Source organism: Dreissena polymorpha, chromosome 8 (assembly GCF_020536995.1).
Source record: "Dreissena polymorpha isolate Duluth1 chromosome 8, UMN_Dpol_1.0, whole genome shotgun sequence".
NCBI classification, from domain to species: Eukaryota; Metazoa; Mollusca; class Bivalvia; order Myida; family Dreissenidae; genus Dreissena; species Dreissena polymorpha.
In genome coordinates this window covers 106,950,864-107,004,299 of record NC_068362.1, presented here as the reverse complement: position 1 = coordinate 107,004,299, position 53,436 = coordinate 106,950,864, and the positions used below count along the sequence as shown (strand labels likewise).

The 53,436-nt window shown below is 33.7% G+C and overlaps 1 long non-coding RNA gene across 1 annotated transcript; it reads right to left on the bottom strand.

Moving 5' to 3' along the window:
- Positions 1–17,499: 17,499 nt before the first annotated feature.
- LOC127843229 (uncharacterized) lies at positions 17,500–43,685 on the bottom strand. Its single transcript, XR_008032146.1, has 2 exons — positions 43,225–43,685; positions 17,500–18,335 (listed from the first exon to the last, which is right to left on the bottom strand). It is a non-coding gene; the product is annotated as an uncharacterized LOC127843229 (long non-coding RNA).
- Positions 43,686–53,436: the final 9,751 nt, after the last annotated feature.

Here is a 53,436-nt window from a genome sequence, read left to right as displayed (position 1 = left end):
GGTCCTTCGTATTGTGTTGATGGCCATTGTACGCCGTGTTGGATTTCTGTGTAACATAATTAGCTGACATTTTGTCTGATGATATAAATGTGATATTAATATGTTGCTTGCTCTCTGAACCTGGGTATATACACCAAATTCATCAAATTTGAGTGGATAGTTTCATAGTTATATTTTATAATCATAAATAAGTTTTTGCGGCCATCTTGGCGGCCATTTTGGACTCTGTGTTGGATTTGTGTGTAATATAATAAACTTAAACAATGTCTGATGATCTTAATGTGTTCTTTGCCCCCTGAAACCTATGTATAGACACCAAATTTTAAAATTTGAGTGGCTAGTAACATAGTTATGATCATTTTATAGGTTTTGCCGACCATCTTAGCGGCCATCTTGGCGGCTATTTAGGACGCCATGTTAAATTTCGGTGTTACATAATGAACTTACACTTTTTCTGATGATATTAATGTGTTCTTTGCCACCTGAAACCTGGGTATAGACATCAAATTCATCAAATTTAAGTTGATAGTCACATAGTTATGGTCATAAATAGGTTTTGGCGGCCATCTTGGCGGCCATTTTCGACGCCATGTTGAATTGGTGTGTACTAAATTAAACTTAAACAATTTCTGATGATAATTATGTGTTCTTTGCCCCTTGAAACCTAGGTATAGACACCAAATGCATCTAATTTGATTGGATAGTTATGATCATTAATAGGTCATGGCGGCCATCTCAGCGGCCATCTTGAAAACAACAACTTTCCGTAGGTCCGAGTGTGGTAAACTTTTGATATGTTTTTAAGGACCTTCTACCCGACCAGGATTAGTTAAAAAAAGTTTTGTAGCAATTGTTTCGTGGTCAAATTGTATATTGACCCTACTTCGGTTCAATTTCTCCCAGACAATTTATGAAAATTAAGCTGATTGAGGCCCGATATTCAAAGGAAAAAAAATACCAAAAGCTGCCAGTACCAGACTGTTATCAACCATTTTCACATGCTACTGCCATGCATCTTCCAAGATATATAGGTGTATTTTGCCCCCCTTACTGGTACACCCCACCTCAATTTTGGGTACTTGGCTGAAGGACTAAAGGGAGAAAATTCAAACAGTGAATTTATAATTTTTAATGACTTTTGTTTATATTATATTTAATTGTTTACTAAGTACATTTTGTGAGCAATTCACATATATGTATACAGCTAATTGTGTGGAATTTTAATGTAAAAAACCTATAATTGAAATCATGTGTGCGTGTAAAACATATCTGGGTTTGGTATAATAAAAGATTGTAATACAAATAATTGAGTCTTGCTCTATTACAGTAGACGAACGAAAATGTCAAGCACACAGTTCGGGTTTCAGTTAGGGATTTCTTTTGAGCATGCGCGGGCTATTAATATCCCCGCCAGGAGGTCGCATTACATTCCTACGAGATTGGAAAACATCACACTTGTTTAACTTTAAGACAAGCATTTAACGAATTTTCGCTTTCAAATTCAAAAAAACAAACATCTGTAAGTATCTGACGAAGCAAATTCAGTTGCAGCGTTACAATACACGAAAAAAATAGAACGTCCGGTAAATACTGCTGTCCGACAAATACTCGCTTACCAGTATAATGGAGGACAAGGATTGTTTGCGGGAACTAAGTTCCCTTGATTGTATCAACCTAAAGGCAGTTTGTATTACACTCAATACATGTATGTCGTTTTTTAGAAATAACAAAGTAAACCGAAATCTATATTCAGATATGAGAAAAAATATTCACACACTAATGAGTGGACCATTATGTACTGATAAGAGGTTTCACCTAAAGTGTTTCATCCCTGACAAGAGGCACGGCAAAAAAAAAACAAAAAAAACACAAGAAAAGAACCAGAAAAGAAAGAAAGGAGAGATACGGAAGAGAGAGGGAGAGAGAGAGAGAGAGAGAGAGAGGAGCGGAGAGAGAGAGAGAGTAGAAGATAGGAGCGCGAGAGCGGAGAGAGAGCGATAGAGAGGGAGAAGAACGAGAGAGGATCGAGAAGAGAGGATAGAGCGAGAAGAGAGGCGAGAGATATCGCGCGAGAGAAAGTCTCTAGGGAAGAGCGAGGAGTCGGAGAGAGAGCGGATCGCTAATCTAGAGATAAGGGAGAGCGCTCGCTCTATCTCTATCTCTCTCTCTCTCCTCTACGCTCTATATCTCTCTCTAGCTTCTTCTCTCATCTCGATCTCTCTCTTTCTCTCTCACACCGTCTCATCCCACTTTGTAATATCTTTTTACATTGATGATTGTTTGATGAAAAAATATTAGAACTAAGGTCTGGTGAATTGTGAATACCTACTCTAATACTTACTTAAAATTGAAAATAACTTTAAACAAGACTTATCTCGGACTTTATAGGACATGGTACAATATATTAATTTTCGGGGTTTTATTACAAAACGGGTTGTTACTGTCGACCCGAAATGTAATAATGCATCGCAACCAACTTTGTAATAAATTATTACATTCATGATTTGTTGATGGAGTCTATTAGAACAAAGGTCGGGGGAACATTCAATACCTACTCTAAAACAAATTAAAACATGAAAACAACTTCTAAAAAAGTCTGTATCTCTGATTTAATTGACATGATAAAATTTATTACATTTCGGGGTTTTATTACAAAACGGGTTGTTACTGTCGACCCGAAATGTAATAATGCATCGCAACGCACTTTGCAATAAATTATTACATTCATGATTTGCTGATGGAGTCTATTAGAACAAAGGTCGGGGGAACAGTCAATACCTACTCTTAAACTTATTTAAAAAAAAACTACTCTAAAACTAATTTAAACATGAAAATAACTTCTAAAAAAGTCTGTATCTCTGATTTAATGGACATGATAAAATTTATTACATTTCGGGGTTTTTATTACACAACGGGTTGTTACTGTCTCAACCCGAAATGTTATAATGCATCGCAACCCACTTTGTAATAAATTATGACATTCATGATTTGTTGATGGAGTCTTTAAGAACAATGGTCGGGGGAACAGTCAATACCTACTCTAAAACTAATTTAAACATGAAAATAACTTCTAAAAATGTCTGTATCTCTGATTTAATGGACATGATAAAATTTATTACATTTCGGGTTTTTATTACAAAACGGGTTGTTACTGTCGACCCGAAATGTACTAATGCATCGCAACCCAATTTGTAATAATTATTACAATTCGGGGTTTTATTACAAACGGGTTGTAACACTGGTATAAATAAAGTATAATTCTGTTCTACTTTGGTTTTTTAATAAACTGTTAAAAACAGTAGACAAGTATAAGCTTTATAGCCCCGTGTATTGAATATATGGCCATGCATGTTCTCATATGGGTGGTTTTAAAATGAAAAAAATACCTACGTAGCGACAACAAGTAAATACCTGAAGGTCAGTGTATAGTGGTAACTATTTACGTTCTACTCGCTAATAGTTCCTCATTATCCAATTAACGTTATCAGAAAGCATACACATATTGATAATTTATCGACAATAAACATATTTGATAACTCGCACAAACAACAATGTATCATTTCATCATTTCTAAAATCATTATTGGTTGATTTTAAACATAACAGTTACAAACACGAAGCATCCATTCATAACACAAGCTGCAAAAGCTTCTTTTTCATAACAATTATTACGTTCAAAACATATGGGCTTATGTAAAAAAACATCAACAGTAAACGTTTATTTTTCATTGATTTACTTATTGTGAACAGAGGTAAAAGTATAAGTATTTTGCTAATTTTGTGGGTGTGTTGTGGTGGACCACATCGTTAACAAAGTCCATGGGCGAAGCTATCAATTTTAATGCCGACATTGACCCATAAAGTCCAATATAGATCAATATAGGCATAACGGAAAGACAGTACAAACGCAATAACACGCATTAAAAAAAGAGAACAAAAACACAAACATTATGAAGAACGAAATGAAATTAATATAACGTTAATTTCACACATATATCTGAATTCTTTCACACATATATCAGAATACAATAATTGTTATATTAACATAAAAATACTGAAACTCACCGGGTAAATAAAAGAAAGAGATATACTTGTAGAACTGGCGTCAAATTAATGTTATGGCTAATTTGCAAGCGTGGTCAGTAAATTCATAACAAATACAACAGTGATATTGAATTACCAGTGAAAATCTTACCTCGGATAATTTTTTTGATATGATTTGACCTAAAAACTATTGCATCAGCCCTCATGTGTGAAAGCGCACTAGAGAGAGGACAGAAGTCCCACAAAAAAGTAAATGTATATAAATACATGGACTGCAATAAAGTAGCAGTGTGTTCGTCGTGCTTAATAAAACTTGTCACAACCTTATTTCACGTCAGCATTCAATTTCCATGCCCATGATCACATATTGGAGGCGTTACCTATAAGGGACAAAGATTGGAATCATGGGCTTGCTTAATAGGTACGATAAAGCATAGTAGGAAAAAATATTGTTGAAATCTTCAAATCTTTAATTTCAGGCAAGTTCATGGCAAATTGCCTATATAATACACGTCAATAAACACAACACAATATAACAATATAAAACATTAAAAAAGGATTTAAGCTGATAAAAAAACGTATGTGTGTTATTTCATTCTTATGCAAAATAAGAATTGATGGGTTGGTATCTAGGGAATTTTCATCACTGCAGTATTTATTAAAATTAAATGTCATGTATTTAATCGTAACAAACTATAAACATTTACTCGGGGGGGGGGGGGGGGGGGTGGGGGTTTCTTGTGCAGACTACGTTCAAGTGAGTTCAGCATATTTGTTTGGACGAATATTTTCACCCTTAAAGCCGCTGTATATATTTTATAAAGGACAGACGTTTTAATGTGTTAATGGTGTTTGTGCTTCTTTCGATGTTTTTTTATTTGGATTAAACATATTTATTTCATCCAATACACATTTGTTTTACTTGACTTACATGGACAATTGATACAATGGACATGATACTACGTATAATACAATTTCCTCACATGAAAACGCAGGATTTGTGCCTTTGTACACTGAAATGTGACATAATCGCTGTGTGTATTTTTTAAGGCTCTTTTATCTACCCTAATCAATTTATGAAGAAATTAAATATTGGTAAAATTCCTCCTTGTAATAATTTTTAGAAGCACATTATGGGAGCTAACTAACAAACGACAACCACAGAGACCATACCAATGTACAATGGCTTAACAGATCATATGTTTTATTTGAAAACATATTCATTTTTTTAAACACAATAATGTAGTATTTGTATTATTAAAGTAGCAAACGTGCAATTTTATGTATGTTTATTTATATACAATATTTAAACCGGAGTGACAAGGACGGGGGCGGATTGACAGACGAAGACAGAGAGAGAAAGTAATACAGAGAAACAGAAAGATAGCAAACTTGACATATGTTCGATAGATATCGGTATGAGAACACTTGAAAATAACTTTATCGTTACAAAAGCGTGGCGTTGAACGTCTTAATCGAAACTATGTGTGAAATAATAACCTAGTGCAGTGCTATGGTCACGATACGTGTTATCTATTTTTCAGTTAAAGATTATAGTTTCATTTAGTTTTATTCAAATAGAAATCAAGTTTAACCTCGCTTGTATTCCCGTATTTTATTTATACACACTACATTAATTGTATTTTATATATCAAGATCAGAATGATGTTTATGCAGATCAGTTTATAGTGTTAACCCTTTAGGTTGTTATATATATTTGTTATACGTGTTTAGCAAATCTATGAAAATTATAGTTGCACATTGATATTACTGCTATTCAATGGTTGTCACACAATTTACAAGTTGCGTAACTCCCATGAAAGTAAATAAAGCTGTTTACGTCCTCTAATGCGTGCGGTTAATTATTAACAAGTGTAATTAATATTTGTGTTGTTGCTGTGTATTAAGAAAGATACCGTCAGTAAAATTTGGATAAAATTCATCGATTTGTGGCAGCGAGAACATGCCTAGATATATCAAGAATACAGGCTTACTGGAAAACAGGCTTACTCGGACGCCGCAATTCACTGTTTTATTTTAAACCTATTCATTTTAGCTCGATTGCATCGAAAGCCTAAGGCTTATATAAACGCTCTCGAGTCCGTTTCCTGGGCCTGGAATCAGTACTTGGTGTCTTTGGGGGAGATCTAAAGAACGTTCACGCGGTGGGAATCGATACCGTGACCTCCCTGTCGCTAGGCGGACACCATATCCATTACACCACGGCGACCTGTATTACGCCACGGCAACATGTTTTAACATCAAGTAAATAACATTTTTCACAAATTTAATTGAAATAATATATTGTGGTTATAATCGTTAGATATTTATTAATTATTGATAAGGCATTCATATACAGGCCGAACATAGCGGCCTAAATCGTTGATGAAAAAGCTGTCTGTTTAATTAAAAAAGAAAGCCTACTTGTCACCAATAAATAAAAATGTGAAAGGAATAGAACGTCAACCTTTTGTTAATGGCATTTGTAGGTTAACAATCCACTTAAGAATCTGCTATCTACTGAAAATCCGATTACAGTCGCAACTTTATTTGTTGTAAATATTTGGTTAGTACATGTAGATGTGAATTTAGTTTAGTGTGTGCCACAAGGTTATTCGTCGCTTATCAAACACGGATTAACTCATAAACATTGCCACTTCATTTTTTATGAAAATGTATCCGGTAACCGATTTATTAGACCGATATTCCACAAAGAAACTGGATTTTTAAATACATCAGACAGTTTTGTATCAGGTCAATATCAGCCGTTCAGTATGATACCGAGACTATGATTATAGACGTCCGTGAACCTTACAACTGTTGATAAGAATATCTGACAAAGTGTTTTTTCTTATCTGTCATTGACCGAGTTTCGGTGATCACGCGTCCTCTATGTTATCAGTTAAAACGCATGTAAAATTCGTGTTTGGTTTGTTTCATATGTCTTTTAGTGTCGTTTAACAAATCACGTTTACATTCCAGTATAGCCTGGGGAAACCGTCTTAGTGAGTGCTTTCAGTTGATAAACGCATCCACAAGTAGGTAGAACAATTTAATAACTTATTTAAACTGGCAAATGATAATTATAAAACCGTCTCAATAGGAAAGCATTTTAAACAATACAGTTATGTGATATTTAATAGCGATACGGCGTTTTCAATATTCCCGAAGCCACTATTGCCCAGAAGTTGAAAGTTAGAAATTACCTCTTGATGTTCTGAGTTCGAAGGTAATAAGTTTGTAATCAATTTGTAGTATTGCTATTGTATGTATTTAATACCATTCCAAATGTTAGTATAAAGTAACAAAACATTCGTTAATATATTGTATTTACATGAACATTTTGTACTCGAAAATCGACATGCATGTCTTCTACTTATTTAGGCAATATATCATTTTGCATATAATGTGAGAAACAAGAAACACCAATTTCACGTTCGAAGGAAAATATACAAACATGCTTAAACAGCTGTGTTATTACAGTTAAGAAACAACCATTTGTAAAATCTGTTTTTTGCTCATTAATCGTTAATATATTGACGGCGGTGCTTTGTTCTAGCGCATGAAGATGCATGTGAATAAAGGTTTGGCTTATTTTGGTAGGACATTACTTAAGCTATTGACCTTTAAATGAGTCAAATAGAGCAGTTTTTAACGCATGGGGTTAGTTTCATAGCAATAGCAGTTAGATGGTTCGTTAAATGTTATTGATTGGAGATTATATAAAAAGTAAACTGAATGTTGAAAACCATTAAGTACATTGTATAATGCATCTCGTTTATGAATTGCGTAATAGTTCATGCAAAAGTAGAATATAACAATATATTCGTAAAAAATGTGCCGGGTCTCACTACTTTTAGTTCTTTTATAAGTTTTCAAAAATATAACACATCCCGAGTTATTGTAGTTAAATTAAAATCAGATCTTAAATGGACTTAAATCTTATTGTGTATTTGTTAACTGTGTATTGATAGTATCCCTAAGGTGGTGGAAGGGTATTGTAATCAAGTTTTGCTTGCCTATTAGATATTTGATAGCAACAAGATATGTACATGGGATATTTTTTAGTTAGTATTGAATACCCGGATGGCTATGTAGTTGATTTTGAACGTGAATGCAACTTGATGTATATTTAACTAGTAATTGGTCTGTATGAATTGCAATCTTTATTGTGTGTATGCTAGGATAAGTAATTGTTTTATTTATGTATGGTTATACTATTGCTCAACATAACGCTTTCATTTGACTATATATAAATAATGATTAAGGTTATATAATGTGCGTACCGATCTATTTTGTAATATACTTTGCTTAACCAAAACTAATTAAAATTGTTTCTCCCGAGAGGGTTAGCTGTAGTCATAGCAGTGAGATGTAGAATTAATTTATAATTGCAGGAGAGTCAAACAGGTCACTTTTAAATTATTCATTTTTACTCTAACGTTCTTTTACTGTAAAATGGTCGATTTGAATCAATTTGCGCATGCCCAAAATGTCTTAAGATGCATAAAGAACTTCCAAAATCACCTAACGTACATATATATGCTCAATATCTTACGATAATAACAATAAAAGCAGAATTTTAATACCTAATCAATCATGTTAAACAGATATTACTGAGATTGCTTTTTATCGCTTAAATTATGTAGCAAGAGCATTTGATGTGATCGACATACCCGTAATTACAAACGATAAGAACACTTCAATCAGGTTTGCTTAACATTCTGTGTAATAATTTTATTAAACTGACTGCATTTGCATCAACAAAGTCTATCAGTCAATTAGCCAAGTATGCTTAACTGCCTTCATTACATATTTATATTTCTATATCGTTTTACAAATTACAGAAGGTTAAGAAATGCTTGTTTAATTTGTAACGAAACGATACTCAGTCCAAGTATTATTCAACATTCCTTTCATTTTTATTCTAAATTTACAGAGCATGTTTTGCAAATCAGTATGAGTTAGCTACGCTAAGGACGGTAACTCACTACGCTAAGAACGATTACCGCTGCCTGTTTATACTTCACTGGTGCACAGCAGACAGCTTATAATTATGTCAACAATTCACAATTTAATAAATGTTAAAATCCTTGTTTATACATTTATTGATTCTTCGGTTTAATACCATCTTTTCTTGTGATTTACATAATTTAATGAATGTTATTGTTATTAACATAATAATGTAATAAACATAATTTAATAAATGTTAAAAGTAAATATCATAAGAATATAATTTAATAAAAGTTAAAAGCCATGTTTAAGCATTAACTGATTGTTAGTTGTAACACTATCTTTTCTTGTAATTTACATAATCTTGTACTTTACACAATTTAATAAATGCTTTTGTAATTTCCATAATCTTGTAATTTACATAATTTAATAAATGTTACAAGCCCAGTTTAAGCCTTTATTGATTTTCAGGTTTAATACTATCATTTCTTGTATTTTTATAGCTTATATATGTTCAGAACCTTAACGGTAGTATGCTACATATGTATTGCTTGCGCATAAATTTTTTCTTTAGATAAAGAAATAATTAATAACATTGAAACGGTGTTATCAAATACTGAAGCTTTGCAATTAGGAACACAACAATAAAATACCATAATAACAGAGGAATGTATAAAAGTGATAAACTGATATGTATAGCTCGCTGAGAAATTCTATGTTAACCTGTTTCCATTCACTGGCGCTATCTTGTCGATACAGTGTATTGGCCAGCCTAGTGTTTATAACAGCTTGTGCGACGACATCTGTACGTTTATCATTGAAATCTGTACCTATTGGCTGCTTTCAGGGAAAACGGGTCTTAATGATGCATTAAAAGTCTGTCATGTGGGCAAAATTGTTTCTCGGTAATTTAAAGAAAATAGATTAAGTATTAGATACACATATAACAACATGTACATGATTATAGGTTTGTTATTCATTAGCAACGCAACCTGATGGTTAAAACGTACCCACAAAAGGGATATGCGTGTTAATCAAACCGAAATCTATACACAAATGTGTATTCAAATGAGCAATCATACATGTATGTGATTTACATGAACTATTTCAACCAAGGGCTGTCCTCGCCGTCAATTGAAACATTAACAACTGGCTTTATTAAACGAATGTAGTTTCCTGGCTTGATCATTCAAGGATTAAAGAAAGGTGGAGGGTTTTCTCCAACGTGAAATTTTACTTTTCTTTCATTATCACAAACGTAACAAACATAAATATGGTTACTTTAATGTTGCAATATTTGACAAATTTTATGTTGTAGTTGCTTTTAATTGTGGATGGCTACTTAAAGTAAACAATGGTTATTATTCGTATTATTCTATATCCAATAAATTCAACAAATCGGCATGCTTCATATATACCAGGTGACCGTCAAATATATTTCGGTATCGGATCCTAAAAGTCTGTTTTTTACCATATTGGACAGTTGATTACAAGTTCACTAAGCAATTGTTTAATAACGATAAAAGCCGTTACCGAGAAAAAGTATCCGACTGTACAATAATCGATTCACACGGACACTTGTCTTGAAAAAAGCATAGATGCAATTAAAGCATTTAAAAATCAAAATTAAAATTTAAATGAACAAAGAACTGAAGAAATTGATATAGAATAAAAAGCTAATCAGACGTTTAAACCGTACAATACGTTATACATTTGCACTCGCATACAGTTCGAAGAAAATTGGACTCGTCCAATATGACGTCAAAGTGTCTGCTCGTCCAAATATATCTGCGTATTGTACAGTGAAACGTCGAATAATCTATAAATATATAAAGGCGATTGTTGCGTTGTATCAGTTATTTCTATTTATAATCTGCTTCACTTGTGACTTAGTACTCCTCAGAATACTGCTACCACTGCCTTAAGTTAACATACATATTATATATACCCTAATCCAGCAAGACATTTTTACCTTTATATAGACTCCGTTATGATTCATACTCACGTCGGTATCTGTAAACAAATGCCAACAGGACGTATTCTTTTGAAGACTCGATCGTGTGTTTTTTCGTTGTGCTCTCTTCTTCAAGTGATATTTTTACAAAACTCAGTAAAACCATATAAACGCACGCGACAATACCACTTATTGGCCAGCTGTTCAGTTCTCTAGAAAAAGCGAAAGCACACGCACTTAGTTATTCTTACACATCAATGAATATTACATCACTGGTATCAAATTATATACAACAGTATCCAGATTAAGTTTGCAAATCCAGATTATTTGCAAACTTATTTTTTTTATTTATTGAACAATTGTTATGAAATTTTGCATATTTGTAGGGGGCATTGAGTACATACATATAATTGAAAAAAAAGAGTTAAAATGTTTTTGGAAAGTAGAGTTATTTGATGATAAAGTTGCCATCCCCCGTTGGATCCCAACGGGGTTTTGGCTCCCCCGTTAAGAATTGCAATTCTCCAACGGGAGATTTTTCCAGACGGGAGAATTTTACCTATATTTTACAAAAAATGTAATTTAAATATTATGCTTTGTTTTCTGTTTCAATGTTTACAAATACACATGTTTAAGTTATAATTGTAAGAAATATGTACTTTAATAAGAAAATAAAGTGTTTGTAGATTTTCTTCCCCCGTGGGGTTTTGACGGGGGATCCCGTCCATCTCCCATATCCATTAAACTCCAACGGGGTTTTCACGGGGGACCCCGTCAATCCCCCATTTAAATTAAACCCCAATGGGTGTTTGACGGGGGATCCCCGTTTAACTCCAATTTATAAAGAACTCCAATGGGAGTTTGACCAGAGAAGAGAGGGGGGGGATCAGACTTCAATAAACAGTTTATACCCATTGCAATATATTCCATTGTATAAAGAGTAAAAGACACCAAACTTTATTAAATAATTAATGTTTTCTTTTTAAGGTTTCAAAATCAATTTATAATTTTTATATTTTCATAACTCGGTACGTTACGTTGAATAAAATGTCTTTTTGAAAGAGATTAACCCCACATATTGCTATTTCTGGAAAGATGAATTTAAAACGTTCCATAATTTTGAAAGACTGTATAAATAATATAGTGACTTATCTCGAAAATATATTACATTTACCTTTTGATAATCCAAACGTTGCTTTTATCCATTTCTGTGATGATAAATACAATCCAGAAAGACAATAACATTGGAAGCATAATTATTGTCATTCGGAATTGTATTTCTTTTGCTGTTTATTCCCGTGTAACAGTTTTGGAGGTTTTTTTCCTAGAAATTTACCTTGCAAACATTTTCGGTGCAATGTCGTACCTTAGTGTACCGGTTACATTCCACAAGTTGTGTTTTTTTTTACACAAAATGCCTGATTAGGGCAGTGTGTTAGGTTCATTGTTTTGTTATTGCAGTTGTTTGTTTTTATACGCCCGTATAAATACGGGACGTATTATGTGAAACCCCTTGGCGGGCGGCGGGCGGCGGGCGGCGGGCGGAAGGCATCACTTTGTCCGGACTCTAATTCAAATTGTATTCATCCGATCTTCACCAAACTTGGTCAGCAGTTGCATCTAGTTGATATCTAGGCCAAGTTCGAATATGGGTCATGCCGGGTCAAAAACTAGGTCATAGGGTCAATAAGTGCATTTTCAAAGGGGCCACTTTGTCCGGACTCTATTTCAAATTGTATTCATCCGATCTTCACCAAACTTGGTCAGCAGTTGCATCTAGTTGATATATAGGCCAAGTTCGAATATGGGTCATGCCGGGTCAAAAACTAGGTCATAGGGTCAATTAGTGCATTTTCAACGGCGCCACTTTGTCCGGACTCTAATTCAAATTGTATTCATCCGATCTTCACCAAACTTGGTCAGAAGTTGTATCTAGACAATATCTAGGTCAAGTTCGAATATGGGTCATGCTGGGTCAAAAACTAGGTCACAGGGTCACTTAGTGCATTTCAAGCATTTAGCATGGTGTCCACTCTCTAATTGAAGTAGTTTTCATCCAATCTTCACCAAACTTGGTCAGAAGTTGTATCTAGACAGTATTTAGGTCAAGTTGGAATATGGGTCATTCCAGGTCAAAAACTAGGTCACAGGGTCACTTAAACCATTTCAAGCATTTAGCAAGTGCTCTCTAATTGAAGTAGTTTTCATCCGATCTTCACCAACTTTGGTCAGAAGTTGTGTCTAGACAATATCTACATGTAGGTCAAGTTCAAATATGGGTCTTGCCAGGTTAAAAACTAGGTCACGAGGTCCCGTAGTGCATTTCAAGCATTTAGCATGGTGTCTGCTCTCTAATTGAAGTAGTTTTCATCAGATCTTCACCAACTTTGGTCAGAAGTTGTGTCTAGATGATATGTAGGTCAAGTTCAAATATGGGTCATGGTAAAGTTATCAAGTTGTCCAAAGTCTTAAAACGGGCGTATCTTGTGACAGTTTGGCACTCTTGTTTATCTTTAACAACACCGTGCACTGGTAGCGTTATTAGCAGAGACATGCGGGAGTATTCTTGAAACATACTGTACTGGCTAGTTTCAATTATGGGACACACCACTTCTCCAATAGAATCGATGATGTTTAAATACATTTTAGTTATATTTGCAGTTTCAGTTATTAACTGTTTTGTTTTCTGATAAGGATATGATATCCCAGACGTTAGTTCCTGTGCTGTCTTTTTCCCTCTAAACAAACAGACATATAACACCAAGGACTTATATCACTTTTCATTTTTGTGTATAAAATACAATATACCACACACAACTGAAATATTTGATATAACCCATATAAGCAGTATGATTTCCTTTCTAAATGTAATAAAAACTTAATTTTCAATCATGAACTAGTAGTTTCAGGAAAACAGGAAACCAAGAAAAAATGTGAAACCAACAAAGGCATAGAATTGTGAAATATGCAAGCCAGAGTTCTCGACTTATGATTGTTGAACGCTGCACTTCTATACACCACAACCTACCTTTGTTCGAAGTTTGATGTAAATGGGTCTTATTGTAATTACGTTATGACCCGGACACTAAAAAAGTGAGATAAATAAAGTAATGAAGGGGCTATAGCTATAGTTCTTGTGCACTGAACTTCTAATCAGTGAGATCTATCCATATATGCATATATGAAGTTTCATGTGAATAGGTGATATAGTTAAAGACTAATACTCTGGACAAAGTACTGGAAGCTGCCCGACCCCAGGCATGACATAATTAATCCCTTAATATGGACTCCATTGGTCATTGTCGACTCCGGTACTACTTACGTGTACCCCAGGTACTCTTAAGTATACTTACATGTACCCCGGGTACGGTAAATATACTAAATCGTACCCGGTCGATATTAGACTGTACTCGAGTTGTATTCCCGCCTAAAATCCTATGTCGTAAAACGCGCTACCGATTATCTTAAACAAACTTCTATTTTAAAAAAAAACTGCCTCAACATGCTTTGTGAGTATGAGTTTCGATAATATAGAGGTCATTTTACAGAAAATTGACATAAATGTGAATATATTTAATTAAAACAAGATGTGTTTGTGAAACACAATGTCCCCCTATATGACGTTTGACCTTGAAGGATGACCTTGACCTTGTGAAGGATGACCTTGACCTTTCACCACTCAAAATGTGCAGCTCCATGAGATACACATGCATGCCAAATATCAAGTTGCTATCTTCGTGAAACACAATGTCCCCCTATATGACGTTTGACCTTGAAGGTTGACCTTGACCTTGTAAAGGATGACCTTGACCTTTCACCACTCAAAATGTGCAGCTCCATGAGATACACATGCATGCCAAATATCAAGTTGCTATCTTCAATATTGCAAAAGTATTCATAAAATGAGCGATTTGGGCCACATATATTTGACCTCTGACCTTGAAGGATGAACTTGACCTTTCACCACTCAAAATGTGCAGCTCCATGAGATACACATGCATGCCAAATATAAAATTGCTATCTTCAATATTGCAAAAGTATTTATAAAATAAGCGATTTGGGCCTCATATATTTGACCTCTGACCTTGAAGGATGACCTTGACCTTTCACCACTAAAAATGTGCAGCTCCATGAGATACACATGCATGCTAAATATCAAGTTGCTATCTTAAATAATGCAAAAGTATTCATAAAATGAGCGATTTTGGCCACATATATTTGACATCTGACCTTAAAGGATGACCTTGACCTTTCACCACTCAAAATGTGCAGCTTCATGAGATACACAAGCATATGAAGTTGCTATCTTCAATATAGCAAAAGTTATTGCAAAATGTTAAAGTTGGCGCAAACAGACAGACCAACAGACAGGGCAAAAACAATATGTCCCCCACTACTATAGTGTGGGACATAAAAATAGCCGACAACGACCGATTAAGCTTTAAATTCCCGGGTACGTTTTAGTATATTTACCGTACCCTGGGTACATGTAAGTATACTTAAGAGTACCCGGGGTAAATGTAAGTAGTACCCGAGCCGACAATGACCAATCGAGCCTTAATATGCCCTGTATTTGACAGACATATAAGAGACAAATGGAAAGGATAAAAAAAAAAACACAGCAGTAATTAGTTTTATCAGAGACATAGATAACAGAGATAACAGAGATAGGCAGCTCGCCAAATATCGGCAAACTCTCGCGCATCCAGTGGTTTTGGCGAGATAGGTTTAATTTTAGTCTGTGCAATAAAAGAATGCATGAACATAGTTTTTACAATTTAATGATATTTCATCAAAACTTCATCATTCATAAACACATATCAATACAACTGGCATAAAAAATAAGCAATTTATTACACGTATTAAGCAAGTTGTTGATATTACAAAATTAATAACATATCGGGAGAAAACAGCTAATATTCTGCAGTTATGCAGGCAACAAACATGTAAGCATAAGAGCCATTATCGTATGGGGCAGGGTATTAATGTTGCTGAAGAAAATTCATAAGAATTTTTCATCATGGAGATTGGACTATAAATGCGACTGAGAGTGTTAACATGTTTTTACCAAAGTCATGTAAGGAAAAAGCCCCGCCCCTTGGTGGCCATGTTTTTCATGATATCATTGGGACACTCTATAGAGTGTTAAAAAGGTTTTTCGAATCCCGGACAATCGCTCCTACGGACAATCGCTCCTACGCTAAATTTGACAAGGCGGACAGTCGCTCCTACGATGTTTTGACAGGGCGGACAGTCGCTCCTACGATGTTTTGACAGGGCGGAAAGTCGCTCCTACGATGTTTTGACAGGGCGGACAGTCGCTCCTACATTATTTTGCCAACCCGGACAATCACTCCTACATTATTTTGTCAACCCGGACAATCGCTCCTACATTATTTTTGACTCCAAGGCAAAACATATTATTCGCTGATCAAAGGCTTACACCTATAATTAATCAACAATTATAATTGCCAACCTGTTAACAGAAAGCCAATTTAATTAACATGAGCCGATCAATTTGATTTTAATTAATTAATTTACTTACTGACAAACTATGTTACAGTTCGTCGATTCTGTAAATATAAGGTAGTTATAAGGGCACTTTGGACAATGGTTCCTACATTATTCCTATCAGGGACATTCTTTCCTATATTACATTTATTGGAATAAGTGCCATTTTGCGAATGGAATAAACATAAAAACCGCATTAAATCAATAATTGCTATAACAACAATGGTAGTATCAATCGATAATGACCACTTTGACACCTATGATGTGCCAACCGTGCATAAAGATTACAGAATGGCGTCACATTAAAGGGGCCTTTTCACAGATTTTGGCATGTTTTGAAGTTTGTCATTAAATGCTTTATATTGATAAATGTAAACATTAAATTTTAAAAGCTCCAGTAAAAAATCAAAAATAAAATTTAAAAAAGGAAAACAAAAGTAGCCCGCAGCAGGACTCGAAGTAAAAAACGCATTAGCCAACTGAGCTATCCTGCCAAGGATACATAAGATGCGTATTTTATACCTTATATCATCGTAGTTTCACAAATTTAAACGACATCACTAGAACTTTCCAAATTATTCAATCGCTTCAATCAATTATACATTGAATACAAAATTCATGAAATGCAACATAATGGCGAATTCAAATGTACAGACATTTTCGATTTCAAATTTAAATATCTGGCTTATTTTGCATTTTTCGACACAAGTTGGCAATTTTAATTGTCGGTTAATCATAGGTGTTAGCCTTTGATCGGCGTACACTACATTTTGCCGTGGAGTCAAAATAATGTAGGAGCGACTGTCTGGGTTGACAAAATAATGTAGGAGCGATTGTCCGGGTTGGCAAAATAATGTAGGAGCGACTGTCTGCCCTGTCAAAACATCGTAGGAGCGATCGACTGTCCGCCCTTGCAAAACATCGTAGGAGCGACTGTCCGCCCTGTCAAAACATCGTAGGAGCGACCGTCCGCCCTATCAAATTTAGCGTAGGAGCGATTGTCTGTAGGAGAGATTGTCCGGATACCAGGTTTTTCTATAGCTATATATAGACATATAAGGAAAAATGCCCCACCCCCTGGTGCCCATGTTTTTGAACCAACCGGAACCATTTTTGAACTTGCCCAAGATATCATTTTGACAAATCTTCTGAACAAGTTTCATGATGACGGACAATAAACCGGAACAATTTTTTAACTTGTCCAAGATTTCATTTGGAAAAATGTTCTGACCAAATTTCATGAAGTTTGGACAATTAATGTGGCCTCAAGATTGTTTACAAGGCAAATGTTGACGCCACACAACACGCACTCCACGACTGCCAAAAGGCGATCAAAAAAGCTCACCATTAGCACATTGTGCTCAGGTGAGCTAAAGGGCAAAAAGATAATCACTAGAAATTTGTTCCCACAAAAAATGGTTCTGGGCAACTTCCTAACCATGAACATATTCAGTAGTGTGTCCTGCTTCATTAACACATACTTTCATCCTTAAATATGTTTTGCCATGCTTTGATCTGAATGTAAAAAGCGAATGTCCAGGTTTCTAGCGTGCGTATTGACAATAAATTGCTTTGGATCACTTCGTTCAGTATGTAACACTCAACCCTGATAGGCACAGTGATCTCAACTTGACAGTCTCCAACGTCAGCTGAGTCTGGTTCTGTTGTTGACGATGACTAACCACACTGAGTTGCTTTGTCTTCATACAATGCAGTGTTGAGAGAAGTATCATCCTCAATTCTCAGTTATGGATTCATCCTCATCGAGCAAGAAACCATCCTCAAGCGCTGTTGGGGATGATTCATCATGTCGAGATGGCTTGTGCTTCTTCTGCACCCCATAACTCAGTCACTCCCTCCTGGGCATGGCCAAACTGAAAATACAAATGAGCATATCAGATGAACACCAAATAATATGAAATGTATTATATGCTATTCTAAATTTAGATAAAACAAGAGATGTGTTCATCAGAAACACAATGCCCCCTACTGTGCCGCAATTTGACCTTTGACCTTGAAGAATGACCTTGACCTTGAACTTCCACCACTCAAAATGTGCGGATTCATGAGATACACATGCATGACAAATATCAAGTTGCTATCTTCAATATTGCAAAAGTTATGGCCAACGTTAATTTTTTTTCGGACGGACGGACAGACTGACATACTGACAGTTCAACTGCTATATGCCACCCTACCGGGGGCATAAAATATAAAGGCCTCATGGAATTTATAAAGAAGGCACATAAGCATGCAATTTATAATGTTTCATATGTGAATTCTTTTTCTTTCTATCAGCATTTTAACCATTTTAACCCAACAACATTCAGGCTGTTTAGTTGACTTGTTACTGCATAATGTAATAATGGCAATTTCTCCATAAGATACAAAAGACTACTGCAGTTGACGGCCAGTTCCCTTTAAAATAGGATTTATGTGTGTTACATGAATATTGTAACTTAAAAACTCTTCCATTATACAAAATTCCTTTTCTTGTAATAGAATGAGCTTCATTTTTATAAATTCATTGTCATATTTAAGCAAATGAACACAGAAAGACAATAAACAACCAATCCACCATTTACACCACACAATAACTGGTAATAAGACAAAATGCTGTCTTATTTCCAGGTATTGTGTGGTATTTAATATTACCTGAGCTAAGACACCTTATTAAATTATCTTCCTATATTATAAATTGATCAACAAGTACCTGTTTTAAATTAAATTCTTAGATTTAATATTCCTTGATCAATGGATTAAAATTAAATTATTAATTAAATTCTTATCTTAATTATTAAATGACTCTTGTTTCAAAACTAAATTTATAAATTAAATCATATATTAAATGATCAATTTATTAAAACTTTCCTTAACTTATAAAACTGAAGCACTTTTTTAATTAAGCACATTCTTCGATGATTTTAACTACACAAAATAAACAAACCATTATTTATACTAATTTACACAAAGTAAGATTTTGAATGAGAATGAAGTCAAATTATAAATGTTTAAATTATTATAAAAAGTTGATTTAATTGGGGAGGGCTAATCTCTTATCTGGCACCATACTGTGTCTGCCATTATAACTTTGATATACATCAAATGATATACGTCACCATTCGGTGGACGGACGGACTGACCGACATGTACAAAAAATCTACCCCCTCTTCTTTGAAGGGGGCATAAATATGGGAAACCATAAAACTATTGAAATCAGAAATTTGCTTATATATAAATGCATAATAGATTGTTAAATGAGGCATGTACTGATACGTCTTGCTAATTATAGCATTTAAACTTAGAGCAGATAATATAAAGATTTTTTAGAGATTAAATTTTCCCCCCACAACTAAAATTTTGTACATAACATCTAACTGTATTTTTTTCTTTATCAATTGCGGATTTTAAAAATTCACTTAACTTTGTTAAAACAGAAAGAGCTTTCTCTTACATCACACATTCTCACAAGTCATATATTTGTACAAAATGCATAAACATATTTTTGGTGTTATTTTGATGCATGTGTATTGTGTATTTATTATTATGGTAGTTTGATGTTTAGCTGTATATGCTTATGTCGCAAATAAACTCGCTGTTCTGTTCTGTTAATTTTATAATATTGGGATTTATTGTGCTCGAATAAAAGTCAGGGGAAGTCTACACTGTGTATTAGCAACCTGCTGTGTTGATCACTATCTTATTAGCTCAATACACAGGCACCTGGCTACTGTACTGGAAAAATTGGATTTACTGCCAAAATAACTGATTTCATTTATTGCTAAATTGTTGTGTACCTTAAAAAAACTTCAATAAATAGTAAACGCTCTACCATTGTCTTATATTTATACCATTTGAAAAAGTTAATGACAATTATTGCAAGCATCCGTTTTATTTACCATTATTATTTTAAATACGCGTTCAATGGCAAATAATACAGGTAAAATCATTATTTGATGTGGATATCAGTACAATTAATAAATTTTAATAAATGTCTATATATTCTAAGCATAGCATACGCAATTGTATAATTCCGAACTAATATAATTTACTTAAATATGATCTAGCTAGAATCAACATCAACATGGATCAACATCACCGTTGTACTTTTTATTTAGTTTTCAGTAATCTGTCCTTGAAATAGAGGTAGCCTTATTAAAGACAGCGCTAAGTGTTAAAGTGGAGATTAAGAAATAAGATCTATTGCATCGCACTGGCGGTATAGCCTGTAGTCTTAAATAAGACACATTTAAGACATGGATAAAATACAATTATGACACATATGAATCTTTCATTTCTTCAAAAAATAAGCACGTAGTCACATATAAATAAGACACATTTAAGACACATAAACAATATGAATAAGACACATTTGAATCTTTCATTTCTTAAAAAAAGCATGTGAATCTTTAGAATACAATATAAAATAACATGTATTACTGACACATTATTCTCAAACAACATGTTTAATTTAAAAAATGTATCCGTACAATACTCAATATCCTTTTACAATGAATTTAACAAGTTTTCTTTAATGACCGATTCATCAAAGAAACACAAATTCCCAACCATTAACAACATGTTCAATTAAAAAAAAAAAATGTTTCCGTACAATACTCAATATCCTTAAAAAATATTGCTCAAAAATCTGTTTTACTATATAACGTCTGGCATTTTTACCTTTGGCATTTTTACCTATGGCATTTTTACCACTTTACCTCTGGCACTTTTACCGCTGGCATTTTTACCTCTGGCATTTTTACCGCACACCATATAAATGGGTATCAAAAAGTAAATTTCAGTAGTGTTAAAGATATCATAGCAAATTCAATAAGTATACTGTATTGATATGACAGAAATTAAAATTCAAGTATGAACTGTGTCCACTTTATCAAATTCTAGTATTTTAAATGGGTCCAGTTTATAAAACTTCTTGTATTGAAATTGGTCCACATTCTCAATGGTATCGTATACAAATGGGTATGCTTTAAAAAAAAATCTTGTATCAAAATGGGTGTACTTTATCAGAGTTCCAGTATAAAAATGGGTCACATTTCGCAAGTCTCAGCGGTCTCAGTCCCCCCCCCCCCCCAAAGAAATACTTAAATTACTTCCCAAAATGTATAATATATTATAACATCATTATTTTTTTTGCAAGCATTCCCCACACATTTGGCAACGTCAATATGGTGAAATAATCAAAAATAATATTTTCATGATATTGTTGAAAACACAATAAGAATCTTTTATTGACATACCATATATATATATATCGCTCAAATCAGCCAATGGAATAAATGAAGTGTCTTTATTTGTGTCTAGCCGCAGGAAATTTTATTGGACAGTCTGTCTTACAAAGGTCAGGTAAGGTAAAAAGCTGGCTTAGTCAGCTTCCACGAGAAAGTACAATTGAAACATATACATGTAACTGTTAAGCATGTGCTAATTATAGCAAAAAACAAAACCTGCATATTTAATTGGCTCTGGAGATAATCTGTCTACTGGGGTCGGTGATGTCCCCCAATAGCTTATCTTATTAGTTAATTTATAAACTGCAGTGTGATAGCTCTTATAATGAAGTGAAGCAAAATGTCTATGTCACAAAAGAATGTTACTCTCAGTTGCAACTGGGCAAACATGTGGTCAATAACTCGAAAAAAAAATCAATGAAATTAATGATTTTAACTTATTTTTTTACATGATTAATGTTTTTTTTCATTGATATATTATTAATTGGTAATCTCAACCAAAGTGATCAAATTGATTACAAATGTATTAATTCATGCATTTAATAATATTTGGGCTTCTAGACCCTTTATCAACCACTGTTCATCTATAAAAAAAAATCCTATTCTTATTAAGGGTGTCACGATACGCTCCCCTTCATTACTATACGTATCGCGGTACAGTGTGTACGATACAATACGTAATGGGATACGTATTGTCAGATGGAAACAACATACAAACCATTTTAAACCATTTTTTCAATTTTATTTAAAGACCTCTACATACATTCATTTCTTTAATTTGTAAAAAATGTTTTTTTTATTTTAAATTCATGATTACAAAATTTGTCATTTAAAAATGTGATATGAGATGATATTGGGAGAATTTCCGTTAAAATTGATCCAATTACTGTGCCACATATTTTATTGATTGCGCCAATGAAATCTTTCTTGCCGCGTATTGTTACAACATCCAAACATTTAAAGTTTACTTGGCGCGTTGGCGCATATGAAAAATGCTGTACCGTACCATACGCACTCGAAGGCGTATCATGCACCGTACTGAGAGGAGACTATTACGATATGCCCGGGTGTACTTTGTCCAGGGTTTTCCATGGAAATCCATGGAAAATATGAGGCTGGAGTATTCGGACTAAGTTTCCAGCCTTTTCCAGCGGCAATATTTTAAAAAAAGGGTGGAAAATTGTCCATGGTATGTAGAAATAGCCTGGAATAGTTTCCATGGTTTTCCAGGCTCCCTGGAATAATTACCATGGAACAATTTCCAGGGTTTTCCAGCCAGCATGGAATAAATACCGTCCGAATACTCCATGTAATCTGGAAAACCATGGAAAACCATGGATTTATTTCCAGGGTTTTCCAGATTACATGGAGTATTCGGACGGTATTTTTTCCATGCTGGCTGGAAAACCCTGGAAAATGTTCCAGGGTTTTTCCATGTTCAATATTCCATGGATGCCTGGTATAACATGGAAAATTGTCCAGCGTTTACCATGGTCACTGAATAGAAAAAGAAATTTCTGGTCTAAAAACAATATTCATGTATTAAATGAATACAATACTCACAGCTTAAGTAAATCATAATTTAAGGTTAGATTAAAACAAAACAAAAATCAACATAATGCCTTAGTTTCTTCGATGTATTATTTTGTTCACAATTCATCAAAATATAACATCAGATTACAAATTGTGTTACATTTATTTAACAAATTATTCAGATCAAACAAGTGTTGTTTAATACATGCTTACAAAGCCTCTAGGTCCATAATCATAAATCAGGCCCTTACATAACAGAACAAGCGCTCCTTTAAAAGTTAAAAAGTATAATGCAACCTTCACAACATGTATTCAAAGTAACAAAATACAAGCAAGTCAAGTAATATACAGTAACAATTCACGAACCCTGTACAAACGATATACAAGAAACAAAATGAAAAATTTAAGTTATTTTTAGCTGCTTCATGTATGTCACAATATATGTAGCTGAACATGAGCACAAGGATAATATTTTTATGTCCCCCACTATAGTAGTGGGGGACATATTGTTTTTGCCCTGTCTGTTGGTTAGTCTGTTGGTTGGTTGGTCTGTTGGTTGGTTGGTTGGTTTGCACCAACTTTAACATTTTGCAATAACTTTTGCTATATTGAAGATAGCAACTTGATATTTGGCATGCATGTGTATCTCATGGAGCTGCACATTTTGAGTGGTGAAAGGTCAAGGTCATCCTTCAAGGTCAGAGGTCAAATATATGTGGCCAAAATCGCTCATTTTATGAATACTTTTGCAATATTGAAGATAGCAACTTGATATTTGGCATGCATGTGTATCTCATGGAGCTGCACATTTTGAGTGGTGAAAGGTCAAGGTCATACTTCAAATATATGTGGCCCAAATCGCTTATTTTATGAATACTTTTGCAATATTAAAGATAGCAACTTGATATTTGGCATGCATGTGTAACTTATAGAGCTGCACATTTTGAGTGGTGAAAGGTCAAGGTCATCCTTCAAGGTCAGAGGTCAAATATATGTGGCCCAAATCGCTTATTTTGTGAAAACTTTTGCAATATTGAAGATAGCAACTCGATATTTGGCATGCATGTGTAACTTATGGAGCTGCACATTTTGAGTGGTGAAAGGTCAAGGTCATCCTTCCAAGTCAAATATATGGGTCAAAATTGCTCATGTAATGCAACTTCTGCAATATTGAAGCTAGCAATTTTATATTTGACATGCATGTGTATCTCATGGAGCTGCACATTTTGAGTGGTGAAGGGTCAAGGTCAAGGTCATCCTTCAAGGTCAAACGTCATATAGGGGGACATTGTGTTTCACAAACACATCTTGTTCTCAGCTACTTTCACTTTAATGCAATTTAGGTGCTTAATTTCATTAAAATACTTTTATATAATTTTATTGTTCAAAGAAATTCAGAACATAATAGATGTACATGTATTACTTTCCAAGTGACAATTTAAAATATAATTGCAAATCTAAAACTTGTGTAGGCAGCTTAGTAAATTATAAGTACCCAGGTGGGATAAAATTACAGTTTTTAAAAACTTTTTTGTTAATTAGCTGGGCTTCAGTAGGTCGTGGATCTTTTATAGAACTTGTACTGCTGTTATACTGTAGGGCTCCTGCATGATCTCTGAAAGAAAAACAAAGCAAACAATATTACAAGAAAGTCATAAGTTTTTTACATTCATCTGTAAAAGTAAATGTGCAGCAATCATATGATTGAATATCTATACTTTAATGCTCATTCATATTTTTATCTATTTTAGATATTTCATATCACTGCTCAATTCTGTACATCTGGCTTTTTTGTATTCGAGCGAACATTTACGATCCTAAGTAGTTTGCAAGCGGGCTTTAATCTACTTGCAAACAGGAAAACTGAGACTTTAAAGTGAATAAATTGGTGATTTTACTTATATTTTTATAATGACTCTCTTTTATTTTGAAATTTATATTGTTGTTTTCTTAAATGCCCCAAAACGGGGTACACTAGCATGTTTCTGGAAACTCAAACATATATAGGAATTTTATATTCAGATATTGCTATATGAAAGTTATGCTAATTTGCTAATTCATATAAAAATAACCTGTAATTGAAACTAGACCAAAATATTGGATACCAAAAAGACAAAATACTTTCAGGTGGTTAACACTAAATAACTTATATGAGCCCGGGGCATAACAATATTTACCATGAATTTGTGGCCATGTTAGTCCTCTTGGTAAATGCGCCAAAAGAGCCGCTTTGCTGTCTTGGGTTATTTCCCTGCCAAACTCTGCAGTATCTTCCATCAACTGGTCAGCTACAGTTAAAGCACATAATGAAAATGTATATAGAAAAGAATTCAAGTATTGTTTTAAATATTTAGTAAAATGGTCTTTCAATAATAACTTACAATGAAGTTAATACATCACAAAGCATAGCATAACAAAATTTGTTGGTATGATTAGTTCAAATTTATTATTGCTATAATTAGAAAGATGTGTAATTCTATTGGTATGAAAATGCACAGTGAAACCTAAAAAACAATGCTATTGGTTTAATTAATTTATTTATAAACATTAACAGCATTAATGAGCATTGAGTTCTTATCATGCACAGCACATAACTCCCTTAGCCTCAGTTCCCTAGCCATGCATTATAAACTTCCGATACTACATTCAAGCTTATTAATATCTCCACATAGGACTTCCTTTATCAAGCTGCAAACTGCACTTAGTGAAAATGTGTGTGACAGCTGCTTTTAAACTTCTATATTTGCCATACTTTTACCTAAAATGTCACATAAAAAAGGTCTACAATGATGACATAAAAAGAATAAATTTAAAGGAATATTTAAAAATAATGAAAAGCACAAACCTTCAGTTGTTGTTCTATTCCTAGACAGACTTCTGAAACACTTGTATGCATCACTTTTTAACAACATTTCATGTCACTTTCCAAATGATATCCATACATTATTATTTTAAGAAATTCTTGTTAATGGAAAAACTCATTAACTCTACTGTTTGTGAAATTACATTAACTTCATTTTAACAACAAGTTTAACCTGCATTTTTTTCTTCAATACGCCTTCTCCAGAATTTCAATCTAACAGGTAAACTTTCTGTATTTGAACTCAGCCAATCAGAAAAGGCTGTGATATTTTATAACCAATAGATTAGCCGCAGACACATCTGACTCACACACAGGCTTTTCAGATAGTTTGTTAATTGCAAACCTGGACTGTAGTTAAATATTGAGTGTGTATACACCTTGAACAGGGTTAAGGAATTTAAACTTGTAGACATTGCTTTGAAAGTTACTTCTATTACTTCTACTACTAGTACTACTACTACTACTACTACTTCTGCAAAACTACTACTACTATTACAACAGCCACAACAACAACAACAACTACCTACTACTACTACTACTACTACTACTACTACTGCTACTACTACTACTACTACTACTGCTACTTCTACTTCTACTACTACTACTACTACTACATCTACTACTACTACTACTACTACTACTACTACTACTACTACTACTACTACTACTACTACTACTACTACTACTACTGCTGCTACTACTGCTACTACTACTACTACTACTACTACTTCAACTACTACTACTGCTTCAACTACTACTACTACTGCTACTGCTGCTGCTACTGCTGCTGCTGCTGCTGCTGCTACTACTACTACTGCTACTGCTGCTGCTGCTACTATTACAACTCCTGCTGCAGCGACTACTACTACTACTGCTGCTGCTGCTGTTACTACTACTACTACTTCTACCACTACTACTGCTGCTACTTCTACTTCTACTACTACTACTACTACTACTACTACTACTACTACTACTACTACTACTACTACTAGTACTTCAACTACTACTGCTACTACTACTGCTACTACTACTGATGCTGCTGATGCTGCTACTGCTACTACTGCTGCTGCTGCTACTTCTACAGTGAGTACTACTACTGCTGCTGCTGCTAATGCTACTTCCTTTACTACTACTACTGCTGCTACTAGTATTGTTATTATTATTTATACTACTATTGCTACCATTACTGCTACTATTCCTGTAAATGCTAAAACAACAACACAATAGTAACTGCTACTGTCACTTAAATTTGCACCAATAGTATAATTATCAGTAGTTTAACTGCTTGTACAACTTATACAACAACCACTTTTACTTCTACTCCTACAACATATTCTACTGCCAGCACCAGCATTACTACTTCTACTACTACTACTACTACTACTACTACTACTATAACTACTACTATTTCTGCCCAAACTATGCACATTGTTTTATGTTTTATTCATATGTTGTGTAAATTGTTGAACTCTGATTTACTTTGAATAAAATGTGTTGCATTTTTATAAGTTATTTTCTCCTCTTATAAAGTCTAAGTTTTTTCCAGGGTTAGCTGAAAATGTTAGAGTCTTTTCCATGCTTAAAAAATTCTATGTTCCACTTTCCATGCTATCTGGAAATATTTTCCAGGGTTATCCAGCCTAAATCCAGCGTTTTCCATTCCTTTTCCATGCTTTTCCATCCAAGGCTGGAAAATGCTTGGAAAAAAAGTCCACGTTTCATGGACATTTCTAGAACAAAACCCTGGAAAACCCTGGAAACTGTTTCAAATTCCAGGGATTACCATGGAATTCCATGTTATACCATGGATTTCCAGCCTAAGTTCCATGATTACCCTGGACAATGTACACCCGGGTACCGTCCCACAGAGTACCGTGACACCCTTAATTCTTATCCTATTAACTTGCACAAAAAGAAAGATGCATGGTACTGCACGATTATTGCATTTGATGTTCATGGGCATTTGAAAAGTGCGGTCACTCATTCAACTTCTATCAGAAAGGAAAGAAAATGCCAGAGTCTCTCCACTGGTGCAGAAGTTGCATGAATTGCTTTTTTAAAATGTAACTTGTATACATGGGTTAACATGGTTCACTAAAATTCTCATGAAATCAATTATTTGACTGATTACTTAACTGTTCCCACACCTAATTAAGCTCCAACACTTATTTTTTGCATAAATGCAGATCATCAATGCAATAGACTGTATTTGGAACTCAACTAATCGTTAGGTACAATAAACTTTTTACCATTATGACCCTACTGTCACATGAATATTCTGGTACCGTACTTACTTAGTTTGAACAAGACTATTTCCAAGCAATATAAGTCCAATACCGATGAAACTCCACCATTTTCAGCAATATTTCTAGTCTATTTGTTGCCATACCAATCAGAATTATTGACATTGGAACACAATGAATTGACATGCATAATCTCCATGTTGCCTTCTATCCATGTTTCAAGTTTCATGAAAAAATATGTAGAACTTTAAAAATTATCGCAGGATCCACTATTTTCAGCAATATTTATAATCTATTTGTTGCCATCGCAACCATAATTCTTGATGTAGGAACAAAATGAAGTGACGTGCATAATCTCCATATTGCCATCTATCCATATTTTCAAGTTTCATTAAAAAATATGAAGAACTTTTAAAGTTATCACAGGATCCAGAAAAGTGTGACTGACTGACTGACTGACTGACTGACAGACAGAGCAAAAACCATAAGTCCCCTCCATTTTCACCTGTAGGGGGAATAACAATACGCATTCCCGTGGATCTAGGTCAATTTTATTTGTACCTCATGTAAATTAGTGGAAAAACCAGTTGTAGGCAAGTTCCAAATAAGAACTATTGTTCAGACTTAATCCCTTTAAATACCCCTCGGACCGAGAGCTATCAGAGATCTACACCACTTTAGTAATTAACTACATGAGAAGTTGGCAAGTGTCTGATGTTGTTAATGTGTCATTTGTCTTCATGAATTGAAATTGAATCTGCTTTTGGTCAAAAGTAATCATAATCATAAAATAATAATGAGTAATGACCTCTTGTAGAGGTAATCTATAAAATTATTATTTAAGTAATACAAAAGCTATAATTAATGATCAATCCATGATTAATGAAAAAAGTAATCAATTAATAATCATGATGATAACAGATTAACAATTATGATTACCCCATGTCTGCTACTGGCAACTTATTGAAAATATAACCCCATTTCTCAGGTAAAAAGTTTTATCAACTCATCAAATAATTATGAAATGGTATTTGTACTAAATACTTCACGTAAAAATGAAGTTAGATTATAATTTGACATTTGCACAACAGTAGATAGCAGCTTGTGCTTCAGTGATGTGAGACACAAAGAAACTATTATCAAGCATGTGCAATACCCTTAATGTTTTGAAGCATATTTAATTTGCATGAAATGTACAACTCTTTTATCTTAAAATAATTAATGAGAAAATCAGAGCTTCCCTTGACATACTTTTTTGTATCTTCATCACACCCTAGAGTGAATTAAAAAGAGCCAAAACAAAAACACAATTTCTGATAGAATATTGGAAATAGTGTCACAAAGCATTTGGAGAGAATGTTCAAAAGAAATTGTAAATCAGGGCTCGAAATTAACACTCGCACACTCGCAAAATGCCAGTGAAAAATACTGATTAGGAGTTAAGTTTTAAGCCACTAGTATTTTTTTGCGAGTACATAAATAGTGGGAAAAAAACTAGTAATATAAATGCACTCGACGTCATGAACGCTAAACCGTAGCTGGGCTCGAAATTAACACTCGCACACTCGCAAAATGCGAGTAAAAAATACCGAATGCGAGTCAAGTTTTAAGCCACTAGTATTTTTTTGCAAGTAAATAGTGAAAAGAAATGAGTAGGTATAATGCTGCTCGACACATGATCACTAAATCTTAGGTCAATTTATAGAACGCCCAAGAACCCTTATGCGTAAGCGCGCACCTTGTATGTAGACTGGTATATACAGACACGCGGGTGGTATTGGTACAAAGGAAGTGAAACAGTCGACTATTCACACATGTTCATTGAAGCGAAAAATAACTTGTCACTTTATTCCCACAGACGGAAATAACACAAAATATACATAATACAAAAGATAAAGCAAAGTTAACCGTTTAGTTAGAAAAAACAGATTTTAAACCCTTCTATGAAAACAGTGGATTAGTGGAAAAAATAACTTAAAATAAGACTAAAACTTGTTATAGATGAAGATGGTCAATCAACCTAATGTGATACAAGGAACTGATATCTTTGTATGGTTGCAGAAATAAAATGTGTATACATGTTAAGTACTTTTATTTTGTTTAAATAGAACTAAACTAAAAACCAAGGGTTTTTTATGTTTCCATCAAAATTTGCAAGAATGTTTTTGATTTTGCGAGTTGGTATTAAAGCTGCTCGCAATTTTTTGCAAGTAGTAACAAAAGTTAAATTCGAGCCCTGCGTAGGTCAATTTATAGAACGTCTGAATACCTGTATGCGGAAGCGCACACCTTGTATGTAGACTGGTATACTTATAGTACAGATACGAGGATAGTATTGGAACAAAGAACGTGAAACAGTTGACTATTCACATTTGTTCATTGAACTTGAACAGACATGGCGTCGAAGCCAAACATAATTAGTTTCTTTTTGCATACAGACGGAAAAAAAATACGAAAGATGAAGTAAAGTTAACCGTTGATTTGTATTTTGGTGACGTCGCACTCAACACACGATATCATAGCTGATTTTTTTCAATATTTGAAAAGTTTTAAACCCATTAAAAATATCCCAAACTGACACTTAAACTTTGTTTTCTGAGTGAACACGACACACTTATATTCGAAAACAATGCCCTTATGGTCCAAGGAACTGATATATTTGTATGATTGCAGAAATAAAATGTGTATGTTAAGAACTTTTGATTTTGTTTTAATAGAACTAAATTAATGTCCGAACTTTTTTATGTTTCCTGCAAAATTTGCGAGACTGTTTTTGATTTTGCGAGTTGGTATTAAAGCAGCTCGCAATGTTTTGCAAGTAGAAAAACAAGTTAATTTCGAGCCCTGTAAATACATTTTAAATGTTTATTTATGGATTATGATGAACAATTTAATGATCAATATAAAAAGTGCTTATGAAATGCTGGGAACAAATTAAAATGAATGTTGCCTGATTGAAATCCCATTGTGGTTTTTCCAGAGACTGTTTATCATCTTTGATGTGAGGTGTGAGCATTTAGAAGCCCTTAAATCAATTGAAAGTCTGTCACATTGAATCTTAAATTATGATACTGAATATTGAATTGTGTAAAAGGTCCCTTTTTTGGGCTGGACTAAATGACTGCCAACGTATGACATTGAACAACAAGTTTTACTGTAAAGTGTCAAATGAGCAGTACAACAATTGGCCCAGTGACACCCCATTTGCACAAATATTTGTTTGGTACTTTTTCAATCATTTTTAACCCTAGCATTATAACTCCTTAGTAAACTCCTAACAACAAGTATCGTTGAAAGCGATGGATGCTCCCCGATGATGCGCTTTGTCAATCTATGTGTTAATAACCACCTAAAAAAATATATTATTAGCCTCGGTGACCTTGACCCCAAATGACATCAAGCGTCATCAAAAGGTAGAGGTCTATATATGTAAGGTACCTACATGCCAAATATGTAAGAGATCAGTAAAATATTGAAGGCGCTATGAAAAACTGTAACAAAAGTGTGACGGAAAAATATATAATTAGCCTCGGTGACCTTGACCTTTAACCCAGTGACCTAAAAACTCATCAAAAGGTAGAGGTCCATGCAAGGTACCTACATGCCAAATATGAAAGAGATCGGTAAAGTAGTGAAGGCGGATGGCCCTATGAGAAACTGTAACAAAAGCGTGACGGAAAATCTATTATTAGCCTCGGTGACCTTGACCTTGAACCCAGTGACCTTAAACCTCATCAAAAGGTAGAGGTCCATGCAAGGTACCTTCATGCCAAATATGAAAGAGATCAGTAAAGTAGTGAAGGCCCTATAAGAAACTGTAACAAAAGCATGACAGAAAATCTATTATTAGGCCTCTGTGACCTTGACCTTGAACCCAGTGACCTCAAACCTCATCAAAAGGTAGAGGTACATGCAAGGTACCTTAGACATGCCAAATTTGAAAGATATCCGTAAAGTAGTGAAGGCCCTATGAGAAACTGTAACAAAAGTGTGACAGAAAATCTATTATTAGCCTCGGTGACCTTGACCTTGAACCCAGTGACCTCAAACCTCATCAAAAGGTAGAGGTCCATGCAAGGTACCTACATGCCAAATATGAAAGAGATCGGTAAAGTGTTGAAGGCGCTATGAGAAACCGTAACAAAAGTGTGACGGAAAGAAGGAAGGAAGGAAGGACAAACACTATATGCTCCGCCAAAATTTTATTTCGGGAAGCATAAAAATATAACACTTGTTTAACCCTTTCCCACACAAAAGCAAAGTGGAAGTGGCTATGTGCAAACAGCATAACTTCAGAACAGCCTGTGAATAAAATGCAGGCTGTTCAGGTTTTATGCTGTTTGCTGCTCATCAGTATCTAAGGGTTGGAAATGAAGCCTTTAAAACTTGGATTTAGTAAGAAAGGTCTTGAATTAAATATAACTTTCTAAGTGACTACAAATGCGTCAAAATACGTATCTAAGGGGTAAAGGGATAAACAAAAAGTAAGGATTTGTAGTAAAAAACTAAGAAGATTGCCAGTAGTATTAAAAACAAATAAAACTATGTATTTAAAACTGATAATATTGTCTTTGTGAAATTAATCTGCAGATTCATTAGCCAATTGTTCTCAATAATTAAATCAAATACAACTGATAGATTTACCATGCCAACACATTGTTTAAAACAATTATTATAATACTTGTTTTCCTCAATAAAAAAACAACCTATTTCGTCTTCATTTAAAATTAATAAAAAACCCTCAAATCTCAAGATTGTTTGACCTGGAGATAATAAGATATTTGTGTGGAGTGTGTCCTTCAGCTTATCAGTTACTGTGTTACTGATTGTAATCTAATAAACCGTGGGTGACTGTGCTCTCTAGGGGTCTAAGGTGACAAAATAAGATAAGACTGGATGCATGTATTTAAGAGGGCATAAGGCACTATTTGGATTTTTTAAATTAATAAATGACATTAAATAAAAATAGAAACTAACAAACTAACAGCTCATAGATTATGGGCATTCAATAGTGGTGATATTATATTGTTAGCAAAAAACAACTGCATTCATTTATCAAAAAGAAACTTAACACATAAAATTGTCTATTTGGTATCTGAAAAATCTTTTCTTGCTGAAATTGTGATGTGCACACCATCAATGCATTTGGTTACGTAATATCCCATATTTCTACGAATTCACTGATGGTATTGACACAACTTACATGTAACTGTAACAATAATAAATATTAATAATAATTATAATGCGAAAAAGTTTCCATCGTAGATTTTCATTTACAAGTAATTGATCGCCTGATAATAAAGGCCAATTTGGTGCAGTCACACCAGCAACAAGTATTTGATTTCCATTCTGGGACCAGGGTCCATGTAAATTGTTTCGGAGGTAACAATACAATATAGGTGGAGCTAAAATTAGGTACTCTGGTTGATCCACATGGCACATGACCATGTCAACTTTAAAATATGTTTTTCAGTGAGTCAGAGATTAATGCATAGAATTAAGCTCTTGAAAATTCTTCCCACATTTTGAGTCTTAACTGCAGGAGCTCCAGGTCAACACATTGTCATAAGCATGATAATACATATTCATCATCACACACTGTCATGTAATTATTCAGGTGAGGAAGGAACTAAGAAATAAAATATATGCACACATGCACACATTTGTTCACAACCTGTGGCTTTCAAGCCTAAAAGATGCAGCAGACGTAAACATCCTCAGGTGTGAAAAAATGATGTTCAATAAATTAAAAATAATCTACAGTAGATACACTTGATTAACCACACAGACGAAATCTACAGTACTGTAACGACACTTAAGCATGTGAATAATTTCATCATTGTTCAATTAATGGATTTTTTTCAACATTTGACCAACAAAATTTTTGTTGTAGTAAATACATTCAATACCAACAACAAAAAAATCAATTATAAAAGTGGATAACATTCATTAACCCTTTCAGTGCGGGAACCGAATTTTAAAGGCCTATGCAAAACATGGCGTCTCATCAGGATCCAAACTGTTTGCTATTCTGATAGTATTCTTTGAAAAAAATCAAAGAAAATGCTAATTTTAGAAATTCAGCAGACGACGTTTTAGCAGACAACAAATTTTCCAGCTTGCAAAGGGTTAAGGGGGCAGGGGATATATTTTTGCCCAAAATTCAAGTTCCGAAAGGCAGCAAACAGTCAAATCCATTTCATCAAAACAGAAAGTGACACAAGAACGCCTATTTGTGTCAGTGTCATAACAAAGCGCTAAGGCAACATGCATTGAAAATAAAACCAAAGACAAGGCCAGCTTCTTCACTTGTGAAACTATTGCCCTTGATCTTCCCCCTGGAAGCGAGACAATTCACCCCCAAGACAATTGACATGACGCCTTATCTATGATTGCTCCGCCCACTAGAATTGATCCACCAATCAGCGATCGATTAATCGGGCGCACTCGTTAGCAACGACCTGTCCGCCATTTTCTAGACAAGCTACATGTTTAGGTTCACTTTTATTCCAACGAGTTTCTTTTGTTTTCCTCTTTAAAAAAACGATTAAAAATGGTTAAACGGTGTCAATGGGGATTATGTAACTCGGACAATCGATATCCTGACAGATTAGTTGGTGACATTGAATTTATTTCGTTTCCAAAGCGGAAATTTCCAACGAGGCAATGCGGTCTTGACAAGAGCGAGTGGAAGCTTCAAGAATTACCGAGATCCCCTTTATAGAACATTAATTTATTTCACAAACTTGAAATGTCATATAAGCAATAACTAAGCATTATTAAGTATGTATTATGTCACATGTTCATGTAAAATAATTGAGAATTTGGTACCCAATTCGTGTTACTTTACTACGAAATCCCCGTTAAAAATCGCGTTTCTGTGTGTGTCAGAAACAAGTGAAAACCATTTTGTTATTATTTTAATAAAGACGTATCGATAAATGCTATTGTAAAAGAGTTATTATTACTGATATTAGTTAACCAATAAATGAGGTAGCTTCGGGGAAGTCGGTACCTGCGCAAGCGTCTGATATTGGTAGCCTTATTAATTTATAATAGCCTGACCGTATTCCATTTCGTACAACGCTAATTTTATATCAGACAATGTCCAAACTTACTGTGTTGTTTTTGCGCTTTAAATTATACTGATTGATAAATGTCCCATAAGCAATGTTTAATATGATTAATATCACTTTTATACGCAATAACATGTGGGATTGAGGTACCCACCTGGCGTCAGAAAGGGCATAAAAACTTCACCAAATTCCCAGTTATAAAGCGCTATTTCGTGTCAAATACACGGGTAGGGGGGAATATTTCAGTAAAAATTTTGTTAATAACACGGGTAAATACCGGTGAAGTGTTAATTTATTGCAAATTCCACCATTACACGTAATAACGGGTTCGATTTCGGTAAGCGTGCAAGTGTTTGGGAGCGTGTTTAATGTACCGATTTACCCGTTATAAATAGCTGGTGTTCTCTTTAATCGTATATTTTTTTTGCATTTGCAGAATAACTAAATTGCATCAACTCCTTTACAAGTGTAATATGGTGTTAAACAAGTCCATAAAATCATCTGGAGTATCGCGTAAATCTATATGCAGTCTCTAGGCAAAGAAGCCATTTTGGTGAAAGCTTGTCTAGGTTTTCTTCCCGCTGAGCCACGTGATTAAGTGGGCGGAGCAATCACTGATAAGGCGTCATGTCAATTCACCCCGAGGAGACAATTCACCCCCTAGACAATTCACCCCTGCTCCTGGACATTTTTTTTTATCTTTTGCTGTTTGTTTAGGATTTAGTAATTACAGATATCTTTTTTCTAAGGATAGTTATTTGTATTCTTTTTTATTTTTATGAAGTTCTAATAAAAGCATATTAAGATGTTCTCAGAATTTCTTTCTTTTTTTCATAAAATTACTTGCAATTGAAACATAACTGTGCTTTTTATCTATTGATGTTTGTTTTTGTTATTAACAATATCTTATTATTAACAATATCTTATTATTGTTTTTATGTCATTAAATAATTTATTATGTGTTTATGTTTTATTTAAGATTGATTTTATTCATTAAAACAGTTTATATTTGTAAAAAGTGTATAAATAAATAATAATGGTATTGGATACATTATTTGGAAATAATCTAATTGTTTTATTTGATAAGTTATGCAAGATTTCGAAATTTTTATAAAATTACTATATTTATTTTTAAATGGGAAATATAATATAAAATATTTGTCACATAATCAGTCAACAAAGTAACAACACCTAAAAAACAACCTTTTTCACACCCATAAAGGTATCAATAAACAGATAATCTGTCAGGCATTTAGAGCTGATGAGGGTACTGATTATCTAATGGTAGATAAGGCTATTACTGATTGGGGTTGCTTAGAGATAAGGCTGTAGTATGGAATGAGTTAACATACTGTATGATTGAAGTGGACTTGAATTGAGTACAATTTTAGTAAAAAGTACATTACATTTCAAAACATTTTTAAGAGGAGCATACTAGCGGTATTATAGTAGATTTAATAAATCATGAGGTATTGGTGTATAAGTAGCATTTTAAAAAATTATAACATAAAATGGTGTGAATTTGATACTGGCTTTGAAAAGAATACTGATAATTGCAGACTAAAATATGTTTCAATACACAACATTACAAAACACAACTTCTATCACTAATCCTTCAATGAGAGAAAATCCAACAACTTAATGGATAATAAGAATAAAAATAATAATTTTGTTAATGAAACACTTTTGTTTATAGGCAGTTAAATAAAAATAATAATCAAAATATCAGGTGAACAACAATGGAATTTTTTAATACAATACCAGGTCTTAGAATTGCCCAGCCCAACATAATTATTTGTCAATGTGTGTAACTGAAGTCTTTGTTTATCTGTGTTGACACTTTGATAAAGCCTTGTCAGGTGTGTGAATGCTTATCATGTACCATCATGTAACTCTAATGGAACTCAAAACTCCCCATTTTTCTCATGTAACTGCGGCGTGCGTCAGGGAGAAAATTTATCGCCCATCCTCTTTTCCCTTTTCCTAAATGACCTTGGGAATTACTTAGAATCTAAAGGCCACCATGGTATAGAACTTACAAATCCAGAAAACGATATTGCTACTTTTCTCAAAATAATTGTACTATTATATGCAGACGACACAGTCTTAATTGCTGAAAATGCCCAAACACTACAAAACTGTCTGAATGACTTTGCTGATTACTGTAAAACATGGAAGTTAAATATAAATAAGGATAAAACAAAAGTAATTATTTTCGGATCAAGGCAAAATAGAAACTTCTCTTTTAAAATAGACAACACGTCTCTAGAAATTGTTAACTCATACAAATATCTAGGTGTTTTTTTAGCAAAATCTGGTAGCTTCCTAACTGCAAAGAAACATCTTGCACAACAAGCAAGGAAAGCAATGCACCTACTCTATTCAAGAATTAATAACCTTAATTTACCAATATATCTGATATTAAAACTTTTTGATAACACTATCCTGCCAATATTAACATATTCAGCAGAGGTTTGGGGCTATGAAAGCATTGATTTACTAGAGAAAATACACAATGAATTTCTGAGAAAAATTTTCAATCTAAGAAAAAGCTCCCCACTTTATATGATATACGCAGAATTCGGAAGATACCCCATAGATCTCTCTATAAAAGGCAGAATGATTGCATACTGGAATAGATTAATAACTGGGAAACCGGATAAATTAGCATATCTCATATATAAATACATGTTAAACCTTCCTAACTTTGAATCTAAATGGATAAATTATGTAAAAAATATCTTCACACAAACTGGCAGAAATTAAATATGGCTAAATCAAGATCAAATCCAAAATAAAAATATAAAGTACACTATAAAGGGCATATTACTTAATCAATACCAGCAAACCTGGCATACCTCACTTCAAAACTCAACAAAAGGCTTAAACTATTCAATATTTAAGGATAAGATTGAATTAGAGAAATATTTAATCACACTAACTAAATATGAATCATCTTTATTTATTAAACTTAGAACTGGTAATCACTTTTTCCCAAATGAGACAGGTAGATGGACCAATCAAGACATAAATGAGAGAACATGCCCTCATTGTACATGCAGAGATGTGGCGGATGAATTTCACTACATGCTTATAATGTCCCTTTTTTAATGAACATAGAAGGAAGTTTATAAAAAATACTACTACTGTAGAACAAATACGCTAAAATTTAAAGAATTGTTGACAACAAGGTCCTTAAAGGATTTTAAAAAATTATGTAAATTCATAAAAGTATTATTTCAAACATTAACCCGCTGATAAGTTTAACTTGGTGTATATGTTAAATTATGTTTGTTATCTTTTATGTATTTCAACAATTAAACCTCATAAGACTAATTCATATCCACACAAAATATTACTTTAAACGCTAACACGTTGATAAATTTATTTATATAGAGAACAAAATCATGTCTAATGCAGTACTTTTTGCATTTCGTCTCAATCAATCAATTAATATTTTATAAGATGAATTAATCATCTTACATATTGGTATTACTACATCATAGTTCATGTTGAATACCTAACTTCATTCACTACGCATGTTTAAAATATTTTTACGCATGTTTTTTCAATCTGGCAACAAATATCAATGTCACAAATTTGAAATTACTGATTTACTCATAAATGTTGTTAGCAAATTGTGATTTATATTTTAAACCTTGCACTAGCCAAATTATATGCAATGTACATGTATGTTTGTATCTCAAGCTTATTGTTAACCTTGCTGGAATATGTTTTTTAATCAATGACACTTGACACTTATTACTTATTGCAGCAATTCTACTCATCCCCCCTCTCCATCACCCATCCATGCCTTTCACCATTGATTTCATGTGCCATGTGTAAACTTACACAACTTCACAAATACATGTACAGTAAAGTACTTTTTGTCATGCAATCTCACTACTGCAGGTCAAATCGACACAATTTAGTACATGATTATATAAAGCTACTTGCTGAAACAATAACATAAAGTCCTTTACTTACGAATCACATGGTCACTGACACAGGACAAACATGGGCATGGTTAATCTGGCCTGACACAACATCGGTCAATGTCACATGAATGGGTCACTTCACATTTGATCATTACTTAATTTAAACACACCAATTAATCCCAAGTAGAATTACATTAACAGACAATTTCGGTCTACAACATGTAAATCTATACGTCACTTTTGAAAGTTTAGTTAATATGCGATCTATAAATGAAACACTCTCCACGATTATTCTACAGAGGAAACAGTGAAAACACAAACAATACGCACATTTCTGACCTAATTCCAGGGTTTACACACAGATCAGCGAAGCGCTGCAGACAAAAATAAATTAACCAATCAAATTCACCGGGTTTTAAATAGAACCGAATGGAAAAACCATAACTATAGTCTGCATAAGTAATCCATGTAAACAAACAGGTTATTCAGGCCAAAGGAATAAAAAATGTTTATTTCTCAGGTCAACATCATCATTCCCCCACTCAATTCAAATGTATGTCTCATATCTTTTTTCATCTCCACTTCTCTTTCTCTTTTCTATTTTCTATGTAAAGTTTAACACCATGTCACAATTGTTAATAACTCTTTGTAAAAGATGCATTGTCACTGTATACTCATGTGTCACTATATTTGTGATTTGAGCTTAATAAAGGTTATGTTGTTGATGTTGTTGTTGCTTGATTGTAATACCCATTAATAGCACGCTTCCAACCAGATTAAATTTCCTTTCTTTAATTAAGGTTTTCTTATCAATTAAACCATAATATTTTATTAAATTAATTATCCCATCTAACATGAATAAATAAGTAATTGTCATAATGTAAAATTCTAAGAATTAAATGAAACTAATTAATCAACTTCAATATTTGACAAAGTTCTCAAATAATAAAATAGCAGTTAACCTAATAATATTATTTCAGTCTTCACGATAGTTCATTTTATCCACTAGCCATTCGGGCTACTGGAATGGTAAAGACAAGTAGCCCAGCAGCAAAATTACTAGCCCAAAGTAAATTTGTTAAAATATACACCCTGATAAAGGGTTTCATCTTTCAATAGCAGTTAATCTATTAAAAGTAAAATTGTATCCAGGGTATGTTAACTGTAAAGCCTATTGCAAAAACAATTGCAACACAATATAACAAGTCAGTGTAATTATGTCCTTTATTAATTATAAGTATTTAACATGTGATAAACAACTTCTTCGTTCATCTAATCATCACTGCAATCCTGGAGATCCTCTTAGTCAGAAACCATATCCTGTAAAACAAGCAACCTGATAGTTATTTTCCAGAAGTTTACTTGACAAGTGAAGGCATAGATGGCATACTTTTATCATACATGTTGACTTTTTTCTTATGCTGTGTTTTTAAGCGTAGCTTATTAAACTCTGTCTTACAGAAGTAGCTTCTCCTTCATCACTGATTTTTTACTACTTTTCTTGAAATTCACGTTTCCGTGATTTTTCATAGTCATTTGTTGACTTACGATCAGAAGTGGGCAGTTTCTTGCCAGGCTTCACACCAGCTACGTATTTAAGCATTATGCAGCCTTATGCGCGTAGGGACTTACAACTTTGGAAATAAACCCACAAACAAGGTTACAAAGTAAAACGATGTTTATTCGGGAAATGCAAGCCGCGTACGTCGATAAGTTTACTTCAGCAGAAAAACACATCAGCATGACGTGTGCCACTAGTAAATAACCAGTCTAAATTGTTCACCACGTGGCCTGTGTTACGACTCGAAAATGACCGTTGAATGTATGGACCAATCGGAACGCGTTTAAATCTCGTATTTTAGGCGAAGTTGAACGAAGTTCTGTCGGAAATCTTCGCGACGTACTCACAAAATAATGACTTTTATCACACTTAAAAATGAAACAATATTGATACACGGAATTTCTACTGGCCCGACGGGCGTACAATATGGCAATTTTAATAGGCCCGAGCTATAATTTACACGCCCAGGCCAACAGGCGTGCGCTTATTTCGCAGACTGTTATTTAAATCCAATGCACAAATATTATAAATACAAAATACTTAATTTGTTTCAATTTTATATGTTGTAACAGTCTTCACGCTAAATATTTTAGCCAAATAGCCCTTCGGGCTAATACGATGGAATTTTGAATAGCCCGAAGACATGTTCAATAGCCCGAGGAGGTCAATTTAAATCTTATGACTTTTTTGGCCAGGAACACCAAAATAGTTATTAACAATCAGAAAATCTACTTCCATTAGTAAAAACAGATGCATGTGATTACAGTAATAAAGGGTATAATGTTTCCTTTTGAAATGCATTTTATACAAAATGCACCAGATAATTATGCTGTTTATTGTAACTTTATTATTACACATGTTCTCATTCAATGATTCCATTAATCAGTTTGACCGGTGTTTTGTTTTATTTAAAAGCGAATTATTATCATGTTTAAAAAATATCCGAAAAACTTCAAAAATACATCAGCCTATTAAAATAACAGATTATTATCGTATTATTACTAGGACAATCGCCGGTGAATTTCTGAATTGTCGGCATGTGACTTCAGAACAAAAGGCCACTGGGTGTGTTAATTGCCCAATCTACAAGTGACAATGTCTGCTTCTTTAATTTACTCCCGATGTTTTGATAAGCATGTGTCAACCGTGAAAAGTATTGTATATTTGTAAACAGATTATAAGTAGCAAAATAGGTCACGTAGCAGAACGAGATTACAGAATAAACGAAAGTACTACAATTATTAATAATACATTAAAAAAACTTATTCTAATGCACAAAAATAATTGATTAAAACACATGGAAACCTACCTGTAATAAGTATCAATTTGTTTTAACCCAATGCGTACAATATCCCTTACAGACTCTTTAATTTTTATTGAAAAAATTACTTGTCCATTTTTCATGAATTATAAATACATTTTCGGAAAACGCTTCTCAAATTAAATACGCTTCTAGATTGGTCATTATTTTAAAACATTACGAAGTGCCCGATGCGCGAACATCCCGGAACGTGATCTACACATGTTCAGTTTGAATAACCTCATCTTGGTTGGGCGTCAATTGCATCATTACTTTAAATAGCAACATACCCGGATGCTTACACGACAGTTTAGAAAAATGGCGGCCGCATGCTTTAAAACGTCATTTTAGGCATTTAAATAGCAAATTTAAACGTGCTTCTTAAAAACGCGTATAAATCAGGTTATTGATATGACGCTCAAATATTTAATCGACCGATCGGGCTATTTTATTAGCATTTAGGATCGACCGACCGGCCCAAGAATCGACTCGGGCTTCGGGCTTATAGGCTAATTCGAAGACTGTTGTAACACAGTTTATAGAAAAATAACATTGGTTGGATTGCATTTGACAAAAAACACTATTTCATCTTTCATTTACATACTACATTTATTATCTTCACATCAAAATTGTGCTACAAAGTCAAAATTATAACCCCAAACATCTGTTCACAACTTATTTTTAAATATGACAAAAGCAAATGACAATACAATATCATATAAAAAATATGGCAGTGAATTGTCTTGGGGGTGTATTGTCCAAGGAAATCAAATTCTGGAGTGAATTGTCCAGGGGATGAATTGTCTTGGGGGTGAATTATCTGACACCCTTTCCCCCACCCACCTACTTTTTAATGAAAAATTGAGAAATTTTACCCATTTCATGGCATGCAAAGTACATTCAAACAGAATGCAATTCTAGTTTTGGCTACATTACTCATTAATTTCAACCATGTGCTGTGCTTATTTAACTACAAGTCTTTAGATTTTTCACAATTTACCTTTAAAGTTCTGTTCTGTTTCTGCAGCGTGAAATATTGACCTTCGCAAAAATCTCCTTTTTGGAGATCCAAAATATCCTTGCAAGGGAGCTGTCGCTAGTTTCAATGTTGTTTTTTTTACAATATTTTGAGACAGTCTTTCTTAAACCTAACACAAGAAATACCTTTTATAAATTCCTAATCGATTTTTAAAGACCATAGGTTACCCATACCCTAAAGATATGTAATTTTTTCCCCCTTTCACTGATATGTGCTCGGTACGACTAAAGAGCGTATATGTCTATGTAGTGTCTATCGCAACCGTTGTTTATTTTTGGTGTTTTCACTTCATATACACTTATATTTGTTAATGCAGCATCAACATACTACAACAATATCCCGGAAAGAGAAAAATAATGCATTTGAATATCAACCGTAGTTTCGTTTTGACAACTGACGACATACAAGATTCGATTTACGAAGTGAATCTTAATCTAGTTTTAGTGCAGATTCGTTCATACGACACAAAAACACTATTTTGTTTTACGGATCATTTCGGATTAGAGGACTGGGTGAGTCATGTAAAATATCGATTATAATATATACTTTTTATAAACAACTGGCAGCAAGATGAGTTGCAGATAATTCAGTAACCACATTTAAACTAACTCTTTTGACCTGTTAATTATGTTCAGCTCAATTCAACAGTGAAACATGCCCATAATATCACTTTAATTGTTAATTTGGAATTGTAATAATAAACCATATGTCACCTAATCAGTCAAGAAAGTAACAATACCTGAAAACACCATATCCTATTTCCCACCCCTAAAATTACAATAAACAGCTAATCTGTCAGTCATTCAGAGCTGATGAGGGTACTGATAATCGAGGGGTAGATAAGGCTATTACTGATAGGGGTTGCCTAGAAATAAGGCTGTAGTATGGAATACTTAAATAAATATTTTAATTTGTCATGCTTTACAATTTAATATTTAATTAATTAATGTAGAACTGTAACTCATGTTCAAATTTTGATAATGCTGGGCAATTTTATTAAATTATTAATTAAATACACATTTGATTCTGTAAAATTGTATTATGACTGATTATTATTGTAAAATTAATAATCTTTGCGTACAAAAATGTTTCAATACATGTAGGTATGATAATCATATATACTCGGTTTATATGATACTAAGCTATACGTATTTGTACTCACGTTAACATTATTGTTATACGTTTTTTACTTATAATTGTGTGCGCAATAAGTTTTCCATAGGTAACGGGATCTTCATTAATAGTTTTATGACAAATATTAAATTCTTAATAATTCATAGTTCTATCAGTCTTTATGTCCTATTCATTAAATTACTATATTAGTGTACATATTGTAAATCTTTGATAATGTGTGTAAATATTGAAAAAAATATTAAAATAAAAGTATATAGATGTATTTCTACTTGTGTACATATTGTACAGCTTTGATACTGTATGTAAATATTGAAATAAATATTTAAATAAAAGTATATAGATGAATGTCTACTTGTGTACATGATAAAGCTTTGACAATGTGTGTTTCAAATATTTTAATAAAAATAATAGTTTAAAAAATATATTTTAAAAAGTACTTTTACTGTCTGTTATAATGTGCCGATAATGTAACCTGGTGTAAACACAATTTGTTAAAAAATGTGTTATTTTGTGAAAATATTGCAATAAAAAGTATTGAACTAAACTCTGAAAGTATTTCTCATTTGTGTTTATGCATGAATAACTCATTCAGAACCCATCAACACATCAATAGTTTCACTACCGTGCGAGTTGACTTTTAGGTACGGGTTGACTTCCGTGCGAGTTGACCAAACAACGTGCGAGTTGACTACCGTGCGAGTTGACTAAGGTTCGAGTTGACTGTAAACCTTGTATTGTGGAGTCGTCGTGGTTATTGTTGGTTGTGTGTAGCCTAAAAACAATGTTCATATTCGCGAACATGACTTTAGAGTTCGAAACATGATAATGGCTAGAGAATTGATCTATTTATGTTAACAGTCTTAATTATATTTTACATTAAACTGTAATTTGTTGATAAAAACATTGCAGAAAAAGCATCAATATTGCAAATATTCGATCATATTCGCTCGTTTCGTTCATATTCGCGAAAATGAGTCATATACGCATTATAGACGGACCCAAAATTTCGAGCAAAAAACTTCAAAAACTGTTAAACGGGAATAAACAACACAATAATACAATTCCGAATGACAATAAGTATGTTTCCAATGTTATTGTCTTTCTGGATTGTATTTATCATCACAAAAATGGATAAAAGCAACGTTTGGATTATCAAAAGGTAAATGTAATATATTTTCGAGATAAGTCACTTTATTATTTATACAGTCTTTCAAAATTATGGAACGTTTTAAATTCATCTTTCCAGAAATAGCAATATGTGGGTCTAATCTCTTTCAAAAAGACATTTTATTCAACGTAACGTACCGATTTAAGAAAATTCAAAAATTATAAATTGATTTTGACACCTTAAAAAGAAAACATCAATTATTTAATAAAGTTTGGTGTCTTTTACTCTTTATACAATAGATATATTGCAATGGGTATAAACTGTTTATTGAAGTCTGATCCCCCCCTCCCTTCTCTGGTCAAACTCCCATTGGAGTTCTTTATAAATTGGAGTTAGACGGGGATCCCCCGTCAAACTCCCATTGGGGTTTAATTTAAATTGGAGTTTGCCTGGGTCCCCCGTGAAAACCCCGTTGGAGTTTAATGGATATGGAGTTTCACGGGATCCCCCGTCAAAACCCCACGGGGGAAGAAAATCTACAAACACTTTATTTTCTTATTAAAGTACATATTTCTTACAATTATAACTTAAACATGTGTATTTGTAAACATTGAAACAAAAAACGAAGCATAATATTAAAATTACATTTTTTGTAAAATATAGGTAAAATTCTCCCGTCTGGAAAAATCTTCCGTTGGAAAATTGCAATTCTTAACGGGGGAGCCAAAACCCCGTTGGGATCCAACGGGGGATGGCAACTTTATCATCAAATAACTCTACTTTCCAAAAACATTTTTACTCTTTTTTTTCAATTATATGTATGTACTCAATGCCCCCTACAAATATGCAAAATTTCATAACAATTGTTCAATAAATAAAAAAAATAAGTTTGCAAATAATCTGGATTTGCAAACTTAATCTGGATACTGTTATGTGTGGAATGTCTGGTTTTGTGCATGAAGATTTCAATACGTAAATCAAAAAAGGATGTTGTTGTTTATTTCTCCTAAATTTAAATAAATGATGAAAACTTGTTATCGCAATTACTACATATTAATCAGCAGTTTTTAAAGCCATGCAAGAATGCGCATGTTCTGATGGCTAGGTAAATTGGTTTTGTAATTGTTTCATCATCATACAAGTCAACATCATTTGTGCAATTTAAGGGCGCCGTGGCGTAATGGATATGGTGTCCATCTAGGGATGTAACGGGTTCGATCCCCACTGTGGGAGCGTTCTTTAGATTTGCAGGAAACGGACTCGAGAGCATTTCAAATAAAAAAAAAACCGAAGGTTTTCTATGCAATCGAGCTTAAATAAAAAGGATAAAGCTAATTTGTGAAATTTAGGCTCCGGATAATGCGACAGAAACTTAATTTTTTTTTTTCATTTAATGTTCATGAAAAATGATAATCCGTAATATATTTTTGCAATTTATAAATTGGTTATTTTAATGCTGATAAACTTGAAACATGAAAGCTATTCTGTTTGTCCGTCAATACATTTGTACGATCGGTTATTTCCGTTACCAATGGTAAAATTGTAGCAGACATAAGCTTGAATCAAAATTCTTAAGTTTCCACAAATATTTTACCACTGTCTGTTTGAATACTTATACATAAATAAGTTAACAGTAATATTTCATTGATTCCAGCCCGACACACTGTCTATAACCGCGAAATTAAAAATCGTAACACAGACAGCTTGCATGCAGCAGGGCAATGAATGTTCTCAACGATAAATATCTCGACTTTCTTGATTGAATGATTTCGGACTGTTTTATCAAATAAGGAGAGACCTTTTAAACGGTTTTTGAACCCAGGTAAAGCGAGATAATAACGTGCGACTTTTTTATTACTGCCAATTTATGACATCATGAGTTGCCTTCCTTGTATGTTCATGCTTCTAAAAGATGTAAGACACGCACAGTGAGATGACAGACATAAACATTTAGCAAAACATGCTGATAAAAAAAATCAGTTCATCCTCTACGTGTAACACTTTACTTCGATGAAAAAACGCCAAACAGACATGCACTATTAAATATGTTGTGTATGCATTGCATGTCATTTACTTTATTTGTATACAGCCGACCACAAAGTAATTTAAGAGGGTTCAAATTAACAATATATCATGATCGGCGTAATTTTTTTATGTTGACGTAAAGATTTTTATTTTTCATAGTAATAAATAATTAAGCTATTCAAGTTTCCATCAACAGGCTGGCAACCAAACTCGCTATTTGTCGCCATACCCAACATACATGATACTTTTTAGGTTCAAGTTTTACCGTCAAAACCTTTGAGAAAAATATGGGCTGAAAGTCTTAAGCTTAGTTATGGTATAAAATTCAAAGTTCTAAGCATTACATTATTTTGTTGAGGCCAATGTATAATATTCGCAATAAGGAGGTGTTGGAATAAAGTACATGTAGTTGATATGCTCAAGTGTTAAATGTAATACAAAATAATTTCAGCATTCACATGAAATAAACTGTTAAAAACCAAGCGTTCGTCAAGAGATGATGATAATGTGTATTTTAATTGAACTATCTGTGTTTAATAATAGCATTACTGACGATGAGTGTTCAAACCATTAACACGTAAAACATGGTACTATTCATTTGGCGAAAATAGACGTTAAACAGTATAATGCATTCAATATATCTTTAAGAAGTGTGTAAGCAGTGTCTTACAAGTTAATTGTTAGGTTTTACAATCGGGACAGTACGTTCAATGACAAAGTTAAAAGTTGCAACGTAATCTAACATGTTATATTTTGGTTTGTAAGAAACATATTTTCCGAAATAAAATACAGCTTGAATTATGTCGTATAGTGATTCTGGGGGAACGAACTGGTTTCCTTATTGTACTCTACCTTTTGTTTATTCGCGACATGTCAATAATTAATACAGTTAGGCAAGTCTTTGATACTTGAACAACTTTTGTTTAATGCATTTTCCTTTGCACACATATTTACAAAGAGCACTTTGACCAGGACAGAGAATAATTTAAATGGTCTTTGTCTTGCATTGCTTCATATTTTGCATTCTTCTAGAAGCACAACGGCTTGCTAGAACACCTGGACTTCCTCTACTACACGGCTGTTAGAAAAGACAATCAGCAATCAACACATCATCAGATTTCACTTTAAGATAAGCTTTGGTGATTAGTAATTGCATGTTTCATGTACTCTTGTAAGAGTGTGATGTCTATGGATTTAATGAAAATTGCACTACGTTTTCTACCAAGAATACTGTAAAGTATACATTAAATTATTTCCAAGAGCTTTGAACATTAACATAATATATTTTCCTCTATTGGAACTGATAACATATCAGCATGAATACAATTATTTTTGGATGGCTTTCATCGACTCTTGTTAACCAGTTGTTTCTGAGTTGTCTGTATATCCATCGTTCTTTCTTGCAAATGTTTAATTTTATGTAAATCACTTTCCAAAGTAGGCTCTATTGTAATGCCTTTTTGTTCAACTGAGTCACGGCGTTTACGCCATAAATATAGAGCTGCCAACGTGATTAGTACCATAATCACAGCAACAGTGTCTAATATTGCCAATCCAGAGGCAAGTGTCGATCCATATCCAATTCAGAAGCGAATACAGACGTACCATATACCATATTTTCAATATACGACAGTCCAGCATCAATAGTTGGCGGTCCGGCTCCAAAAGGTGGCAGCCAAGCTCCTACAGTCTGCATTCGAGTTCCAAAAGTCGGCAGTCGAAATCCAATAGTCAGCAGTCCGGATCCAGAAGTTGGCAGTCCGGTTTCAAAAGTCGGCAGTTTAGATCCAAATGTCGGCAGTCCGCATCCAAAAGTCGGCAGTCCAGCTATAAACATCGATAGTTCAGCTCCATAAGTCGGCAGTCCAGCTGTTTTCAAATGAGAACCTAGGTTCTCATGAGAACTTAGGTTCTCATGAGAAACCTGGTTCATTGAGATTTCATAAATCTAGTTTCTCATGAGAACCTAGGTTCTCATGAAAAACCTGGTTTCTTGGGATTTCATAAACCTAGTTTCTCATGAGAACCTAAGTTCTTATGAAAACCTAGGTTCTCATGAGAACCTGGTTTCTTGGGATTTCATAAACCTAGTTTCTATTGAGAACCTAGGTTCTCATGAGAAATCTGGTTTCTTGGGATTTGAAAAACCTAGTTTCTCATGAGAACCTAGGTTCTCATGAGAAACTTGGTTGCTTGGAATTTCATAAATCTAGTTTCTCATGAGAAACCTAGTTTCTTGGGATAATACATCGATACTCGAGCCATAATTAACCTCAAGTTGTCTCCCATTGCTTGATACACGCTGGCGGCATATCTGTAGAATGATAAGAAATAGAAGTGAAACAGTGAATGTTACTCCCCAAAAACATTTGTTAAATAATGCTCACGCAATGCTAAGTAATATTCAACGAAACTTGGAGGAAACTTCTTGAGGAATGAAATTAGTAAAGTAATCGGTCGACATTGGTCTGAACAAGTTAATACAAAATTTATCTGTTTATGAAATACATCTTTAATTGTAAATATTATTTTGAGACTAAAATTTGAAACAAATTCAGATCAATCGTTACATAATTAGTTGTTATAGCATTTAATGAGTTTCAGATATTCAGTTCCCTTGTTCGGGCCTCAAACGACTGTACGGTACAGTTTTCTATTTAAAGTCTGTGATATAGTAAGCAATCATTATGGTATAAATAGAAGCTTAATCTCTATTGATAATGTGTAATAATGTCTTATTCAGTCGTAAGATATCGGCCCACACTGCAAGAAAAACTTATGCACTAAAGACTTTGCAAACATAGTTCAATAACATGAGATATCTGCAAAAAAAAGTCCTTAACGGCGTGTTTTCATTCTGTCCAGCCCGTGTGTAATCATATGTGAACCCCATTGATACTGCGCCCTGAATAATATGAGTCCCGTATTCCAAACGAGCAAATTTAAGCCGTCCGACGCGTAATTCTTGAAACCTAGGTTCTCATTGTTTCCATATGAAAACCACGGATTTAGTATTAAAGACGCGTAATTCTGAAAACCTAGGTTTTCATGAGAACCTATGGTTCCCACATAAAAACCACGGATATGGCAAGCAGTTCGACGCATAATCCCAAGAAACTAGGTTTTTCATGAGAACCTAGGTTCTCATGAGAACCTAGGTTTTCAAAGGAGATCCTAGGTTCTCATTAGAAACCTAGTTTCTCACGAGAACCTAGGTTGTCATGAAAACCTAGGTTCGCATTAAGAACCTAGAATCTCATTTGAAAACCTATTGTTCCCAAATGAAAACCACGGATATGGCAAGCAGTTCGACGCAGTATCCCAAGAAACTAGGTTCTCATAAAAACCTAGGTTCTCATTTGAAACATTGGGTTCTTGAAGCCATGTGCAGTCTTTAAGCGAGAACCTAGGTTCTCATGAGATACCAAGTTTCTTGGGATTATGCGTCAAACCGCTTGCCATACATGTGCAATCTTCAAGCGAGAACCTAGGTTCTCATTCTGAGAACCAAGGCTCTCATGAGAAACCTAGTTTCTTGGGATTATGCGTCGAACCGCTTGCCATAGCATCATCCAATGTTCTGTTAAGGTCTGTTGCACAAACCACCAATGCATCTGTTTTCAAATGAAATATTAAAAAACTAAAAAGTAAAAGAAATCGTATTGTTCTCAAGAAATAAAATTAAGCTATATTGCATGTATTAAAAGATAAAAAAAAGTAATATAAATATGAAAAATTCCCAATCAAATCACCTGTTGAAGTCATTCTAGAAAAAAAGTATTTTCAAATAAAAAATATTCAGTACATAGTTAAGTGATTTTAAGCCAATTCGTGATATAAAAGTAGCACCACGGATCCGTGGTGATCAAGACAAAAAAGAATATTTAAGCTTCAGTAGCCGATTGTATAAATCTGGATAACTCTTATCCAGCGGATAACGTTTGGTTATCTTATCATAAAATTGAAGATAACCAAAAGTTATCCGTTGGATAAGAGTTATCCAGATTTATACAATTGGCTGCTGATGTAAAATAACACAATAACAAAGACAAAACAGAAATGAGAGCTGTGCAAAGATAAATAACAACTGACCAAACATTGGTTTTGAACAAGGTGTTTTTCGAAGATGCTACATGTAATGTAAGTAATTGGATTTGGCAGTCGGTCATATGTGCTGTTTCTGTTCAATAACTTTAGTTTGCGTTTAACACTTCGATATGTTTTAGACATGAAACTGACGTTGATTGTTAAGCTTGAAGTTCACGTAGGGATTGAAACATTTTGTTTAAACATTTGATTGAAGTTTGTATTATGTTTTGTCTATTGGAAATTTGTTTGTTTGTTTTTTTTCGTGTTTTTTCAGCAACAAACGCCTTAATTTTCGAATTTGCTGACACAATCGTACTATTCACCGTTTTTAAACAAGCAAAATAAAACTTCTGTCTCAAAGCTGTCAAATAATTGTGTTCAAAAGTTATCACCATTCCAAGTCGGAAAACACGTTTCTAACGCGTTAAATCGATAATTTAACAAAACAGCGACACGGCATTGTTATTACCATCTGCAATGCTGGTCGGGCTAGTTTAAATCAGTAAGCTTTAGATCAAATATGTCTTGGGTTTGAAATCCAAATCAGTCTTTCTTTTCTCTTGTCGTTAAAATGATTTAAATGTATTTCAAATATTACTGTTTTGTTAGTAAATTCGTTGCTTTAAATTTAACTAAAACGCAAAAATGTCCCTTTAATGCAACTGTGTTACCCATGACTATAATTGAACAAATAATACCGATTATTTTATTTTTGGCAACTAGCGAGTTATCACCGTAAGTTTAAAAAAATGTATAATTTGCCACTTATACTATATGTCTAATTTAGCATGTTATAGATTATTACCATTATGATAATGTATTTGAAATTGTTTATACAACGTTTGCATCAATCTAGTTTTTATAGGGAAGTTTAAGACCTTAATAAGGTGGCTCTTATTTATATTTCGTTTTCGTTTAAAATTAGAGGATATTAAGTTTCGCCTAGTGCAGTGTGTTTACGAACTTATGCATGCATGTATCTCTCAGATTGAAGGAAATAGCGTATACAACCGTCTGCCTTAAACTTCAGTTCTGTTTACAAATTATTGTGTTTAAACACAAAGAAAAGTGCAAAATTCAGGCAAAGGATCAAGAGATTGGTGAATTCAGGTAGGAAAATCGAGGTATCTTAAATATTTCAACAATTATAAGGTAATTAATTAGTATACATACCCGTTGTACCGAATAAAAGCTATCAATTGTCATTTTAAAAAGCTATTAATGTATGTTTTTGTTTAACAAAGTGCATTTCATATTCTCAGAAGTTGGAAAGCGAGGCTCTTACTTTGGAAAATGAAGCAGACGATTTTGAACAACGAGCAAAGCAAATTGAAAGGGAAAGCGAACAGAGTGTGGCAAAAAGCATCTTTGGATTTTTAGGAGTCGTTCTTGGCGTAGTACTGATCCCAGTTAAATGTAAGAAATTATTCGTTTACCGACTTGTAAAATGAGAAATACAAATCTAAGTACGTGTGTCAATATCGTTAAAAATATATGTACATCACACGTATGTATTGCAAATATATTTTACGTATTTACTTCATAGTGGGCAGCAGTATTTCAATAGCAGTTGCTGGTGGGGCGTATGCAGGCATTAATCTAAATAACGCTGTAGATTGTGCGCGAGCAGCGAAAATCGCCAGAGGTCGAGCCGAAGAGAAACGGGACGAGGCTGCACAATTTCGTAAAGGATCTTCAACAACAATTATTGTTGTCGGATTAATGAAACTTAGTTAATGCCTTTAAACATAACATGAATTCATTTCAATATGCGAGACAATCGTTAACAGTTTTACCGAGCAACTCTGTTAAATATT